Here is a 72,089-nt window from a genome sequence, read left to right as displayed (position 1 = left end):
TAATATAATATATATATCATCTCATCTCATCTCATTAGCCGTACCGCTTATCCTCATTAGGGTCACGGGGGGGCTGGAGCCCATTCCAGCCATCTCCGGTCAGTGGTCAGGGGACACCCTGAACTGGTTGCCAGCCAATCGCAGGGCACACGGGGACAGACAACTCGCTCGCTCATTCACACCTAGGGACAATTTGGACTGGCCAATCCACCTGAAATGCATGTCTTTGGAATGTGGGAGGAAACTGGAGTGCCCGGAGGAAACCCACGCAAGCACGGGGAGAACATACAAACTCCGCACAGGAAGTCTGGAGCTGGATTTGAACCCACGCAGGAGGTTCCCATGACATGAACTGTGCCGCACAAGCGCTAACCACTGTGCCGCCGTGCTGCCCTGTATATATATAAATATATATACATTTTTTGTTTGTTCATTATCTTAATAGTTAATAAAAAAGATTTAAAATGTAATAGTTTTCTATATCTGTCAATATTAAATGAACATTTTTTGTGCAATAATAACAATAATGGTGTCATGATTACTGATGCGGGGCATCTGAGTCTGCTCCTTTGGCGCCAACGGCCTCGGACGCTGATTGGCTGCTGATCTCTTGTCAAACCCCCGTCTTCCTGTCAACGATTGTCAGTCCGTCTGCGAACCTCAACCCCACGCTAGGCAAGCACTTTTCGACCCTGACTCAATCCTGTCCTGATTCCCGTTTGATTTCCGGCGCCGACCCCTTTTCTGAACTCGATTACGTTCCTGCTCCACCGTCACGGCCATCGACCTGTTCTTCCCCCCGCTCTCAACTTCGCTCGCCACGGAAGTGCCACTTCCGCGTTCCGAGTGATCTGCTACCCGTGACCGCCGATCACCGGATCGTGGGTGCAAGCCTGTCCTCCTTCTAAATAAAGCTGAGTAAAAACGAACGTTTCTGGTCTCTGCAAAATGGAATACATGAAAAACTGTATGTGTATGGATGCAATTTTTAGCGGTTGGAAGTCTAAAAATATTCATAAATGGCTAAATTATCAACCTTTTAGTTCACGTCCAAATAAAGTACCGTATTTTCCGCACTATAAGGCACACCTAAAAGCCTTTATTTTTTTCAAAAGCTGACCATGCGCCTTATAATACAGTGCGCCTTATATAAGGATCAATATTAAGTCGCAAAGTCTTGCAACTAAGGCAAGCAACCGCCGTCTAGATTTTCCCCCGAAGGCGAAGTAGTCCGCGGTGTATGCTGGGATTTATATACCGGCGTTTCATTTCCTAACCAATGTGTCAATCATCATTTTAATAAGTCACTATTGGCTAAAGTTATTCGGAGGTAAAGGGGGCGGATCCTTTTTATCATTTACAGGCTCGCATAGGCTAAAGGGGCGAAACAAAGCCTGCAATTGGCCGAAAAAGATGAATGTGAATCACACGTTGGGTTGCACTACAGCATAGAGAAAACATTCTACTACTATTCTGTATTTGGAAATATTTTACTCTCCTGGATTTACTACTCTCACGGTTGTAAGAAGACCATGGTTACATATCATTATTGAACGTGATGGCTGCAAGAGAACTTAGGTGAGCTATGCGGATTAATATTTTCCTGGTATCTTGTTTTAGAACGATCTTGATGTTTCTGTGATGAGTCTATTTTGAAACTAAATTCAATTCAAAGTGTTTATTGTCATATGCACAGTAAAGAACCCCGTTTCCCTGCACAATAAAATTCTTACTTTGCTGTCCACACAGTTGCCAGCAAAAAATAAAATGGAAACTAAGAAATGTTTGTTTGGTGACATCGTACGGACGCCGCATCCGCACGTGTCTACGACACGTTTTTGCTTCTTTGCAAGCTTTCGGAATGTTAAGGGGGTAATAAGTTTGACTGAACTATCTGACTGTTTTGTCGACGTTACCATCGCCTTATAATCCGGTGCGCCTTATGTATGGAAAATATAGGACCAAAAACTATTTTTTGGGGGTGTGCCCTATAACCCGGTGCGCCTTATAGTGCGGAAAATACGGTACACTAAAATGTATTGTGTCATGAAAAAACAGGTTGAACAAGGAAGATATACTACAAAATATTATAGCACATGCAAACATACTGTCACTATCATGTTTGAATATGTTCTACATGTGGTTGCCAGCCATTTTTATTTCCAATAGTCTTCCTGTCTCCTATCGTTTTAGTTCCACCTCATTGACTTTGACAGCCTCGCTCGCCCGACGTGATAGTTTTTTGACGTCTCCGTCCTTCACGTCATGATTGCGTTTGATCCCGTTCGCTTTGTCCGGCGCAAACATTGATGCTTGTCATTATTTCCTTCACGGACAGGATCGCCTTTTTTGATTCAGTTGCGAGATGAAAGCGGCGTGGGGAAAAGCAATAACTCGCAAGGGCCGCAGAGGAGAATGGGGCAGTTGACCTTCCTTTAGTGCGCGCTGACGCATTCGCAAACAGCGCGTACGTGTCGGAACAAGTGTTCCGTGCATGATTTCATACCCAAGCTTATCGCCGTGTCCTGTGGAGGTGTGTATTTACATTTTAGTAGGCCCATTTATCTTATGTAGAAAAAGGACTTACAATCCTGTCGCTGTTTGAGTTAAGTGATTCAGGACATCCATAAATCAATTCCCTGATTTTATATGACAGAACGTCAGTATCGCGAAATTTATTCGGGTTTTCGAAATAGAATAGCATCTGTTCAGCTTCAAGTCTATAAACCTGTATTGACTTCTAGGAGCGTTCTACTGTGTTGCTTTTAACCCCTTAGCGTTCCGACAAAATATTAACTCCCAAACACACGATAATGCAGATGAATTTAAAAAAATCCGCCTAAAAGCATTCTTGCATTGTTTGACAATCTTCGTTGGTATCAGTCTATTTGGTTTGAAGGATTTTATACATTGGACTATAAAGGATTTTGTACGATCAAATACAATTGCACTGACTCCTATCATAATGAAGTGCTTTGAGAGACTGGTTAAAGAGCACATCACCTCCAGTCTCCCCTCCTCATTCGACCCCTTTCAGTTTGCCTACCGGACAAACCGCTCCACCAGGGATGCCATCTCCTCTGCGCTTCACCTGAGCCTGACACACCTAGAGGAGAAGAACACCCATGTGCGGATGCTGTTCCTGGACTTCAGTTCAGCATTCAACACCATCATCCCACAACATCTGGTAGACAAAATGAGACTCCTGGGTTTCAACACCCCCCTGCGGAACTGGCTGCTGGACTTCCTCAGTGACAGACCCCAATCAGTGCGGATAGGTCAGAACATCTCAGATGTCATCTACCTCAGCACGGGCTCCCCCCAAGGCTGTGTCCTGAGCCCCTTGCTGTTCACCTTGATGACACACGACTGCGTCCCTAGGTCCGCCACAAACCACATCGTGAAGTATGCTGACGACACAACAGTGGTGGGCCTCATCAGGGACGACAACGACCTGGCCTACAGAGAGGAGGTGGAGCAATTGGTGGGCTGGTGCAGGGACAACAGCCTGGTCCTGAATGTTGACAAAACTAAAGAGATCATTGTCGACTTTAGGAAAAAACAGCCCAACCATGCCCCACTTTGCATCAACAACAAGGCTGTGGAGGTTGTCAGCAGTATCAAGTTCCTAGGGGTGCACATTACAAACAAACTCACCTGGTCCGTGAACACTGCATCACTGGTTAAGAGGGCACAGCAGCGCCTGTACTTCCTGCGGAGGATGAGGAGAGCCCACCTGCCCCCACCCTCCCTCATCACATTCTACAGGGGCACCATAGAGAGTATCCTGACCAGCTGTATCTCTGTGTGGTGTGGAGGCTGCAGCGCTACCGACTGGGGTAGTGTGAGGAGGGTAACGAGGACAGCAGAGAAAATAATCGGGACTACACTTCCCTCCATTCAGGACATTGGCCAGAAGCGCTGCCTATCCCATGCTAAGAACATTATCGGGGACCCCTCTCACCCCCATCATGGACTGTTCACTCTGCTAGCCTCTGGGAAGAGGTACTGCAGTGTGCGGTGCAGGACCACCAGGTTCCGCAGTAGTCTAGTCCCCCTGGCCATTAGACTGTTAAATGGTCAATCTAACATATAGTTAACCTAAATCTAAAAGGCTGCTAATCTGACTTTTTGCACTACTGGCAGTTCTTTATAGCTTGCCACTCCTTGCACATTTGCTCTCTGCACTATTGTACTTACAGCGTCATTGTTACAGTGTTAATGTTACTGTTTACCTGACTTGTTAACCTGACTGCCCATTTTGCACATCCGGTTAGCTACTCCTCTTGCACTATCGGCACTATGGTAAAATACTATACGTAGCCATAATACAATACAACTTTTACTTATATCTGTACATTCAAGGAAACTGTGCGGGTCAGATGTATCGACATTTCGTTCTGTATACACGTGTACTAGAATGACAATAAAGTAGATCTGAATCTGAATCTGAATCTGAATTACATCCATTATCCATTATCTGCACAGCTTATCCTCAGTCGCGGGGGCGCTGGAGCCCATCCCAGCTATCTTCGGGCAGTGGGCAGGGAACACCCTGAACTGGTTGTCAGCCAATCGCAGGGCACACAGGGACAGACAAGTCGGCTATTCTTGTCCATCTTATCCCATCAAGAAACGAGCGCGCATTGTTAGGAGAATGTAGGTTGTTTTCGGTTAATGGAGTCAGATAACCAATTCGAACAATTTGGTAAACGGTACATTTTAATATTTAATTCCTAACAGGTGTCATTGCTTGAAAATAAACAGACTTTTCAGATTATTTTCAATACTTCCCTTACCTTCTGACCTTTTGATTGACACTGCTCTTGGCCAATTGCAAGCTTTTTTTCACTGTCCTTGGCGTATCATCTACAAGCAACACATCATCACGCCAGGAGGTGTGGGGATCCTTACGGTGGCCATGCTCATGAAAAACGGCATCAAAGCCGCCAATAATGCCCTAATCTATTCTCCCGAAAGAATATCTAGAGAAATGGTGGTCATAAAAGTACCAAAATAAGACTCCAAAAACAGTGGGAAGGAGTTTTGGTTGAATTTCTGCTATTGTTTTGTTGAAAACTTTGGACTTTGCGGACTGCTTTGTTACATTACACAATTTCATTGATAACCAGATATTTCACAAGTCTCACATACTTGCACATCGAACCCCACAACTATAAACATAGTTACTGGGTTAATCAATATTAACACTGATTAATTGATTGATTCTTTGATTGAAATTTTTGTTTATTCTCTAGCAAATACTTGCTAGGTCAAAAAACTTGACAATTGAGCTAACAAAAGAGAATAAATTTTTTTTCTCATGAATCAGATCATAGAATGAACGTATTATGATAAGAAAATTTATCTTATCAAGGTTTTTCTGATTCAATATTAGGTCCCAAACTTAATGAAGGAACAATCAGGGTAACAGGCGATATAATGTTTTTGATTTTGGGTTTTATTCCTATAGTAAGACATCCACACATCTTATCGATGCCGGTTATCATATTGCTAGAATTCAAAATTCAATATTTTTCTTAAGAAGGGTCTTGGAGGTTTGTTTATGCATACAATTTTTTGATGAATTTGCACCATGCATTCTGACCTCTTGCCTAACTAGTGATGCTACAGATTCGAAAAGGATTTTGGGGATCTTTTCATTCTGTTTATCTTAATTCTCGCGGCTTTCCATCAATGACCTTAGAGTTAACGATTGCTTAACTGGAGATTTTTCTTCACTTTTGAACTTTTTCACCTTTTTGGTTTTTTTCGTTTTAGTTGTCCAATTTTTGTATGTTTTTGTTTTATCCTGTTTTTCCAGCAAGAGACATTCCTTGGAGGAGAGAAAGTTTTTTCCTTTTTTTGAAGGTTTTTTGCTTCTCCGTGTGATTACCAATCTATTTTTTTAAATTCTTCAAGATTAACAACAGGGGGGAAATGTCAGGTTTTCAATGTAAATCTCTTGATTTTCTGTCTCAAGGTAATTAGCTTATTTTTATATTACTAAATATAAAAACAACGTTTCTCATACAAACACACACATTAAGTAACGTTTCAACAATGAGTGTAATTATATCTCGTACTTTTATCAATCTTGTATTCTTTTATTTTGAAGTCGTGTTCTTGTCTGTACTGATTCCTCTGACATTAATAAACACTCGCTCTCTCTGTTCGGGACCTTAGCCAAGAAGGACGTGAGTTCTTTGCTCCCACCATCATGTAGAATTAAAATATATACATGTATTTTATCTGTGCAAATATAGCCACTAAATAGTTTTAATAATGTCTATCCCTGACAGGTTCTGACAGGATTGGTTAAGGAACGCAGAACAGCATCAAATATGCCAAAGTAAATGAAGAAAATGTCTTTCTAAACAGAAGTCTTACCCCTCTAAGTACTTCAAGGGCCTTAGACCTTCCATACCTTCTCTCCTCTTGTGTTTTTCTTTTTTTGTGACACATTTTGACCTTCATTACGGTGAAGGCAAGCAGGGTTCAGGGGCACTGCGACGGGTGCCGGTGAGGTTATTAGCGATTAGCGCGCTGCCCCAAGGGAAAGCAGCTCCAATTACTGCACACAGTTTGCTCCCAAACCCTATCGCATCTGGAGGAAATGTCCCTTTTATTGAGAAAAACCGGAGCCTTGATAGAGCTCAGTGGAAAGGGGGAAATAAGTGAATAGTAGGTTGGAATTTGCACCCAGGGTGCAACATATATAAAACATCTTTCTATTTCCTTGCACGCGGGTGGGCCAAAACCTAGATTCAAACCCAGAATCTCAGAATCAAGTCGAGGGGAGGAAAAAAACATCCTATGGCGCAAACATAAATCTGTCTTTTGTATTCTGCACCACATCTGCTCTCAACCTCCTCTTTTCAGTGGCTGTCTTCAGGAAGTCAGCCAGTAGATTAGCGTAGCAATTGAACAGGCTAATTTGCTGTTTCCATGGTCACGGAGGAAGCTGTCTGTCGCTCGTCTGTCGGAGGCTATTAAAGTGAACGGTGTATTATGGCACTCCGACGTCTCTGCCTCTCCAGTTTGAAAGCAGATGATTTTCGAGACAATTTTCCAACAGATGTTCTTTAATCATGCAGTAGTACAAAACATCATTCCCCACTTGCAGGCTTGGGTAGGGTTACTTTAACTTGATGTCACGAGACCGGACCGGATCGGAGGCAGGAGGCAGGAAGGGTGAACTCATTCGCGTTAACGATCAGTCACTTTTATTAAGCAAAATAAAAGTTGTCCAACACTCAGGGACAAAACAAAACAAAAACAGGCTTACAGGCAAACAGGAACTCAGACTAGGAATACTCACAAAACAGGCTTTTACTCAGAACGGGCAAACACAGGTTTCCTCACGTCAAACAGAACAGATTAATGCAGAACAGAAAACGCAATGAACCAGCCACCGGCAATACCCAAAACCTCCCTTAAGAAGCACACACGCAAATTAGACGATCTGCTACAGCCGGTGCCCAGGGGGCGGGGCCAGCTGGTCGCCACGGCGACCATGCTGGACATGACACTTGATTACTTTCAATGACTTTTGGATTACTCCAATACCAAATAGTCTAATAAAAGACAAAAGAAAGTAAATATCAATAAAATGACTAAATTTTGTGCAGGCTTGGGGAGTAACGGAATACAGGGAACGGCAAAAATTATGTTGGCAAGCTGTCATTTTGTTTCTGTCGCATTTTATGTTAGTTTTGCCGCAGATCAAAGAGATCAAAGCCAGGATAGAAAGCTTACCACGTGTTGTGAGTCATAATTTTATTCATATTTAGTTTCTTTTGTCTTTTATTAGCATATTTGGTATTGGAGTCATCCAAAAGTAATTGAACGTAATCCAGTTAAAGTGACCCTACCCAACCCTGCCCACTTGCCTCCGACACTATGGATCGGGTGATTTTGATACCTCAAAAAAAATACATAGCGTATATCTGTGTCTGAAATAACGTCTGCCGTGCATCTCCTACGTCGGGGGTCCAACTTACAAAACGTCTCCGCCCGGGTGGCCGACAACTTTTTCAAGAAAAAAAAAAAACTGAAAGATTTTTTTTCAAATAAAACGTTTGCTTTATTCCGATTTCGAAACCTTCGTTCGGTTTGGAAATTTTGGTTTATTTGGCAATTTGTATACTCGGCAGCCGATCAGAAGCCTGCATCGAATTAACTTCGTGCTGCCGGACTCTCTCAAGGGTTATAAGCTATGTTCCCTCTAATTTTCCACAGGTCTGAGCGTTCACAAAAAGTCGGTGAGCAACGCTTGAAACAACGGTGAGCAACAGCAATCCCAAGTGTGGCAACTAAGTCATTATCAAACATGTCCAAGACTTGACATCAAGTTACATTTTGCTGAGTGTCCGGCAATGAATTTTTTTTTTTTCACTTTTGAATGAAACGGCCTACAAACGTAATTTTCTTTTCACAACAATTCTTTCACAAGATTTCCATTTCTTTTTTTTCCTGGTAGCTTTTGTCGCATACTACTAACATTTTGGGGGGATTCTTTAGTCAGTTGCACGATACAGAGCTGCATTTAATTACATTTTTTTAGGGGAAGTACAATGTTGGCAACACGATTAACTTGATATAATTGGAAATTATTTGAATGCAACACAAACTTTCTTTTTACCCTGTTTTTTTTCCTTTTTTCTTAATTCCTTTTTAAAAAATGTCATTGTGTTTATTTTTTCCTAGCTGTTACTTTTTTCTTGCTTTTTTGTTCTCTATTACCTTTTTTTCCTTTATTTGTTTCTTTCTTTTCTTCTGACTTTTTTCCAAATTTTTCCTGCTTTTTTTCTCTCCTTTTGTTTCTTTCTCAGCTTTTCACTACTTTTCCATTTTGGTATTTTTTTATTTTTTACTCTAACACCCCCCCACCCCCACCCCCCTTTCTTTAAGTCATTTTGTGTATAATTTTATGTAATATTTGGTCATGTAGGGATTAAAGAAGCAAAAACAACCCGAAGAGCCGTTTGGGACCCAAACGAGACAGTTATTTTTAGTGAGTCGAGCCGAAAAAGCCAGTTCTTGAAAAACTCTACTGACTTTACTCTACTTCCTTCTACTTCGACCTTGACTTCAAAATACCGCATTTAGAACACAGTGTCAGGGGAACCCGTAAATTTTTACCTTCATATACTGTACCTTTGACTTAATTCGCTTCTTAATTAGAAATTTCGAGCCCTCACTTTTGTGAGCTGGCTAGATTTTCTTGTGCGCGGAAAAGCTCTGGGCAGTGCGCAATTGCGCATACACGCAGTTTAGAGGAATCATTGGTTACAAGGTCGTGCCTTTGCATATCATTTTCCAAAGTAGACGCACAGAGAACACAAGAAAAATCGATAAGTCGTTAGGAATCAAGCCAAAACCTCAGCCCCAGAAGAAAGGTTCAAAAGAAACTAACAAAATTTATGACGCTACAAAACGTAAATGTACATTAAAAGCATTGTGGAAAGAGGAGTTCACGTGGCTTGTAGCAGACGACGCAACGCAAACATTGCATGAATGGAGATGAGTAAATACAGGTACATACTGATGGAAGATGGAAAACAGCGATGTCATATACATGCAATGAATGTTGATTTTTAATAAACTTAATTTCCAAGTGCTGTTCTGTTATATATATTGACTAACAATCCTTAAGACTTTGCAACAATGGGTTTTTTGTCATTAATTGTCTTATTGTGTTTCAAGTTGTGAAAAAAAGGGCAGGCAACAATAGAGTTGTCTGCCCGGGTGTCCGGCAGTGTTCCTTCTAAGCTGCGTGCGTGCACAATCGCGCACTGCCTGCACATTCTCAGCGCACAAGAAAATCTATCCAGCGCAATGTTCCCTCTAAACTGCGTGTGTGAGTTTTAAAAGTTTTTCGAAAACCGGCTTCTTCGGCTCGGCTCACTAAAAGGAACCGGCTCTTTCGGGTCCCAAACGGCTCTTCGGGTTATTTTTGCTTCTTTCATCCCTATATGACCAAATGTTATGTAAAATTATGCACAAAATGACCTAAAGGAAGGGGGAATAGAACAAAAAAGAAAAAAATACCAAAATGAAAAAGTAATGAAAAGCTGAGAAAAAAAGAAACAAAAGGAAGAGAAAAAAGAAGGAAAAAATCAGAAAAAAAGCCAAAAAAAAAGAAAAGAAAGAAACAAAGGAAAAAAGTAAATAGAGAACAAAAAGAAAAAAGTAACAGCTAGGAAGAAATAAACACAATGAGATTTTTTAAAAGGGATAAAAAAAATAGAAAAAAAACAGGGAAAAAGAAGAAAAAGTTTGTGTTGCATTCAAATAATTTCCAATTATAACAAGTCAATCTTGTTGCCAACATTGTACTTCCACTCAAAAATGTGATTAAATACAGTTCGTGCAACCGACTAAATAACCCCCCCAAAATGTTAGTATTATGCGACAAAAGATACCAGGAAAAAAAGAAATGTAAATCTTGTGAAAGAATTGTTGTAAAAACAAATGACGTTTGTAGGCCGTACAACCTTTGCAATAATATATTAGTCAATTCCTTCAAAAGTGAAAAATGTGTTTGCATTGCCGGAAACTCAGCAAATGTAACTTGATGTCAAGTTTTGGACATGTTTGATATTGACTTGGTTGCCACACTTGGGATCGCTGTTGCTCACTGTTGTTTCAAGCGCTGCTCACCGACTTTGTGTGAACGCTCAGACCCGTGGAAAATTACAGGGAACATTGGTGTCCGGTGACTTTTTGTAATGAGTTTCAGACACTGCCTATATTAATATGAACTCATTGTCCATGTACTTTGGAAGTGTATACTCTGTATGCTTGCATTGGTATTAAGGATGCACATAAAAATAAAACGAATATGACAAAATGGACCTGTCGTGGGTTCAAATCCAGCTCCAGACTTCCTGTGCGGAGTTTGTATGTTCTCCCCGTGCTTGCGTGGGTTTCCTCCGGGCACTCCGGTTTCCTCCCACGTTCCAAAAACATGCATTTCAGGTGAATTGGCCGGTCCAAATTGTCCATAGGTGTGAATGAGCGAATGAGTTGTCTGTCCCTGTGTGCCCTGCAATTGGCTGGCAACCAGTTCAGGGTGTCCCCTGCCCACTGCCCGGAGATGGCTGGGATGGGCTCCAGCCCCCCCGCGACCCTAATGAGGATAAGCGGTACGGCTAATGAGATGAGATGAGATGACAAAATGGGAGTAGCAGGGCATTGCAACTGAGTACATCATCATAGAGAAAAAATACAGGAAGCTGGATTCGATCCCGTGACAACCTTAATCGTGACATTTTCATTTGAGTAAAGACAAACCTAACTAAGTGCCTGTTGATTCTGCTTGTGTAAACTTCTTTCTTATAACTTCCCCAAAGAGATTCTGCAAAGGTCAGAGTGAAAGTGTCCCCCCCCCTACTGATGTGATGGAGAAATCAAGCGTGGCAATGTTTGAACAGCCTCTCGCGGCTTCCCAGAGATTGTGCACCGCCGCCGCTTTGAAATCCAATCAGTGAGTCCTGCCCCGAGATTGTTTTTGGTAAGGGCACTCCGATGTTAGTGATGCAAAAAGGTTGCTGAAGTATTCCCCGCATGGAGATGTACACCGCACTCAAATCAGTATCTGATTGCAAAAGGCAGCGCCTTTATTTTTCGAGAGACGGCGATCTAAAGTTTGTCAGGGGTTGGGGCGAAAATGTTTGTCTCAGGGGCAGTCGTATAGCGACCCTTAAAATGATAAAGGGATAGATCCGTTAATCGACAGGGTTTCGGGGGCACCGCTTCCTGTGGTGTGTCTTGGGCAAGTACAGCCTGGTGGTGCTCATCCCTCTCCAGGCCGTTTGCTCCCCCAGATGAGTACAGTAATCCCTCGGTTATCGCAGTTAATGGGGACCAAAACCACCCGCGAAAATCCGCGAAGTAGCGACACCCCTTCAAAAATGCTTAAAAAAAAAACATTTTTATTTATTTTTATTATTTCATGTTATTATTATTACTTTTTAGAACCGCGAAGCTCTGAACCCGCGAACGTGAAACCACGAAGTAGCGACGCCCCTTCAAAAATGCTTAAAAAATATATATATATATATAAACATGCATTTCAGGTGAATTGGCCGGTCCAAATTGTCCCTAGGTGTGAATGAGCGAGTTGTCTTTCCCTGTGTGTCCTGCGATTGGCTGGCAACCAGTTCAGGGTGTCCCCTGGCCACTGCCCGATGATTGCTGGGATGGGCTCCAGCACCCCCGCGACCCTACTGAGGATAAGCGGTGTAGCTAATGAGATGATATATAAATATATATATATATATATATATATATATATATATATATATATATATATATATATATATATATATATATATATATATATATATATATATATATATATATATGTATATATATATTTATTTATATTTATAATTTTTTAAATTTTATTTTATTTTATTATTTATTTTTTTTAGACCCGCGAAGCTCTGAACCCGCGAACGTGGAACCGCGAAGTAGCGAGGTCCCACTGTACTGGTTTCATGGTTACCAGTAGCTGGAGAAGCTACCTGATCTGGCTCAGTTACAGTACCTTCATCATCTGGTCGCCGTTGTTTTTGGGAGATGAGGCTGACCTCAGCAGTGACGGGCAGCGGCATTTCCCATGTTGTTATTATTAGAAGTTTCGTTAAATAGGTTCAGTCAACCACTGAAACATCGTGCTGGTTGGAAACCAAATTTCCTGGAAAATCTCAACGACCCATCCTCGGTTAGCTATTTTTTAGAACCTGTCCGCGGGCTACTCAGGTATTCTTCGGGGGATACCAGGTATCAGGGGTCGGGAACCTATGGCTCGCGGATTATATATGGTTCTTTTCATGAGTACATATGGCTCAAACATATATATAACATATATAATATATATATATATATATATATATATATATATATATATATATATATATATTAATATATAATTTATATTTGGGTCAAAAAATGTTCCCGCACACCCCTGTTCTAGGGCATTTATTTTTGTTTTTTTTAGTAAAATGATAAAAATATTTCTGAAAAGTATTAAATTGATCTCATACTGGAATATGGCTAGCTGTTTTGCCTATCAGATTCAGATTTTCCGATTCAGATTTACTTTATTGTCATTCGTGTACACGTGTATACAGAACGAAATGTCGATACATCTGACCCGCACAGGTTCTTTGAACGTCAGCCGGGATAGATAAGATTAACCATGTCTTCGTCAGAATTTTAGCGCAGCAGTTCGTCATCTCGCGGTTCGATGCCACTTCCAGTTGTTAAATGGTCCAGTTTATTGTCCAGAGAGCGAACGTTGGAGAGCAAAATGGATGTTAGAGGGGTTAGCCTACAGCCTAGCTGTTAGCCCGGCCCGCTTCCTCGTCACGCCGCTGTCTTGCCACTCTGCTTCGCTGCTTTGTAGGCCGCTGGGTCTTGTTGACGTAGCAGTCCGTGGCTAATAAACACTCCCGAGTGGTCGTAGCACTGAGCGCTTGATGTCGAGTGGTCGTAGCACCGCGCGCTTGATGTCCTCGTTCGGCGGTCACGCCGCTGTCTTGCCAGTCTGCTTCGCTGCTTTGTAGGCCGCTGGGTCTTGTTGACATAGCAGTCCGTGGCTAATAAACACCGAGCGCTTGATGTCTGGATGATCGCATATCCAGCAAAAAAAACTGCGATCGTATCTTAATCTGCAGTTCGAGCCGACTTTGTGCGCCATCAAAACTGAGTCGAAGACTGGATCTTATGGCCGACGTGTAAAAAAACCATTGCAAGCCGATGCAGCCGCAGCCGAACAGGGCGCCGCCATGATGTACAATGATACATATATACATATATATATATATATATATATATATATATATATATATATATATATGCAGAGATTTAATTATGTTTAAAAGAAGACCAATGTAGTAACCTTGCTTTGACACAATGAAAACAAGTCTGTAAAAGCTTATGTAGCAGTGTAATATTATTTTTTTCCCTCGAAAAAATCAAAATATAGCCATCAATAGCTAGACCCCTGGCAACAAATGTGAGTACACCCAAAGATACTCCAACCCTAAATGTCTAAGCAAAGCACTGCCTGTAATTTCCCCTCCAAAACACCATGTGGCTTTTTACTCTTATTAAATACTGGGTGTGAATTATCTATTAAAGTACAGCTCTCACACACTACCGTACCGGTCACTGAAACTCCCAATATGACACACCATGGCAATAAATTATTTGGGGACCTTAAAAAAAAGAATTCGGGCACTACACAAGGCTAACCAAGGCTACAAGAAGATTGGCAGCACCCTGAAGTTGAGTTGCAGTACAGTGGCCAAGATCCTCCGGCGTTTTGAAAAATCATGATACACTCACAACAAGGCTCGTATTGGACGTCCAGTGAATCTGAGTGAACGTGCACAGTGCCACATCCAAATGCTATCGAAGAAAGATAAGCATGGGAGTGCTATCAGGATCGCTGCAGAGATTGAAGAGGCAGGGGGTCCGCCTGTAAGTAATCAGACCATATCCCGCAAACCTTATCAAATTGGTCTGTATGGCTGTCGCCCTTGAGGAGGTCTCTGTCCACCAGAAAGCTCCCCAAAAGATTGCAGATGATATGTCAACAAAGACCATGGCTTACTGGGAAAATATCCTCTGGTCAAGATTCATATATATGGTTCAGATGGTGTAAAGCATGTGTGAAGGCAAGCAGGTGAGGAGTACAAAGGTGTTTGTGTCGTGCCTATAGTCAAGCATGCTGGTGGGAATGTCATGGTTTAGGGCTGATGAGTGCAACTGGAGTTGGTGGGTTGCATGTCATTGAGGGAGAAATGAACTCAAGCATGTTCAGTGAAATACTAGAGCAGAGAATGATCCCCACCAGTGTTCCCTCTAAGATGCGAGCGTGCGCAATTGCGCACTGCTCGCACATTCTCAGCGCACAAGAAAATCTAGCCAGCGCACAAAAATGAGGGCTCAAAATTACTAATTAAGAAGCGACTTAAGTCAAAGTTACAGTGCATGAAGGTAAAAATACACGGGTTCCCCTGACGTCGTGTCCTAAATGCGGTATTTTGAAGTCGAGTCGAAGTAGAACGAAGTTGAGTAAAGTTATCAGAGTTTGTCGAGAACTGGCTTCTTCGGCTCGGGTCCTAAACGGCTCTTCAGGTTGTTTTTGCTTTTTTAATCCCAACATGACCACATATTATGCAAAACTATTCACAAAATGACTTAAAAGAAGGGGGGAATAGAACAAAAAAGAAAAAAATACCAAAATGAAAAAGTAGTGAAAAGCTGGGGGGAAAAAACAAAAGGAAGAGGAAAAAAGAAGGAAAAATTTTGAAAAAAGACAGAAAAAAAGTAAAGAAAGAAACGTAGGAAAAAAGTAAACGGAGAACTAAAAGAAAAAAGTAACAGCTCGAAAAAAATAAACACAATGAGACTTTTTTTGAAGGAATTTTTTTAAAAAGTAGAAAAAAAACACGGAAAAAAGAAGAAAAAGTTTGTGTTGCATTCAAATAATTTCCAATTGTATCAAGTGAATCGCGTTGCCAACGTTGTACTTCCACTGAAAAATGTGATTTAGTACAGTTCTGTATCTTGCAACAAGGACAGTACAAACATCTTCTTCGTTCCTTTAACTTCTTTGTTTTCTTTATCCTCTCTGTAAAACGTGGTTAGCGCTTGTGCGGCACAGTTCATGTCATGGGAACCTGTCGTGGGTTCAAATCCAGCTCCGGACTTCCTGTGCGGAGTTTGTATGTTCTCCCCGTGTTTGCGTGGGTTTTCCGGGCACTCCGGTTTCCTCCCACGTTCCAAAAACATGCCCCCGTGTGCCCTGCGATTGGCTGCCAACCAGTTGAGGGTGTCCCCTGCCCACTGCCCGATGATTGGTGGGATGGGCTCCAGCACCCCCGCGACCCTACTGAGGATAAGCGGTGTGGCTGATGAGATGAGATGTATCTTGCAACCGACTAAATAAGCCCCCAAAAATGTTAATATTATGCGACAAAATATATCAGGAAATAAAAAGAAATGGATATCTTGTGAAAGAATTGTAAGAACAAACGACGTTTGTAGGCCGTACAAGCTTTGCGAAAGTACATGAGTCAATTCATTCAAAAGAGAAAAAAAATTTGCATTGCCGGAAACTCAGCAAAATGTAACTTGATGTCAAATTTTGGACATGTTTGATAATTAATTATCTTGGCAGACTTGGCATTATGGTTGCTCACTGTTGTTTCAAGCGTTGCTCACCGACTTTGTGTGAACGCTCAGACCCCTGGAAAATTAGAGGGAACATTGATCCCCACCCTCAGGAAACTGGGTCGCAGGGCAGTTTTCCAGCATAACAATGACCCCAAACACACCTGTAAGATGACAACGGCTTTTCTAAAGGAACTGAGGGTAAAGGGGATGGACTGACCAAGCATGTCTCCAGATCTAAACCCATTAGAAGACCTCTGTGGCATCCTCAAGCGAAATGTGAAGAAGCACAAGAGCTTGAATATCTCCTAGCTCCGTCATGTTGTCATGGATTAGTGGAAGAGCATTCCTGTGGCAACCAGTGAGGTTCTGGTGAAATCCATGATCAGGAGGATTAAGGCGGTTCTGCAAAATCATGGTGGCCAACCAAAATATTGACACTTCAGGAACTTTTACTTTAGGGTGAACTCACTTTTGTTTTCAGGGGTTTAGCTACTATCATCTATTTATATATTTTGAGCTTTTTAGTGAAAAAGAAATTTACACTGCTATATAAGATTTACACAGACTACATTTCATTGTGTCAATGAGATGTTTCTTCTATTATGTTCAAATAAACATTATAATAAAATATCTGCAGTAATGTGAGGAGTGTACTCACATTTGTGACATACTGTATTATTCCAGAAAAAAATCTTAAAAATCTTAAAATGAGAAAAATGAGTTGAATTTTTCTTCCTTTCAATGCTAGAATAGAATAGAATATACCTTTATTGTCATTGTTACAACATGGGTTGAATATATTGTGACAACGAAATTGGACGTGGCACTCCAGTTCCACGTTTTACAGTGAGGATAAAGAAAACAAAGAAGATAAAGGAACGAAGAAGATGTTTGTACCGTCCTTGTTGCAGGCTTTTTTTTCCTCCGGAGGGGAGTGTATGAGGGGGTGAGGGACAGACAGAGATGGCCGGATCCAACTAGATGTTTGATCTTTACTGTACACACGGTCCAGTGTTTTTCCCCTGGTTGCTCAGTCCACGTATTGAATGAATTTGGGAAGTACAGTCCTTAAGCATGCCTGATTAAAGTCGCCAGCGACAATAAAAGCTCCGTCGGGGTGTGAAAGCTGCTGTTTATTGTTAGCAGCGGACAGGAGATTTAGCGCTATGCTAACGTTAGCATCCGGTGGAACGTTAGCATACGGTGGAACGTAAACAGCAACCACAATGACCACAGTTAGCTCTCTCGTTAGATACTGCATCTACTATTCTGCTTGAACCAGTTAGGAGTCAAAGATGCGCGAGAATAGCTGGAGTATTATGAAGAGATATACTGAAAAGCACAAATACACGCACACACTCAGCAAAGATGCTACAATGTATGATCTCAAATCAGATCCACTGAGCTATCCATCCATCCATACATTATCTGCACCGCTTATCCTCAGTAGGGTCGCGGGGGTGCTGGAGCCCATCCCAGCTAACTCCAGGCAGTGGGCAGGGGACACCCTGGACTGGTTGCCAGCCAATCGCAGGGGACACAGGGACAGACAACTCGCTCGCTCATTCACAGCTAGGGACAATTTGGACTGGCCAATTCACCTGAAATGCATGTTTTTGGAATGTGGGAGGAAACCGGAGTACCCGGAGGAAACCCACGCAAGCACGGGGAGAACATACAAACTCCGCACAGGAAGTCCGGTGCCTAGATTTGAACCCATGACCTCAGAACTGTGCCGCACACACGCTAGTTTGATGCAAAATAGTGACGAATGGGTAAACAATGAAACTCTTCAAATCAGTCCATTATACCATTACCCATTATGTTAAACAAACGGTGACCAGTTGATAAAGGTGCTGTATCTGAGTCAGGCTTCTTCTGCTACTTTGTTACTCCCTGATGCGTAGCTCCCTATAGAAAGAGAAGGAAACTCTGAGTTTTGCCTGTGCAGTTTTTCGCCTCCCTGTTCTTCCAGCCCAAAATGATTCCAGCCGGGCTTCCTCTCGCCTCGAGCACAGCCAATTTCCTTCGCGTTCTCCTGTGTTGCTTTGAAATCTCATTTTCCGTCTTTCTACTGGAACAGTTTTCATTTGAATATGTTTGGAGACTCCATCCTGCTTCTGTTCTTTCATCCGAACGGGTGAAGGACATGGTGTATTAGTTTACCCACGAGTGTATATGTACAGCGGGGGTGGCAAACAATGTGGCCCGTGGGCCGGGTCTGGCCCGGCAAGGGGTTTAATCCGGCCTGCGAGAAAAAAACCAGAGAGAGGCGCAAGAGAAAAACGACCTGCTGATTTAGATATGTCCCCTTGATGTCGCGAAAGCCCGGCACCACTCGCAAAGACCCTGGAGCTGTATTTCTTTCTTTTTCTCTTAGCCTCGCTCTCTATTTTGTCTTTATCTTTCTGTTTCTTGCTCTATTTTTTGCTTTCTTTTTTCTAATCTTTCTCTGTCTTTTTGTCTTTTCCCTTTCTTTCTCTCTCTGTCTGTCTTTTTCTTTCTATTAATGTCTTTTTTTCTCTCTCTTCCCTTTTCTCCACTTCTTGCTCGCACCTTTTTCTGTGTTTCTGTCTCTCCTTATCTCTTTGTCTCTCTCTTACTATCTCTCTCCACTCTTCCTATTTGTCTGTCCCTCTGTACATATCTCTTTATCTCTCTCTTTATTTCTCTATTTCTCTTTCTTTCTCTATCAATCTCACTCTTTGTCTTTGTTATCTTTTTCTATCTTTCTCTTTGTCTCTTTTTTATGTATCTTTCTCTTTCTCTTTCTTTCTCTTTATCTTTCTTTGTCTCCCTCGCTCTCTTTTTCTCTCTGTATTTGTTTTCTTTCTTTCTCTTTCTCCCTCCCTATATCCCCCTAATGTCTTCATTTCTCTCTCTTTCTTTTTCTTTCTGTCTCTCTCTCTTTTTTACTTTCTGTATTTTTTTCTTTTTCTTTATCTTCTTTCCTCTAATTCTCTCTTTCACTCTTTCCCTCTCTCTCTTTGTCTCTCCCTCTTTTTATCTCTGTATGTTTTCTTTATCTCTCTCTTCTCTCTCTGTCTATTTTTTCTGTGCTTCTATTCGTTTCTTTCTTTCATTTTCTATATTTTTGTCCCCATTGCCTCCTCCTCCCATGGTTTCTCTTTTGTTCTTATTGTCCCTCTTTCTCTCGCTTGCTTTCTCTCTCTCTCTCTCTCTATCTCTCTCCTTCTTTCTCTTTCTCATTTCTCTATTTCTCTCTCTCCATGTCTTTCTCTCTCTTTCTCTCCCTTTCTCTCTCTCTTTCTCTCTTTTGATCTCGCTCTCCCATTCTTTCTCTCTCTCTTTAATGTTGTAGTAGCGACCTCATAGGTGCTTTTCTACAATGCGTCTCGAGCTAATATGAGTTTGACGCCCCCGATGTATAAGAAAGCCAAAGAATAAAAGTACCAGTGTTGTGCTGTGATTTATTACTTTTGTAAAACATCATTGTACTAATAAAACATTTCGTCGCTGTCGTGTGAAGAAAAAATGTCTACCCTTTTGGCTTTGAATTACCTTTATGAAATATTTACTATGCAAACGAGGTCATGTTGTACAAAACAAACCTCCCAAAACTGGTTTATGTTGTTCAAGACAACCCAGAAAATTAGGTCATCCCGATAAAAAGCCTCCAAATTAGGTCGGAAACACTGCTCAAAGGCAACAAAACCCCCAAAATAATAAAACTTTCACAAAAAAAGAAAGAAAATTACTGAAAGTGGGAAAATGTAGTTGAAATAGCTTTTTTTTTAATATCGAACTATCTATATAAATGTCACAAAAATGATAATTAATCCATTTATTTAAAACTAAAATCAGTGGCTATTTCTTTTCAATAGAGGTTCTTTAGTAAAAAACAATCCACAATTGTCTCAAATTGATAAAAGAAGCCGATCGTTCCATTTCGACCCATTTCTGTCATTTAATAAAAAATGGATTTTAACAACATTATGTTTTAAATGTACAAAAAAATGGAATTTGAAGGGGATCACTTTAGATTTTTCGTCATGATTCAGCGTGGCCAGAATATATAGAGACAAAATATGACTTTAGTTCAGGATTTATTCAGAAAAGGAAATTGCAGCGAATAGTGTACAGCAGGGGTGTCAAACTCATTTCAGCTCAGAGGCCCATCCATCCATTATCTGCACCGCTTATCCTCAGTAGGGTCACGGGGGTGCTGGAGCCCATCCCAGCTATCTTCAGGCTGTGGGCAGGGGACACCCTGAACTGGTTGCCAGCCAGTCGCAGGGCAGACAGAAACAGACAACTCACAAGTACCACCTAGTGGTGGTTTGGGTCACTGGTCAAATCTAAATAAAAGAAACAAAATAACAACAATAATAATAATACGCCTGAGAGGATTTAACCAACGGCTTCAAATTCGCCTAATTACACTTTCTTCTACACAAATATACTCACGTAAAAAGCATCCATCCATTTATCCATCGATCCATTATCTGCACCACTTATCCCCAGTAGGGTCGCGGGGGTGCTGGAGCCCATCCCAGCTATCCTCGGGCAGTGGGCAGGGGACACCCTGAACTAGTTGCCAGCCAGTCACAAGGTACACAGAGACAGACAATTCGCTCGCTCATTCACACTTAGGGACAATTTGGACCGGCCAATGAACCTGACATGCATGTTTTTGGAATGTGGGAGGAAACTGAAGTGCCCGGAGGAAACCCACGCAAGCACAGGGAGAACATGCAAACTCCACAAAAGAAGGTTCAATGCTCTGAGGCTATGTGGTAAAAAAAATGTTTACGAGGGCCAGACTGGTAAATTAATGGCAAGAAAAGCATGGTTTAACTGGAGGGCTTGGGGTTTTTTTCAGAGGCTCACAATTAAGTTAAGATTCAATGATGTAAGATTTCATTATAAGACAATTATTAAGGTTTTTTTCCCCTCAGGATTTTTTTTCTGTCACTAAGATTGAATCTCTTGTAGTGTTTGTCAACAGCGCATTTGTAACCAAAAAAAGCAAACCAAGAATTTAATTAATTTCCACTACAGTTTATTTAACGCTTAAAAAGACTATAAATGGTGGTTTTACTGGTTTAAAAGTCTTTCTGTTCACCCACATATGGGAAGTGTGCTAATTTGGCAATTTTCGTATTGTCTTATACAGCACGTCCTTTTTTAAAATAAAATAACAACAGATGGGTTTCTTCAATGTTCTCTGCTCGATTAATGGTAGTCAGCAAATACAGCTATAGTGGGAGCTTTATGAGTGACGCCTGGCTTTGGCGACATCCGGTGGACACGTTTAAAACTGCAAGTCATTGTTTGAAAACGACACCGCTCATTTTTGTCTCGTGCTTTCCTCACACAAAATGAGGTGGCGGGCCGCGTTTGGCCTGCGGGCCGTGAGTTTGACCCATGTGTCCTATGCAATGTGAAGGTCAACCTTAGGGATTTGGTCCACCCCCCTAGATTTGGATCCCTTCACGCGGCCCGCATCTCAATAAGCTGCTTGCCTTGGTTAAGCCCACAAACAACCTTTGTTCAGCAAGTCTTGTCTTATCTTCTGCGTCTTCTAGTCTGTTGTGTACACCCGCAGGTTCGGGAGCGTTCTCCATTTGGGACCCGGTGCTGTGGAATGGTCTGGCCCCTGAGATTTGACCTGTAACCTCAGTGGAGCTGTTGAAATCTCGCTTTAAAACACACTTCTATTCTGTAGTTTAAGAATGACCAATATTTCACGTTGACGATATCTGTGTATTATTTGTTATTGCAACATCCAAGGTTTCTTCATTTTCCTCATGTTGAGGTTTTTGCGTTTTTCCTTGCCCTCATGTAGGTTTTAGATCAGGGGATGGTGTAATAATAGTCTGTGGTTTGCAATAATCTGTGGTCTGTTTGAGACTCCTTGTGATTAAGGGCTATACAAATAAACATGGCTTGACTTAACTTTATCAAAGCCAATTTAAAGCACTTTTTAAGGACTTTCAAAACCAGTTTTCATTTTCTCCAGTACCATTAAAAGAAGGAATCCAGGGTGAATCATGTTTTTTGCAGATACACAAATACAGACACCGCCCTACTCATCAACGAGAGGTTCCGGACGATCGTTCGTAAGTTGAATTTGTTCGTAAGTTGCTTCAGTGTTATATTTTGTATGTTTAAGGTTTATATAAGTATGTTTAAGGCTTGTATAAGTAACCTGTATTGTTTTGTACTAATAAATAAACGTTTCATAAAATAATATGCTTTATAAAGATACATAAAGTTTTCAAGAGGTCCTCCTCCGTGTTAGAGAGGAGGCTATCCAACCATTTTCTCAACCGCATCAAGCTTTCTTATTTCACTTTCGGTTCGCCACTTTCCACCAACCATATTGAATGAATGCACGAGATATTAAACAATAAAAATGTAAAAGTTCTTAGCGCGCTAGCGATACAGTACACGTTCTTATGATTACACATGAACCAGGAAGTAGAAGCCAGATTTCTTCTTCAGGGTGGATGCTGGGTAACCTCTCACATCGCCACGCGGCCGAAAGAAGCACTACAGTAATGTCCTCTACTCGGAAGAAGGTGCACGATACAAAATCTAACTTACAGCAATTTCCGGATATTTTTCCACATCCCGAAAAAAAATGTTGTATCTACCGTCTTGCATAAGTCGAATGGTCGTAAGTAGGGGAGCGTCTGTACTTGGTACAGTGGAACCTCGGTTTTCGAACGCCTCTCAGTTCGAACAAATCGGATTCCGACAAAAATTTTGAGAAATTCTTGCTTCGCTGTTCGGTCAAAAAATCGGAGTTCGGACGCCAGTAATGCGTGAGTGCGTACGCTAGGATGCGATGCTGAGCGGCGTACGGGTGTAGATTGCTCTTTTCGTGACCAACTGTTATCACGTACGAACGTGCTTTGTTTTGCTTTCGCTTTCAATATAGGTGTACGAAGTGTTTCAGCCCCCAATTATGCCTCCGAAGAAAGTCAGTGCAAGCAGCAAAGTTGCTACAGGTGAAAAAAGAAAAGTAGTGCGTACAACTATTGCATTTAAGAAAGAAATAATAGCAAAATATAAAGGAAGTGTGCGAGTGTCTGATCTTGCTAGAGAATACCCCACCGTCCACCTGCGCCTTCTGCTGACCACCACAAAGGTAAGAAATCCTATTCATAATTCTTTTCTTTATCCTTTTTTTTATTTTTACACGTTCATGTTAGCGTAATCTTTCGTACGGAAGATTACAATAACACGAACGTACGATTAGCCTGGATTAGCTTTATGTTTACGTTAAACATTCAAGGTAAACATTCAGGGTGTAGGAACAGAGTCCAACATTGAGGGTGTTGGAACGGAGCCCCCTTTCCAATGAACCGCTCACCACTTGTTGTGGAGACCCGGGTGCTAAATGACTTGTAAACGACCTGATTTTTTTATTTTCAAACGTTCATGTTAGCGTAATCTTTCATACGGAAAATTACGATAACACGAACGTACGATTAGCCTAGGTTAGCTTTATGTTTACGTTAACCATTCAAGGTAAACATTCAGGGTGTTGGACCGGATTAAAACGATTTACATTATTATTAATGGGAAAAATGATTTTGGTGATCGAACAAATCGGTTTTCGAACAGGGTTCTGGAACGGATTATGGTCGAGAACTGAGGTTCCACTGTACTTGAGTAAACATTTGGCTACTAAAAACGTTTTTTACTTTATTATGTTTTTCTCTAAACAAAAACCAATACAACAAAAAAGGAATTCTTCATCATGCGCTCCCAAAATGTCCAAAGACCAATCATCGCTGTCCTGTTTGTAAAGCACGGGAATGCAAATATCACATTGGCGCTCTTCTAACACGGTGCAGTGCAACGCATTTGTCATCCGCAGAAAAGGTCAAGGGGATTTTTCTCATTTCAATTGCTTGCAGAGTATTCTGTGCCGTTGATTGAAGCTGTATGTGTCGGCTGAAATAACCGATGGCGCTGGAAACGTTTTGGGTAGGCGACATTTACTCTTTCTGTAAGTCTCGTGAGTAATGGGTTCCGTAACAGAAACGCACAGGCTGGATCGGTGGCTGATGTTGACATCTAGTGACCACAAGAGGTAAATGCTCCTTGTAGTCAAGTGGCCGTTTGTTATCTGCTGGTCTTTAAGCACTACCATGTAAATATTTTTTTGCCTTTTATCCTGGTATACTTTTTATTTTATTTTAAAGGGACGCTGTGTAATAATTAAACACAATATGTCATTGTAAAATGAGTGGTAAAAACCACAAGGAAGAATACAAACTACGGGGACTCAAAGAGACCAAACCGCCCCATTTTGATTTTATTTTTCCTTTTTCCGTGCCCAGCCTTTCTCAAGGGGTTTGGTACTTGGGGCTACCCCTAGCAGCAAGATGGAGGACTATCATGTCAGCCTCCCTCTAGGTGAGGCTCATGTTCGGTACATTTATTATTTCTTGACCTAGGATTTTAATTTATTACAACAAATACACGTTACCAGCTCAGTAGCCTAGATGGTAGTGTTCCCGCTTTGAGACTGGGAGGTCGCTGGTTCGCGCCTCGACCGAGACATACCTAATTGGTATAATGGCGGCGCCCTCTGGCTGCGGCTGCATCGACCCGCTACAACGGGTCAGGTGTATCGACATTTCGTTCTGTGTACATCGTTACAAGGAATGACAATACAAAGGAAATTATTATTATTATTTATGATAGTTCATAGATCTTTGATTATTAGTCAAATCAAATTTATAAGGAAAACTAGCGTTAAAATGAGCAATAACGTTGTCTAATATATTATACTGCGAAAAATAATAATTGTTACCGAATTGGCAGAAGAAATACGCAGATTTTTAGAGTATTTCTGTCTGATTTCCGGTATTTTAATCAGTATTTCTATTTGGTGGACAATCATGTCAGCTCCCTCTGGATGAGCCTTATATGTATAATACAAATCAAGTTCTGTTTATTTGGCGAGCACAAAAAGTCTAAAGAAGCTGTACAGACAAAAGACTATTATTACCACATCCCCTGATCTAAAACCTGCATGAGGGCAAGGAAAAACTCAAAAACCTCAGCATGATTAGAATGAAGAAGCCTTGAGAAGTGGCAGCACATGAGGCAATCCTCCTAATTGTCCCCAAAAAATCATAACCCTGACTCAATCCCAAATGAAATCAATACAAATTTTTCGATATGTAAAAAAAAAACCTGCACGTTTATGATCGTTCGTATAATTTTGCTTATTATCCAGATCAATAGTTTTGAAGACGTTTTTACCACTAGGAGGCGCAAATTACAACACAATGTCCCTCCAGTTCCTTATTACGTGTTATCCTGGAGTCAGTTAGTTGGATCCCTTAACCACTAAGGTTGTAGGCACCATTTTATGTGATGTGTCTTGAGAAAGTACGACCTGGTGGCGCCCATCCAGGCTAATAAATGTTTCAACCAGGTCTCGAACCAGACTTTTTGCAAAAGTGCCAACTACTGCTACACTGCGCTTTTAATCATTTTGTAAACCAAAAAATTAGAATTTAAATAAAAAACGGTACAACACCCAAGTTGGTTTGAACCACCATTTTATTTGGCATAATTTAAAATCATTTCACTGTTAGTTCATTTATACAAATAGGCTTTGTTATATATAAACAGTTAGATCTTACAAATCAAGTTCCCAGTGTAAAAGCGTAGTACCACCCGCATGGTAGCATACAGCTCTCAGCTCTGGGAGGCACAAAACAGAGAGCCCACAGGTGTATGTTCCACTTTTCCATCATTATTTGAGTGAAATCAGGACATCCGGCTAAAGGGGAATACAAAATATATATTCATCTATATAAAAAAGAAAAAAATCTGACCACAGTCTTATTGTGCACTTACATTAAATCAGCCCTTTTGCAGTCATTGCGCTCGGGTTGTTACAAAGCGCAATCGACTGATTAAAGTAAAATCCAAAGTTGAAGAAAATATAAAAGAAAGCAACTGCTTATTGCTAAAAACAAATCTTCAAACTGAAAAGGCACCTTCCACCGATGCAGTTATTGCCACGCCAAAGCAGATTGAAACCACGGTAGAACAAAAAGTGTGGCTTGGGTGCAATGGGATGTTGTTTCTGCAGCCGTTTAGCGGAGCAGAAAGTAAGGCTACGATGACCAAATGTAAATCATCGTGTGGTGGGAGCACTTGAAACTGCGACATGCTGGGAAAACACGCCGCAGCTATAGCCCTTTTTAAAGTAATGTTTTTAAAAAAATACACTATTAACAAACATTGCGACCAGTAAAATCGAACAGGCCAAAAGTGGTACAGATACAAATTGTGCAACGAAAATGAGGGAGTGGGGTATGGGGGGAATTAGCCTTGAAGGGAATTGAAAATTCTATGATGTCACTCAACATCGTGGGACTTTTTTTCCCGTCATAAAGTTAGCAGAGTGGGGTAAAGCGTGATCGGAAAGCGAAACCAAAAAAGCCCCATCTCCGTACAGTATGAGGATGGAATCTAGTTTTCAAATTTCAAAAGCTAATATCAACTTGACAATTAACGGCTTGCGTGAAAACGACGTTGCTTGTTTCACAATATTCTGGTAAAACAGGAATAATGCGAGAAATCACGCGTCAGTCTGCTCACACTTTGTGTGAAGAGGCAGGCACTGACACATTGAGCGATAAACAAATTACAAAAGAAATATTGAACTTTGGCCACTGAGTAGGTAAAAATATCGTGGAGATCATTTAATATATAAAAAAGGGGTTTTGTGATTGAGCATAAGAGATATAATCAATAGCGAATGACAGAAAATGGAGTGCACTACCTTGCTGAAACCAGCAGAGGCGCTGTTGCTATGTAAAGAAGTCTAAATTGCAGTCAACAAAGTGAGGATAGCAAACTAGCTACGTTTGCGCTTGACTCCTTCCAACACTACTGAAATTGCAGTGTTTGAAAGGTTCTGAGGAAACTAATCAATGAAACTGAGTGCGCATTTCATTCTGAGTGTCAACGCTCATTTTGAGGCACATTTCTAAAGTAGACGAGACAGCAGAGGTTCTGTTGCTGTCCAAAGAAGTCTAAATTGCTGTCAACTAAGCGATGATAGCTACGTCTGCGCTTGACTCTTCAAAATTGCCAAGTACGTAGAAGGTTCTCTGGAAAGTAATCAATGTCAACACTCAATTTGAGGCACGTTTCTAAACTAGACGAGACGAAAGAGCTGCACCCTACGTCCTCTTCAATCTGCTGCCCTGACAACAATGGTCGGTTTCGTGAAGTTTGTTTCAAAAACCAGCTGATTGGTTGATGTTGAATGAATGGGGTCTATGTAACAAACCTGATTTTCCCTTTCTGTTTCTGGGCAAAGGAAACCTGAGCACACATGCCAGTTCGGAGGCTAATGATAACGTGAACTGGTCTTAAGACTGTGACTCATACAACCTATGACTCCAATACGCCTGAATTATTAAAAATGTTGCTAAGTCTACATGTCAACAGAGTACTAGCCAGGATCAAAATTGCTTGAGACTCGTTAGATGCAACGTAAGTTTGGAGGATGAGGTAGTCACTAGTTCTCCACCAAAACAGTAGATATCTCCAGTCAAACAGGGCAGCTTGGTTTAGATGGAATTATGGCTTGTGACAACCACTATAAGCATTTGGTTAAAAAGGCAAGCACGGATGATACAATAAATCTAAAACAAGTGTTACGTGAAAAAGGGGTAAATATCAAAATTCTAAATGTAACAAAAATATGCGATGACTTATTCGCCCTTTTCGTTAAAGTTACTTTGGTGATGACGCATTAAGGATGAAACCCTCTGTAAGTGAAGGAACCGAAACATAGGTCTTCAAACTGCTTGAGGTGGCGTAGAAGCAGCCATCGTTTGTGTCCATAGAACTCCAGAATCCAAACCCAGGAAGCGTTATTTACAAAAGCACGCATTTCTTGGTGTTCTTTTTTGTGACTGGGTACAAGACAGCTCTCACGGCCTCAGCAAACACCTCCCGGACACCTTCCTGCAGGAGCGCCGAGCATTCCATGTACTTGACGGCCCCGATCTGCTTGGCGAGGGCGTTACCCTGCTGCAAGGTGGTGGGGGCCAAATTCTGCTCCTTCAGCTTCTTGACAGTTTCGGCATCTCCTCTCAGGTCCCTCTTGGTGCCCACTAGCAGGATGGGAACACTGGAGCAGTGATGAGAAACCTCAGGGTGCCACTTGTGCCTAACATTAGCATGGGAGGAGGGGCTGCCGATGGAGAAACAGATAATGAAGACGTTGGTCTGGGGGTAAGACAGAGTACGTAGGCGGTCGTATTCCTCCTGGCCGGCCGTGTCCCACAAATTGAGGCTAATGGTGCGGCCGTCCACGCTCATTTGAGCGCTATAGTTGTCAAAAACCGTTGGGATGTACTCTTCAGGGAAGGCATTGGTGGTGTAAGAGATGAGAAGACATGTTTTGCCCACTGCCCCATCGCCAACCACCACGCATTTTATGGTCTGCATCCTGCCAAAGACCACTGGGGCTGCAGCACCTAAAAGTCAACACACCAATTTAAGACCAATTTATATATATATATATATATATATATATATATATATATATATATATATATATTACACATACATATACAGGGAGTGCAGAATTATTAGGCAAATGAGTATTTTGACCACATCATCCTCTTTATGCATGTTGTCTTACTCCAAGCTGTATAGGCTCGAAAGCCTACTACCAATTAAGCATATCAGGTGATGTGCATCTCTGTAATGAGAAGGGGTGTGGTCTAATGACATCAACACCCTATATCAGGTGTGCATAATTATTAGGCAACTTCCTTTCCTTTGGCAAAATGGGTCAGAAGAGGGACTTGACAGGCTCTGAAAAGTCAAAAATAGTGAGATATCTTGCAGAGGGATGCAGCACTCTTAAAATTGCCAAGCTTCTGAAGCGTGATCATCGAACAATCAAGCGTTACATTCAAAATAGTCAACAGGGTCGCAAGAAGCGTGTAGAAAAACCAAGGCGCAAAATAACTGCCCGTGAACTGAGAAAAGTCAAGCATACAGCTGCCAAGATGCCACTTGCCACCAGTTTTGCCATATTTCAGAGCTGCAACATCACTGGAGTGCCCAAAAGCACAAGGTGTGCAATACTCAGAGACATGGCCAAGGTAAGAAAGGCTGAAAAACGACCACCACTGAACAAGACACACAAGCTGAAACGTCAAGACTGGGCCAAGAAAAATCTCAAGACGGATTTCTCTAAGGTTTTATTGACTGATGAAATGAGAGTGAATCTTGATGGGCCAGATGGATGGGCCCGTGGCTGGATCGGTAAAGGGCAGAGAGCTCCAGTCCGCCTCAGACGCCAGCAAGGTGGAGGTGGGGTACTGGTATGGGCTGGTATCATCAAAGATGAGCTTGTGGGGCCTTTTCGGGTTGAGGATGGACTCAAGCTCAACTCCCAGTCCTACTGCCAGTTTCTGGAAGACACCTTCTTCAAACAGTGGTACAGGAAGAAGTCCGCATCCTTCAAGAAAAACATGATTTTCATGCAGGACAACGCTCCATCACACGCATCCAAGTACTCCACAGCGTGGCTGGCAAGAAAGGGTCTAAAAGAAGAAAAACTAATGACATGGCCTCCTTGTTCACCTGATCTGAACCCCATAGAGAACCTGTGGTCCCTCATCAAATGTGAGATTTACAAGGAGGGAAAACAGTACACCTCTCTGAACAGTGTCTGGGAGGCTGTGGTTGCTGCTGCACGCAATGTTGATCGTGAACAGATCAAAGCACTGACAGAATCCATGGATGGCAGGCTTTTGAGTGTCCTTGCAAAGAAAGGTGGCTATATTGGTCACTGATTTGTTTTTGTTTTGTTTTTGAATGTCAGAAATGTATATTTGTGAATGTTGAGCTTTTTTATTGGTTTCCCTGATGAAAATAAATAATTGAAATGGGTATACATTTGTTTTTTGTTAAGTTGCCTAATAATTATGCACAGTAATAGTCACCTGCACACACAGATATCCTCCTAAAATAGCTAAAACTAAAAAAGCCCCACTCCAACTTCCAAAATATTCAGCTTTGATATTAATGAGACTTTTGGGTTCATTAAGAACATGGTTGTTGTTCAATGATAAAATTAATCCTCAAAAATACAACTTGCCTAATAATTCTGCACTCCCTGTATATGCAATGTCAATCATTTATATATTTTTCTAATCGCCTAAAAACAAAACAGAACAGACAAAAAAATTAAAAGGCGAGTAAAAGTCATGAAGGCACTCAATAAAAAACACATTGCAATTAGGGCTGCAACAATTAATTATTGTTGTCGACAAAAAACGATAACAGAAATTGTCGACTATGAATTCCATTCAACTAATGTCGCCAAACACGTTTTTCCAACAGAGTGAGGAATCTCTACATTAATATAATCTCTGAGATTCGCTCATGCGCAATACCGTCTTTGTCTCGAGCAGTAACAAACATACAAAAATAGCCGCATCAACATAATTTACGCGGACCAAAACTTCGAAAGTTTGGGAGCGTTTTAGTCTGGATTAAGTGAATAAAAAACGAACCTGCAACACAGACTTTGTGAATAATGGTAAGTGGGCAACAAGCTAACATTTCAAAAGCCCATCAGACAGTTGAACAAAACAGAGTGTGTCTCGCCACGGTAAGATCAAGTAACACCAAAGCCATTATGGTTTTGAAGACATAGATTGTACATGATTATCGTGTTTATTTTGGAACGAAACAAAGACTGTCCTTGACAAATACATGTGAAATGAAATGCATGAAGTCCAAAGAACCAATGTCAGTTGTTAAAACGTTAAAAACAACAAATGGCAGGTATTCACCCCTTTACTGTCCTGTAAATCGCCTAAAATCCCAATCCACGACGTACCCATAGTAAATTAAAACATACATTGAGTAATAAGATGGAACACACAGAAATAGAAGGCTTTCATTCTCCCCTTTGTGTGTTTGAGTAAATATTTTAGCCAGTTGTCCTGGATGTAAAGAGTCCATGTTTGCAGGGAATCAATTCATCAGTTGACTACAAGGGGACATAATTGGTGAGCTAATCGCTTTATATTTTTCATGTCTCTTGTTTCAGACTGATCGTGATATTACTGAGATGAGTACATTTTGAAATGGTCAGCATATCTTGAATCCCAAGAATTTAACCTTTCCAATGATATGAGCCAGTAACTGGTAACATCTGGCGGACATGTTAGGGGTTCAAACCGTTTGATTTCAAACGGTTGGAATCGCCAAGTTGTTTTGTTACAGACTTTGTAGTTGACTACTGGATGTACATCACAAAATGAACATCATATTTGTTTTTTGTTTTTTTTACTGCTGTTCTAGTGTTGATAAAGAGCCTTTTCCTGGTTGACAAGGATAAAAAATGTTCTTGATTTTAATTTATTATTTTTTTGCCTGGACAGTGGTTTATTTATGTATTTATGCCTCTACTGACCGAGCGCTTTGCCCAATAGGTTTTACATTCATTCCTTTTTTTGTGCAAATCTGCAGTATGTTTAATGAGAGAATGCATTTTTCATATTTTCAATTTTCTTGTGTTCATTATCATATTCCACATTATTAAAGCACTTTCTTGCAATATTTGAGAAGATAATTACCTAGTTATTTGACTAATCGTTTCAGTAGTTCGTGACTATTCGACTATCAAGATAGTCGTTAGCTGCAGCCCTCATTGCAATGCAATCATGCATTAATAAAGTAGAACATAGCTTCATACCTCAATAAGATCCCGTATTCTCACACAACACTAAAGGTCATTGCACCACCCAAAAAAAGTATTCATTTATGGAACGATTTAGATAACATTAAAAATGTCCCTAGTTTACATTGATTAAAAAACAATCATATACTCTACCCATTTTAGATACACATAGTAAGGAAGTTTAATATAGCAAGAGTTTCTTTGGGTATTACATGTTATAAGAGTCTTTAGCGATACTTTTATAAAATTGAAAGATCATAGCTTTATTTTTCCAATTTCCCTTTCAGGGTAAGGTTTTATTCACTTGGTTTGATTTTGAATAAGTTTACCTTGCACGGGAAAAAAAAACATTTACATGGCCAATTTTAAGGACTTTCAAAGCAAATTTCATCATTTCTTCGATACCATTATAGGAAGAAATCTAGTGTGAATCGTTTTTTCTGGAACCACAAATATATCTGCGATTTACATATGTGATTTTTTTCATCTTGAGTGCGCTTTTATTAAGACATTATTTTTAGATCTTAAAGAAAACACAAATATATTTGTGTTTAAGACAAATCTCTCCCCATACAGGGATAAGGTGTAAAACAAAAGTAAAAATGTAATATGTAGCTTACATATTCAGTTGCAGGAAGTTATTCCTAATTTACCATGGGAAAACGCCGCCTTAACTTTTTTTGCATGGCCCATAATAAATGTTTGTAGGTGTAAAACACATTGTAAAGCGCTTTGGGAGGTCTTCATTAACTTGAAAAGCGCTATATAAATGCACACCATTAACCATTTTACCACTTTCCTTGCACTAATATGCATTTCATGCCTGGTTTAGGCGTAGCATGCACCTCTTGGGCGTAGGACGTGGGCGGAGGGCTGGTTAAGGGCTACACAAATAATGTGACTTTACTTGAAAATGCCATACAAACTAATGCCAGCTGCAGTTAGTCACGGTGGAGGAAGAAATGCAATGGCAAAGCCAAGTCAGAGCAACGTATTCGGCTCCTTTTTAAGCAGACTTGTTGAGAAATATGGCAACACTTTCAAGCATTTACGAGCACTTATCCCAAAATTCAAGCACTTTACAATCCTTGAAAACCCAACATTAAAATTTCAAGCACCTATACGAGCCTTGTTAAAAGCTTCGGCTGGAGCCTACACCCTTAGGGCATAAGTTTATGTAATGTACACACCTGGGTTTTTTTATGTGAAAGTTGATTATATTTTCCAATTTCTTGATTAATAATTGATGTTGTTTATGTGCCGTGTCTAAATAACAACCCACACACACAAATAAAGAACAAACCCCGACGGGCTACCTAAGGGTAGTTTTGCTAAGCGTCGTATTAAATGTAAAGTAGTGAGAATAGAAAATAAATTTATATTAAACACACATGGCAATGCCAGAGAGCAAAAAAAAACGCGTGGTTATTATCGTTGGTTGATCTCGCCATGTACGAGCTAGGCGTTCCCCACTCGCGTATAGCATCAAGCTAAGGAACTATCTTGATGCTAGTAGGCAAGCTAGTTGCATAGAAAACAACTTGTGAATTCATATGACACTTCCGCGTCAACACGTTCGTAAAACCCCAGGCTACACCCTTTTCGGCAGAGAATAATATTTACCATACTATACTTCTTGTATTTAGTCGCTGAAATTGGCTTCAACGACCACATTTAACAAGTTTGTCACTTACCGCCACTTAGCTAGCGATCTCTTCTGCTTGGTATAGTCAATCACAGCCGCATCCGGGGAACTGCCCAAAACGTAAATGAGGACGTAACAGGATGGTGCATTGTGGGGTATGTTGTTTTTATTTCCTCATAGCTGCTCTGCAAGACACTAGGAGGTACTGTTGTCTATGTTTAAATCTAGAAATGAGTTGAAGACTGAAATTAAAGCGGCACTGAGACGACGCAATTTCTCAACTTGAAAAATATTTTTTAAACATAAAACAGCAGACGATTCCATACCTGTCGACCTCCACGGCTTCATGCCCTTCCAAACTGTCGTATTTTCCCTTACAAAATACAAAAAAATCTTACACCATATTTTTTTCCAAACGTGTTTATTTATGTAGTTTAACATGTTATATTGTACATGTGTTTCGTTATATCATTCTGTACATATTCTTATTTTATAAAAAAAAATCAAGAACAATTGTAATCAGCATAACTGAAATATCCACAAATAACACTTTAAATTTGAATTTGTAAATAAAGATATTTTTGGAGGAAAAAAATAGTTGGCATTTCTATTTTGTAAATCAAACTACAATATCAACCATTGATGTGTAGTGCCTAATTTCGACTCCCCTGCAAATGAACCCCCACCCCCACCTTGCGTGAACGTGCATTCTGCTGCGCTTCCGACAATAGCAATCGTATTCTATATAATAAGCTTATCAAAACAAGGCTATGGTCGGAAGCGCAGCAGAATGCGCGTTCACGCGAGTTCACGCGAGTTCACGCGAGTGGGGAGGATTTTGAAGGGAGTCAAAATTGGGCACTACAGCGGCAGACGCATGCGTACAGTAGCGTCAAACACTCTTCGTTTGCAACGAAAAAAAACAATACCGCGGCAAACTCGTATGACCTGATTGATTTGCCGATTCGTGATAATCGGTGTATACCGGATGGTACCCATAATTGACAAATTAGCGTTTTTCCGTGCATATTTTCTTGTACGTTGTACACGTCTTAAAACCCATAATAAACATACTTTGTATGGCAAAAACGTACAGGTTGCTAGGTATGCGATTCGGAAGAATAATGCCCTTTAGGATAATTGAAATGATACTGGTATCTCTAGCTAACAATCTGCCAATGTCATTCTCATTCCAATTTTAGTTTTTGGCCCCCCTTTTTCAGCCCAAGAGTTTCATACCCAAAACCGGCCTACTTTGCGATAGAGGATGAATAGGAATGAATGGAACAGCAGAGAGCTTCTATGATTCCTTTTATAGGGACGAAATGCAGCTATATGTTGATAAATTAACAAAAAAACACTTTACTTTGATATGATGCATTACACAATAGAGAAAAATGGTGAGAAAATTGAGAAAATGCTGGGCGAACTGATGGAAACAAAAAAGGAGCTGGAGAATTTAAGGAAAGAAATGACAGAAATGAAGAAATACTTAATGGGACTTAGGAACAACGTGGTGAAAATGGCAAATAAACTTGAGAAAATATAAGAGGTAATTGAGCCATATCGACAGAGTAGCAAAGAAAATCAACAACTACACAAAGAAATGGAAGAGAAAATTAAAATACTACAACATAAGGCAGATGATTTTGAATGATTTACTCATATTAATGATTTAATCCATACAGGAATAAAAGTTCAGCCGGGTGGAAGAAAAAACAACCCAATCAACTCAGAAACTTCCACATAACAGTAAGTGATCATCTTGTTGATCTCTGCTAGCAAATTCCACCGTTAAGGAAAAGCGGGAAAAGAAAACATTTTTATACCACATCTGTTTTGCTAATGGTTTCCAACCCATTGGACAAGTGTGCTATTTTGAAGCAAGGATGTAAAGTGAAGGGGCAAAAAGTCAACATCAACGAAAATCTCACCAAATTAAATGCTGAAATCTCCCAGACAGCACATGAAATGAAAAAAACTGACTAATAGACAACATTTTGACGACAAATCGTAAAGTTTTCGCTAAAAACAAAAGGAAGTCCCCCAAATCAGATTAAAACATGGCTGATCAAGAGGATTGAAGACCTGGACAGACTTGTAAACAACTGAACACATGTCATGTGGGGAATATCTTTTTTCCAGCTTTTTTTTTTTTTTTACCTTTTCTTTTTTACCATTATTGTTTGTTCAATCTTTATGTTTTTTACTTTTTTAAAAGATAGACTTTTGGATTATTTCCCTTTCTTCAGAAAAGATTACACAGCATGACCTGATAAAGAGGACAAGAAAAAGTTTAAAGGGAAAAAATATATACATGTACATACAAACCTAAGACTTTTTAAAAGTGATTTTGTGATGACAAAATGTAACTGATGTACAGTGGAACCTCGGTTCTCGACCATAATCTGTTCCAGAACCCTGTTCGAAAACCGATGTGTTCGATCACCAAAATCATTTTTCCCATTAAAAATAATGTAAATAATTTTAATCCGTTCCAACACCCTGAATGTTTACCTTGAATGTTTAACGTAAACACGAAGCTAACCCAGGCTAATCGTACGTTCGCGTTATCGTTTACAAGTCATTTAGCACCACAAGTGGCTAGCGCTTCATTGGAAAGGGGGCTCTGTTCCAACACCCTGAATTTTGGGCTCTGTTACAACACCCTGAATGTTTACCTGAATGTTCAACGTTATCATAAAGCTAACCCAGGTTAATCGTACGTCCGCGTTATCGTAATCTTCTGTACGAAAGATTACGCTTACATGAACGTGTAAAAATAAAAACAAGGATAAAGAAAAGAATTATGAATAGGATTTCTTACCTTTGTGGTGGTTAGCAGAAGGCGCAGATGGACAGTGGGGTATTCCCTAGCAAGATCAGACACTCGCACACCTGCTTGTTTGGCTGCGGCTGCATCAGCTTCGCTACAGTTTAACTGTACGGGTCAGGTGTATCGACATTTCGTTCTGTGTGCATTGTTACATAGAATGACAATACAAGGAAATTATTATTATTATTATTATATTTTGCTATTATTTCTTTTTTAAATGCAATAGTCGTACGCACTACTTTTCTTTTTTCACCTGTAGCAACTTTGCTGCTTGCACTGACTTTCTTCGGAGGCATAATTAGGGGCTAAAACACTTCGTACACCTATATTAAAAGCGAAAGCAAAACACGTTAACGCGATAACAGTTGGTCACGAAAAGAGCGATCTACACCCGTACGCCGCTCAGCATCGCACCCTAGAGTACGCACTCACGCATTACCGGCGTTCGAACTCATTCGATTTTTTTGGGACCGAACAGCGAAGCAAGAAATAAATTTTTTGGTCGGACTCCGATTTGTTCGAACTGAGAGGCGTTCGAAAACCGAGGTTCCACTGTATAATTAACAAATGAGTGAGATGATGAAAATGTATAAATAACAAAAAAGTGAAAAGAATACTCTAAACGCGTAATATCCAAGTCATGACGAATCTCACTTGTGCCTAACTGTTTGCTTCAAACACAAAGAAAAGAGGTACAGCAGTATGTAAACAAGACAAGGTCATTACAGCTTGTTGTTTTTGGAGTGGGTTGGAATGGGACACCGGGTGTGGGTGCAGGGCCTTTGGCAGATTTTGTGTTGAGCGTGAACTGGTCTCCCGAAAAGATACAATACCGATATCGAGCTTGATCTGCAAATATATTATGTTCATCAGAGCAACGTTGGAGTGAGTAACGCCGAGATGCCATTTTGGTCCCGCACTGAACAGACAACACTGAAGACTACCCTTGATCAGGCTGATGTCATCTGAGCGGCAAAAAGCTTTGGAAGGGGGCTGGACGGGCGATCACCCGGTCTGGTCGGGCTGTTGTGGTTCACCAATCCCATCCCACTTTAAACTTGAACATTTTTCACAAGACAATGTGTTTGTCACAGGTTTTACACCTGATATTGTTGACAAGAGTGAGGAGGAGAAGGATGTGAAAAGAATATTTTTTTAGAAACTGTAAAATACTATTTATATCGTGCTTCAATAATATGGTCATTTTTCTAATGGATTAACAAATGATTTTGTTAGGAGGACCCAGATGCGTAACGTTTACTCACAAGTTTATTGGGATACACAGGAAAAACAAACACCAGCAATCCAGTGCTCGCTGGACGAGGGAAGCAAGCCGCTCACGGGATTGGAGCACGTTCGGAATGCGGAACTGGATCTCCCGGAGCGAGAGATAGTAACGTGGTCAAACGGAAAAATGTGTCGATAGCCGGAGCGGGGAATCAGAGCGTGGTCGGTGTTATAGAACGGGTTGTTAGCCGGGACGGTAGATCAGAAAGTGGTCGGTGGTTAAAAATGGGTCGGAGCCGGAGATAAACGGGGAATCAGGAACAGACGAGTGGGATCAGGGTGAAAAAACAGGATCGAAGGGAGCCAGGGTCAAGGTGCTTGCCTTGCGTAAGCAGAGGTTTGCTGACGGACTGACAAAGGGCCAGTGAGAGCACTGAGTTTAAATAGAAGGGGGAACCAATCAGGTCACCAGCAGTATCTGGCGCCAAACGAGCGGGCACAGGTGAGTGCACTGAGTATTCATGACAGATTTGTATGATGATGTTGAATACGATAATTTGTTCAAATAATTGATTGAAGAAGTGTCCAAAGTTATTTAGGGGACGGGTTTCTTCTAAGCCTTTGGATTCAACCGGTAATCCCTTTTTTCTTTTCAGGTGATTTCTTTATTATGTGATGTAATGTTTGTTGCAACATGAATGAAAACAAAAATAAACGATATACAACAACAACTTCTTAAAGCTGTACGGAATTTGTAACGTTGTTACTCTCCGCTGCCATCGCCTGGCTAGCGTCATCATTGTAGCCTCAGTAAAGTCAGTCTGGATGCGTGTACAAGTACGAGCATTTCTTAGAATGAACTCCTCTTTGTTCATCTTTCTTGGGCTTTGGGCCTTTTTTTACTTTAGAACATAATTTATTGTCATTTTAAAAGGTGAAATGTGTAACAAAAGTGCCATCCTGATGGTGTAATAACATACAAGATAAAGTGCCACAGTTGAGATACGTTTAGGGTAATAGAATAAAAATAAGTAATATTACATAAAAAAACAAAGAAAAATAAAAAAATAAAGAACCGAATAATCTCTTGTCTATATTGCATATACCCGTCTTGCATTTTACAGCTTTGAAATTAAATGAAATGATCTGCATTTATATAGTGCTTTTCAAGTCAGACTTCCCAAAGCGCTTTACAATGTGCTCCACATTTCCCTTGCAGCCATGTAAGGCGCTAACCTGCTTATTGAGGGTATTAGGGGTTCAGTGTCTTACCCAAGGACACTTGGACATGTAACACGGACGAGCCGGGATTCGAACACAGGCGCTCTACCTCCTGAGCTACTGCCGCCCCAATTGAAAGCGATCATTGTCTCGGGGTAGAAGCTGTTTCTCTATTATCATTAGATCTACTAGATCGAGACTTAATGGTTCTAAATCATCTACCTGAGGGCAGTTCAAAGAAGTAATGTCCCAGGCAGAGGGGGTCCCTAGGCATTTTCATGCAACACTGACAAATACAAAAAAAAAGAAACCTGCGGGGGATGACTCTCCATCAGCCCCAAGCCACCCCATTCCTTGAACACAATATGTTCTGCCTCCTGAACAGCTCTGCTAAAAGTATGATAAAAGCAAATAGGCTCAGTGGAAAATAAACCATAAGGGCAGTTTGAAGTCAGTTGGATCTTGTTAACACATACTGAATTGATAAAATATTTAACTTTCAACTTGTTAAGGATATCTCAAACGACGCACAAAAACTTTAAAATGCCCATTCCCAAAGATAGAAGTGTACTCAATTTATTAGAGCTTAACGACAAGGAAGCATAAAGGTTCTGTTCAAATCCGTGGGAAACCAACAAAAGCTCAAAGAGGGATTACTCCGTCTTGCGCCACTGGAGACCTTCTGATGATGTCACCTTTACACGCTGAGGTTAAGAGGCTAGTGCTGTGCGACAAACCGGACACTGAAGAACAAAAAGTGGCACCACTTTATTGCCCGTCCCAAAAGGCTCTGGCGTCACTGCAGCCTGTGAAGAGAGAGCTCCCACTGCGACCCCAACACCCGCAGTCAGCCTCTGCCCCCAACCCTTGAGCCCCCTCTCTTTGGCAGGAATTGCCCCGGAACGTCTAAGGCATCGCCATGACGACAGCCGCCTACAGAATTAGGGCAGCGGAATTGCGTCGAGATGTGACACAAAAGCTCGATTCAGGATGCGAAAATGGTCAATGGAGGGTGAACTTGGGGTTGTCCAATGATGGGTATGTAAGCAATATTTAAACAGAGGACCATTTTTATTTAATGTCTTTACTTAATGAACTTCCACTTCCATTCAAGTTTGTGGTCACCCATAAAACTTATTTTTTTCCATGACATAGTCACACTTTTATTGATTAAATGAGTTCTCCATTGTGTTGTTTTGCCCATGGTAATCTATACTTTTGTTAGCCAGTCTGCCTTAAAGGCCAGTATCTCTCAGTCGCCTCTTCACTGTAGATGTTGACATTAGTGTTTTGCCCATACTATTTAATAAAGCTGCTAGTTTAGGACGCATCAAGCGTCTATTTCTCAAACTAGAGACTCTAACCTACCTGTCCTCTTGCTTGGTTGTGCTGGCCACTTCTCTTTCGACTCTGGTTAGAGCCTGTTTCTGCTGTTCTCTTAAGGGAGTAGTACACTCCATTGTAGGAGATCTTCAGTTTTTTGAACAGAACAACCTTCATTTCTTAGAACAAGAATAGACTGTGGAGTTCAACACAAAAGTTCTTTTTCTGGCCATTCTGAAAGTGTAATCATATCCACAAATCTGAGGTTCCAGATACTCGACTACCTCAAATGAAGGTCCATTTCTTAGCTTAAATAACAAGCTAAACTGTTTTCAGTTGTCATAACATAATTGAACAAATGTTTTCTAATCATCCGTAAGCCTTATAACACTATTAGCAAACAAAATGTACTATTAGAACACTGGAGTGATGCTTGCTGGAAATTGGCCTCTACACCAATGTAGATACAGGTATTGCATTAAAAACCAGAAATTTGCAGCTAAAATAGTCCTTTATGACATTAGCATTGTACGGAGTGCATATCTGATTAGTTTCATGTCATCTTCATGGAAAAAAACAGTGCTTTTCCTTCAAAATAAGGACATTTTTAAGCTGCCCGAAACCTTAACAGAAGTATATGTCTATGGCTAGGGCGGGAAAAGAAAATGTTTTTATACCACATCCTTTATTCATCATATTTACATATCCACATGATAAAGTGAATGACAGCCAAAGCCAAATATAATATTTTGATACAAAATTTAAACAATATCCAGTCTTCTTCAGTTTGTACAAAAGAGTAGGAGAGGATGTTTTGTACCAAGACAGGACAATAAGGCATTCATTTCCTATCAGAGAGGGCTGACAGATAAGAGGCCAACGATCAACACACTTGAACTTGACATAAGTTGTCTGACTGGGCACATTTTAATGATTTGGCACTTTGTTCGAACACCGTTTGAACTGCATCCTATTGCCTGCAAAGGATACATGTTGTAAGATGAGGTAGGGCTCAAGTTGATATTTTTATACATAAGAAAATACCTATTACCAAATGATACCAGATTCATCAGCTCACATTTAGGCATAAAGTATTAGCTGATCATGCAGAGAAAACCAGCTCTCCATATACTTCGGAAAAAGTATCAAATATATTATTCTTTTACTTCCACAGTGGCTGAGTTGTGGTAGGTCGAAGCACTTTGGGACCAGGAATCCGTGAAGGGTTTTTAGAGGTAGGACAGGTGCCTGTGCTGGGGGTTTTAGTGCTATTAGTCCGGGCGACCGGTGTAACGGTTGTACGTATGGTCTTAGCCTTGGCAGAAGACGGACTGTGGGCTTGGACAGCCTTCGCAGTGGACTGAATCTCAGGATTTGGGGCGAGTCGTTTCGTCACCCGAAGAGGACTTCCTCGAACGAATGCTGACTGGGTCTTGCCTAACACATTTTCCGTTTTGGGTCTATCCAAGCTTGTCCTACGAATCAGGGGAGACTTTCCAGAATTATGTACTTCATTCATGGTCTGGGGTCTTTCTCGCCCGCTGCCATTTCTTTTCACTTCAGCACGAAGTAAATTTGATTGAGAGATAGGGGAGGAACGCAAAGACAAACGTGATGTCACACTGTGGCTCGGGGACGGTATTGGGGTACGACTCGCAGCCTCGGTTTTGGGGCGTGTCCTCGGAACAGCTGCGCAATTGGGTGGTCCTGCAAGTGAACCAGGTCCTCTCTTAGCCCTTATATTACCACGTACGGGAACCTTCAAGGCACGACTGTCCTCTTTTGATGACAGAGAAGCCGGAATTTCCGTATCAACCTTCCTCTCTTTCCTCCACTTGGAGCACAGACTCTGACCGGTTCGCTGGGTGGAAGAAGTTGGCGGGGACAAACCGTCGTATGATCGGAGTCCTTTAACAAGAGTATGGCACTCAAGAGTTTCCCCCAGACGCAAGAATGAACTTGCAAGCTCCCGTTCAGGAATTGGCAATTCCGAGCTCTCTTCTGGGTGCGACTGGCTGAACTCTGGGAGACTAGACGGCATCCAGTTCTTCTTTACAGGAGACACCAACCCTTCAGTGTTCAACTGCTTCCTCAGACTCTCATCAGGCGTAGAAATAACAACACTTGCTTTGATCCCTCTGTTCAGTGGTTGATACTCCACTTTATCCGTAGAACTTCCAGATAAACTTAACTCTTTCTCAGTTCTCAGATATCTCAATGATGCGGTGTGGTTCTCACCATGCAGCGTTCCATTCTTGCAAGCAGACGTAGGTTCTGACCTATCAAGTCGACAACCATTAGATTTATTTTCAAGAGAATCATTCCTGTCACTCAGAGGCAATACAAAACTTTGCTTATGACTGCATGGGTCATCTGCATTCGTAGAAGAATCCTGATAGGAGTTGGGGAAAAATTCAGTGTTCTTGCTGGCATTCTGCTTTTGTACCATTACATCCTCTGCTTTAAGTCCACTTGTTTTAGACCCAATCGTTAACCCATGTCCATTTTGTAAATACGATGCAACGTCAGATTTTTTAAGCACCTCCATACAGTGATTGTTTACATCGTATGGACTTGAATGACATTTATCTATTTCTGCAACGCTTCCTTGTCCAACAGGGGAACAAAAGCCGTCTGTCTCAGGAGAACTACAGAGCACGGCAGACGTCTCTTGATCGGATGAGCTGTTTGAAATGCAACTGATGGGCCTCGGACTGCTACCCAGCTCTGGGAATCTCTTGACGCAGGACAGGTGCTGTGAGTACCTGCTGGTGCTAGAACTTCTCAAGCTACGTCGGCTCCAAGTGTGGCCCAAGTTCTTCTCCAGGAATCTCTCCAGGTCATCTTGGTTCTCCTGTGTGTTGTCCAGGACAAGACCTGTGCAGACGGCTACAGATCGACGCTTCTCCCCAATCTCTCTCTGACGTTCTAGACGTTTCTGCTCCTTCAACTCGCGGTCTGCATTCTCCTACAAACGATGAAACATTTAGTTTTAAGCTAGCCTCAATATAATAGGACACTTTAATTTGTGGAGCTAACCTTGACAGCTTTTTGGAAGCGTCGGCAGAATAAGTCAAAGACCTTGCATGCTTCCTCAAGTTTAAATGTGCTGTCATCTTCACAGAAAAAATCCATCAACGCTCGACTTGACATCCTCATGCCTTCAATCTCATCCTCAGCCTCTTTTAGACGTCCCTCTGTCACCTGCCCAAATACACACACACTCTAAAAAATGTAATCTCCATCAAATAACGGACAAACGAGTGGATTTATGAGTGAAGTTTACCTCTAAGAAAGATTGTGCATGGGGAAGAATCTCTCTCTCTGTCAGAACATTTGCTTTCAGCGCCAGCACTCTGCTTTTTAACTTGGATAAGTCCTCCAAAACAGACTCCTCACACAACCTAAGGTTTAAAAAATAGAGTCTCACATAAATCCAGCTGAATGGACTACTTTCTTTGTGCTTATGGCCCATTTTTAAAAATGATTTATGGGCATCTTAAATGAGCGTTCAGTATATTGCATTGATTATGGGGTGATAATATTCATAATCATTGAATTGAAGCCCTTTTTGGACACTTACTGACCTAGAGGCAGAGCTAACATGGCCCAGTTGGCTTGGAAATGATAGTAAACTCTGATCCTTCTTCACAGCTTCCTGTGGAGACAAACAAATGATTGGAGGTATTGTTCCAAGTAAAATCTAATATTCAAATACTGCTCAAATAATATGCTCAGACTCAAAAATACAATGAAAAGTAAATTAACAACAGATCCAGTCTACTTAAATGGAAAGTTGGATTTCGACGTCTATAGACGCTCATGGCACTCAATGTGTTAACATTGGCAGCCCGCCAGTCTTTTACCCCGCTAGTAGCAGGCTAAGCTCCTCTCCCCATTTAGCCAACATCGCTAGCAATATGTTTTGACAATAGTTTTATGGTTTTGATATTCATAAAAACTACAAATATATATGTTATTTCCCCATTAACACAACACTTTGCTCTTTTTTAATATTTGGAACTGGTTTCTTGAAATGAAAAAGGAAAATCACCCAAAAATAAACAAAATGATCTTAAATATCAAATTGTAAATATCTGTTTTTTTCAATAGATTTTTGTTTATTAATCATTTTGTACCAAAATGCATTGATATAATACTTAAAATGAGCAACCAGCATATCTGGAAATTATGCAAGTATAAATCTGTACAGTTATTTTACTAGAAAAAAAAAGTAACATCCAATTTAGGACTGAGATTAGTTCCAACCAACTAGTCGTAAATCAGATTGCACAAAAGTGGAAATCCATTACAATGGCTTCCAAGACGGATGCTAAGATTCCAGCTGGCCGCAAAAAAATGTTAAACATGTTGCCTAGCAGCCACTTGCTTCAATGACATTGAACAAAAAAATGGAGTATCTGCTGGCCGTCGTCGTAAGTACTGTTGGACGGAAGTAGCAGGTAGTAAGTTAGATGTTACTTGTAGAGTAAAATAATTTTGAATACCACTAAAATTAAGAAAAATTGTGTAAGATCTTTTTGCAGTGTGTGAAAAAAAAATCAATAATACACAAGCTCTTACCATCGCAACAAAATGAAGCAAATTCATGCCGGGTTTGTTTGCTTTGGTGTCAGCCAGTTTAAGCAGAGATGAAATCCGGAACCCGGCTGCATTTCCCGAGTAGCCTCCCTATTAAATCACATACGAGCTTGGATCAAGACTTTCTTTGTTTGGTTCAGGAGAAGAATTAAAAACTCGAAATAGGAAGGCCACTCACAGCATTCATGTAGTTCCCTGCTTTGAGCACCAAACGGAGAATGGAGTGTAACTCAGGACAACTCAGCAGTTCTAAGGCGACAAGAAATACAGTCATACCTCTATATACGAGCACCTTTAAAATTTATTTGGAACAAAATTTTGCTCGACGTACGACGTAAAATCCAAGTTACGATTATTCCCAGCATTACCAGTAAAGACCACTCACTGCCAGCATCAGCTCAACCGGGTCTGCTCATGCGATTCCCACCTTCAAACGCCTGATTTTGGTACTTGGTTATTTTACGCAGCAAGTTTGTTTTTATATTATTGATTTTCTTTTTTGTGATTTTTTGTGACCCTGACTAAGAGTTCCGGAAAGGGAAATGGTATTTTCCTGGTCAAAAAAAAGAATGATTTCAAGTGAAAAGAAGCAGGAAATAGTTGACAAACATGACCTTGGTGTTCGGGTGAGTGACTTAGCTAAGCAATACGATCGATCAACATTTACAATTTGTACTGTACCCTTGTCTTGATCCAGCACACTACCATTTGCCAGAGGGCGCCAACGGATAATGGGCATGAGAATCTCCACCCCTGCTTCCAATCTTTCATACCTGACTCTCATTAGAAACACAGTCTAAAAGTACTACACCAACAGATTCCTTTGTCAGGTCATCATCAATGATCACCATCCATATCACAACCCCATTGTTTCCAGTTTCATCCTTGTTTATATTATGATTTGGCAGTGGACCTGAACACGGGAAAGCAGGAATCATGGCAAGGTGCTCAAAACGATGGTATTTAATGACGAAATCCTCAACAAAGTAACAAACAAATGGTCAATTACCAATAACAAAACTGTACGAACCAGAAAACAAAGACCAAACCTCACAAACCAGGATGAACCTGGAAAAACCGTGGGGTGGTGATAGGGATGGTGAAAATTGATTATGACCAGATGAAGTAAGCTGTTGGTGCAGAGCTTTTATACAGGGTCCCTAATGAGAGTCAAGTGTGGAGATTCTCCAGTCCCATTTTCCGTTGGCGCCCTCTGGCAAACGGTGGCATGCTGGATCATGACACTGCTATTGAAACAAAAAGATGTCATCAAGGCTATAAAACCGTCCAGGGGCGTGAGAATTCTTCATGACTATATGGTGAGACTTATGTTATCGTGAATAAGCTAAAAAGAGGCAGCGGGAGTCACCGTCACGGACCTACAACATGAGGCATTGAGTACAACCGGAATGGATTTAACTGCCAGCCATGGCTGGTTTAAGAAACTCAAGAAAAGGACTGTCTCTGTAACTCAGTGGTTATGCATGAGGAAGCAGTGAGTCCAGGATACAAAGCCATGAAGGAGTTTTTTCAGCACTTTGCCTCAAAATGAAAACAGTATGGAGTCATAATGTTCGTGTGTATGTTCATTTAAAGCAACAGTAACTTTAATTTGAAGTGTACGGTTAATGTATCCCTCAACAAGCATATACCTCCGTTACATCGTTACATTAGCAACCGCCGATTGCCTCCAGGGTAAATGCTCATAATAAACTCACATTTTATTTTGTTAATATCATCGTATTTATCCTTTTGATATATTTTTATGTTTATTACTATTTCAATGTGTTTTAATGACCAGAAAGATGTGTTTAATGGCTATTTAGACTTAACTTTAATGCTTTTGAGAGGTCATAATGGATTATTTTTCAATTATTTCATATTGGGAAAATTCGCATGTTGCACAAGCAATTTGAGATACGAGCACAACTCTGGAACGAATTAAGCTCTTTTGTTGAGGTACCAGTATATCTTAACACATTTTAACAATATTCCTGGTGAACGGCTTTTGTTAGAAAAATCATTCAACTGTATGTACCCTAAACTAATTCTACATTGAAGCATTCAAAAAAGGTCAGCACAAAGATACAGCGCTCCCTGCTGTGACATTACCTCTGGCCGCCTCCCTCAGACATCTGGCTGCCACACACAGAGAGGTCAGAGCCGGGTCGAACTCTTGTTGTAGGATCATGGCGTCCAAACGAAGGCGAAAACTAATGGAATGGGGGCAAATGAGGGGGAGGAATGAGTAATGATGAAGACAAAAAGGCACTCCTGGTCATCGCTTAAACAAACACGCGTCATTTCACGAGGAAGCAAGTGAATCACCGACTGCTCAAACTATGAATAAAGCTGGAAAAACACCCCCTAAAGAAAGTTTTGAAGGAGTGGTTGAGGAAGAGGTGTCAAACATACATCCCGAGGGCCAGATCAGGCCAGCAAACAGATTAAATCTGGCCTGCGAGACAATGCTGAGAGAAGCACAAGAAAAATGGGCCACATCACGTCAAACAATGACCTGCAGTTTCAAATATGCCCACTCGATGTTGCCAAAGCAGGGCGCTACTCACAGAACACCCACTTTATTTGTTGACTACCAATAATCAACCAGAGAACATTTGAGGAAACACCCACCCTAATGTTAATTTACTTAATTTTATGTCACAGAAGCAATTAGATTTCTATAATGGGTAATGTGTGGATGTCTCTGTCAACCTTTACTAAACTACGCTTTCTATTCCCAGCTATTGGAAACTATCAGTAATCACTTGGATTAAAAAAATTAAATGCAAAATAGCACATGCGTGCCTTTGCAGGAGCTTAAATAAGCTTTAGATCCTTTCTATCAAAGACATACATGCCAAAGTTTTGACATTAAAAAGCGGTCGATGTTATCACGCGAGTATGATACCCATGGTTAAGGTGTGCATACCTGGGGACTTCCACCAGAAGTAACATGAAAAGATCGGGCTCTCCGAGATAGCGACGGTCCCCGCCAAAGTTCCTCAGGCGAGATTCCTAAAGAAGAAAACATATTGAGAAAAATGTTATATCTTTAACCTAATAAACTGTATTTTTCACAATATAAGGCGCACTAGATTATAAGGCGCACCCCTTAAAAATAGTCTTGTTATAAATCTTCACACATAAGAGGCAACGAACTATAAGTAGGAGCTGCCATGTGTATTTAAGTTTAATCGTTGGGCTCTTTATACACTTACAGTATTAATAGGTTGATCACTCAAAAACACATAAAACTGTGTGCAACGGAGTCAAACCCGGGTTACAGTACTGAACGCACCGTTACTTATCATCTAAACCACAGATTTGATTTTATCTCATTATAACACTGTTTTTACTCACGGGGCCAGCAACACTGATTTGCAAAGTGCATTTTGCTGAGCATTAAACAGCTTCTCCACTTTTTCAATTGTGCATCAATAACTTTACGGTTTATTATGAGAGCATTAATAAAAGAGCGTCTACACACGTTTCTACAAAGACTTTGTTTTCATCATCCTTATAAGTGGAGAGACTGTTTAACTAATCAGAATGCAGAACAATATGCACTAAGCAAATCAGTGTTTCTGGCACTGTGAGTAAAAACAGTGTGATAATGAGAAAAAAATTGACCGTCTTTTTATGTGTTATCTGTATCACTGCTCATTTTGCATAATGATTTATAATTTTAGTCAGCAAAGTTGATCAATTTATCAATAATAAATCATTGCACAGGTACATAGTGTATAGTGCACACATATACATAATGTATGCATTTCCAATCTTATCCATTTAATTTTTTTGTATACAAAGCGCACCTGGTTATAAGGCGCACCAAGTTATAAGGTGCACCTTCCTATTTCCGGTCAACTTGGGGTTTTTAGGCAGGCAATTTAGTCCAGAAAAGTAAAATATGACTGTTCATCCTAACTGCAGCTAGATGAAACTTGTGTCGTACCTCCTCATTGTCGGGTAGCAGCTTGCAGAGTTCCGTTAGCTTCTCTGCTCCGTAACGGTCTCCAGAACCAAGCCTGATATCCTGGGCTATCTCCTTGGCTGGCCTGAGCAGGGGAAAAAAAACACAAACACCAAATGCAGTATAAGTAAAACATTACAAACACAGGGGGAGCTACCAGATCAGCAATGGTGTCACTTCCTGAACCCCTCCTGTGAGCAATACCACCGCTTTGTTTTCACGCACTGACGAGATAACGAGCTTTTTCCCTTTTCTTATCTGACAACGTGTAGAGGGAAGGTGATAGTTTGACGCCCCAGTGGAAAGTTCTGTGTCTATCATGCACATGTCAGGATTTTATGTGGAAACCAATCTTGTTGACCTTCCCGCTTTCTTACCTAGTAGCAGAGCTATTCATTATGAACAGCTTTGCTATCTAGCTCATCAAAAAGCCAAGCATAAGTTAAAAAGGTAGTATTGATAGTACATATGAGGCTAGCATTATGTAGCAACAAGTAGCATAAAAGCAGATGGTATTAGCATGTCGAGTATAACATGAAACAGCCCGTAGCACAGAAACACATGGTGTTACGTGTCCAAGAAAATTACATAAAGGACATAGCAACAAATAAAATAGCATGTAGTCAGATATTCATAGCATCATGCGTGCCAACTGGTGATTTTTTTTCTGTGTATTATAAATTTTTGGATCACTTCAAGTTGGATACAACAAGGTAGCGTCACACTGTCATAAAAGCCCCCATAGAGTTAAATTTTCTTTTAAATGACATAATTATCAATGTAGAGTACACGACTGTAACAAAATAACAACTATAGATCTACAAATGATATCACACAACACATAATTGCAGTTGAATGGATGGTGTTATTGGTATTATACAAAAGTAAAATGGAGGGCTTCTCCTTTCAGAGTAAGAAAGCAATTTAGGGAGTGGCTGGCTAGCTCCGCACTAGAATTGGGTGTCCTCCATCTGTGCCAAGTCTCCGCGATGATTAAAATAAAAGTCCCAAGTGTAGTGGTTTGCATGTAGTTGTAGCTCCAGATAATTTATTTCATGGTTAATGGATCTGGCGTTGCTGAAATACAGGCTCCATCTCTGAGGGTTGTTAACATGGCTATAGCAGTAGGCCAGACTTGCAGTATCGCTATTGTTTTCTCTCCCGATGTCTCCTCAGTCGATTTACGGACCCGATTACAATCTAAGAATCACCCGTTGGTGATCAGCCATTTCTTTGCACTTTTCTGACTTTCATCAGAGTCTGATTTAATTGATGATTTTCTTTTCAATGTAACGAACCTCTAAAAGCTAGCTGTAGCTGTAGCCATGAGTAGCCAGTTTGTTTTATTTCAGAGACATCGACGGCAGACACCCTCTACGGCTGTTTGACTGACAACATACAGGAGCCTATCACAGCCGCGCACGCAAACAGTCATGTTCACCCAATACACTTACATACAATCTGTTCCATGCAGCACTAACTCTGTGCTCTTCCTGAGCACAATAAAAATACATTGATATCAATGACAATAAAGACAATTCAATTAAAAATCCAAGAAGGAGTGAAACAGCAATAATAACTGCGAAGCAGCAAGGGGTCTCTGTATTACTTTACCTTAAATACCCATGACTATTTACAGCAGCATTTCATGTCCATTGCAGTTTTTGTAAAATAATGGCTGTTGGCAAAAACAGTTTGTATTTGCCCTTGGAAATTGGCAAAGGAACTTTTTATTGTTCCTTAATACAAGTTAATATTTTGTACTCAAGCCAATGTGAATATAATAAAATCACAAGCTGATCTTTGCCAAGAATAATTATTTACAGCTCTTGTTTTTTTATCTCATTAGATTCAGCCTTGGGTGAATTCGGAGTGTATTTTTAAAACGAGTGACGCTTCTTCGCGTGCGGCGGAAAACATCTCTCTAGTTTTAACCGAGTTTCTTTTCAAAGTCAGGAAATGTGAGGACGGGACAAATGTTGACATAAAGAAGACACTCTTTTCACACTCAGTCCACAAGTCTTGACAAATCCCGGTTCGAATCGACACGTCCTTTTGTCTGCAGCTGAACACGAGTCAACATTTGTACTACTGTAGTTTTACAAAGCAAATCTTGAGCTAATGAAAAAATAAGAATGGTAAATGGTATGCATTCATACAGCGCTTTTCAAGCCACTGAAGACCCCCCAAAGCACTTTACAATGTGCTTCACACAAAGACCAATGACGGCTTAATACATGAAACGTATTTTCCATTTAATTGTTAGTTACCGTGTAACATCATGTGTGCTGGATATTAAGGTACACCCAATAAAATAGCCTTTTGTCATAATGTTTTGTGGAATATATATATATATATATATATATATATATATATATATATATATATATATATATATATATATATATATATATATATATGTATATATATATATATATATATATATATATATATATATATATATATATATATATATATACCGGAGCCATATCCCCCTAGTGGGAGGTGACTATAGTCAGGAACACATTCATATTTCTTTCTGGGAGAATGATACAGAGGAGGGGATTCCCAGCCCCCTCGCTCAACCCAACTGATATGTTGGGAGTCATTAGGTGACCAAAACCCCCAATTCCAACCCCTAATGCTGACCGCCAAGCAGGGAGGCAATGAGTTCCAATGTTGTAAGTCTTAGGTATGACTGGGCTGAGGCTTGAACCAGCAACCTCCCAGTCTCGGGGCGGGCGCCCTACCCCCAAGGCCACCGAGCTGGTTTTGTGGAATATAAAGTGGATTAAATTAAAACTATAGTAAAAACTATCATATTTAAGAATAACCATTGCATGTTCAATACACTTACGGTATATATTAGTACTCAAAAAAGTGACCTAAATCGCAATATATTGATTCAACAGGGTTCAAACACGGGTTGGGATGGTAAGAGTGCGGAATCCTTACCCCTAGAACGCCAATGCTACAAATAACATATGAATAGGTATTAGATGATATCTCATTTCACCCTATTTTTACTCACAGAGCCAGAAACAAATGTCATGTGAATGGAGAAAACAGAAAGATATAAATAAACGCTAAAAAGCACGACAAAGGAAACAACTCCTTGGTGCATTTGATGATTAATCGGACTTTGCGTTTATTTCCATCTTTCTTTTTTTATTTTCACATTTGTATCTGGCATGAGAAAAATAGTGTGATATTGAGATAAAATCGGGTGCCTTTTCGTATGTTCATATCAGTATGACTTGTGGTCTGGTGGCTAAAGGTCGGTGCTTTCACAGCCACGGTCACCAAAACAAAGGCCAATGCTTGAAGCATAAATAAATTCGATAATTAAATCTGACGCAGAAGAAAGTCAGAAAAGCGTAAAGAAAATCTGATCACCAGCGGGTGCTGCCACACACTTTTCCTCCCCTCCACCTTCTCTTTAGGGATGCGTTCCCAGTTAAGTTTGCTAAATTGACTGCAGTGGCGTAGGAGGGAACGCTAACAGCTAGCCTAATAACTTTTAAGCCACCACTGCCGAACGTGGCTAGTCACCAACGCCAGATCCATTACCCATGAAACAGACGACTTGGAGCTACTACTCGTGGAAAACCGCTACATTTGTTACTTGTATCTTAATCATCACTAAGTCGTGCTTACCCAACGCTATCAAGTACAGTAGCAAGCCAGCCTCTTTCTAAATTGTTTTCTTACACTGACACGAGTCGCCCTCCAATTCAATTGCACTTTTGTATAATGACAAAAAAGAGTATTTATTCGACTGCAATTCTGTTTTTATTTGTAGATATATAGTTATTTTGTTACAGTCGTATACTCTCGGTTCCTAAGGACAGCATCTCGATCTAAGTTTGCATATCACTATGTTTAAGTTCTCCCCCAAAACAAAAGAAGCACAGAAATGCAATTTTCTTGTAAAATCGAAAATCGCGTTAAAATTGCAATACAGGTCTGAAAAATAGCAATTAGCTTTTTTCCCCAAATTATGCTAGTATATAAGGCGCACCGGCTTATAAGGCTCACTTTCAAATTTCTGGCAAAATTAGACTTTTTAGGTGCCCCCTAAAAGTCCGTAAAATATGGTATATTAGCAATTAGTTATATACTTAAGGTCACCAGTTAGGTCACTCACACACTAAGGGGATGACCGAAACAGGAAACACTCTCTTGGGGTCTTAGCAGGTGTCAAGTCTGCCTCCAAAGCGTAAAACGTGGACACTTAGCCACATCCAGTCCATCTGTTCCTGGGGGGAGCCTACCCCTACACCTGTCCCCCTGCAGTATCAACAGGAACACACCCAGAACATTTGCACCGGCACCGCCCACTCCGCCCTCACTTGCCCGAAACCAACTACATACTGTTTGATTTATGGCCCTTCGTGTCAAGTTTTGTCCCCCTAGGGCACCATTGGATGTTTCCTGCACTATTTTATCTCCACTCGACTGAACTAGACCTTAGATAATGGATGAAAATAAAAAATAAGTAATTGCTCGCTGTATTGCGAATTACGTTTCAGTTTCAATGCTGTGCATATTTTTTTTGTGCATTGTGTTCTGCATTCTGCATTCACTTCACCCACACTGAAAGGGAAGTCAAGCTTTACTGTTTATGAAGTTTAAATTCAGTCTTCCTCTTATTTTGAATAATATATTGGTTTTGGCAATTAGATGACAACTCTGGCTGCGAAGAGGAAATGTTTTGCATCTAACAACGCTTTCAAGCTAAAAGTAACCGATCATGCTGATATTCACAAAAATCGAGCAGCTATACGAAAATTTACGGTACCAGAGACTAATGTTTGAGAAGGGAGAAAACAGAAAGTCGTGCTGAAAAAAAGAAAACCAAAAAAAGCAGGACAAGGGAATAACTCTTTGGTGTATCTGATGATGAAATCAAATATATATTGTAGATTTTATTTTGGTATTGTGTTCATAGTTCATGCTGCCAATTATTTTAATCATGGATAGTTTGAGCCAAGGAAAAGTGAAACAAAATTTGATTCAGATTATTAATCAAAACTTGGATTGAGCGTTATACACAATTGAGCTTTACACAAGAATGAATACGTATTTACGTATTTGTAAACTTTGCTTTAATTCTGAGCGTTTCAAGAAAAAATTATAAAAAGTTTTATTGATAGACACAAAAAGAAAACTAGCATGTACTTGAATGTCTGCATGTTTATTTATTCATTAATGCATATCATCAATGCTATTCTAAAAAAGACTCATCTCCTTTTTTTGGGTCATTTTTTCTACTTATTTAAAAATACTTTTTAAAATCCCCCAAAATATAAAAGGTCTATATTAGAGGTCTCCAACGTGGATCCCATGGGCACCAGGTAACCCCCTAAAGACAGCTGAGGAGCCCACGGACCGGTTCTGAAAATCTCACTAGTATTGCCTCATTGTTATTTTCTAGAAAAATATATTTTTCTATTGGTTGACGGAGTCTATTTAACCCTACTTCCAATAATAAACCTGGTAATAACATAGTAACAACATAGTAAGAATATGATCATTTGTTTTTTAGAAATGCATGTCAAAAGTTTCAAATTCTGAGTAATATGAACAAGACGTTACAGTGAAGGGCTAATCAGCATGTCTTTCTTACGGTTCTGAGATCCAAGCTTCAATTTTAGATACCAGCCTCCCTGTGTGGAATTTGCGTGTTCTTCCTGTGACTGAATGTTTTTTCAAAGCAAAAACATGCATGGAGGTTAATTGGCGAGACAAAATTGTCCCCAGGAAAGAGTGTGTGAAAGGTGTTCTTAAGTGTGTGGCTAGGATTGGCTGGGGTGGCATGGGTGTCCCCTGGCCAGCCTGAAGTCAGCTGGGAAGGAGCCCCCACGAGACCCTTGTGAAGATAAGTGGCTGAAAAATGAATGAAATGGGCTTACATTTTGAACTGGCGAAGAAATATCCCAATGTTCATGCTGCGTTTGGAGTCCAGTAAGGAGATCTGTAAAGTGAATATCAGAGGAATAAAAAGAAAAAAGTATATGTTTATAATCATGTAAAATGCTAGTTGTGACATGTTGGAGCACGTATAAATGCCTGGCTACTATAATCACTGCTCTAAGATATGGATTTTCACGTGTTACTTCCGCCCAAAGTTGGGTGGCGTAGTTTAGCCGAACAGTTTGAGTGGAAAAGTAGGTTTGAGAAACTGGTATACCCGATTACCCCCTGCCATTTTCCTAGATTCAAAAGGACAGTGTGTATCGTTTCACCACTAGATGTCCTTGTATTGTACTCTTCCTTCCATACAGCGACATCTAGTAGTCAAATATCACAAAGTCTCCCTTAAATATAACGTTTTGTAGATAATGTTACTGCTGAGGACTTGAAGCTCTGGGTTGGTCCAAAAAATGTTGTTTGGAACCACACGGTAGCCCAATTCCTGTTATCTTTAACTCGTCAGTTTGACCGAAATGTCAATTTTAAAATACTGGTTAAATTCTAACTCCAGTATACCATATTTATTTGTGTACACACATATTTTTTTACCAAAAAGAAAACCCTCAAAGTTTGGGTGCGTGTTATACACAAGTTTTTGTGCAATCAGCTGACTACAATCGCAAAGCATTGCATGCAACAGGAATTGAATCCGGGTTGTGGAGGTGAGAGCGCCAAATCTTAACCACTAGGGTAGACTATCAGTGATACAGATGACAATTGAAAAGGCATTACCTTTTATCTCATTATCACACAATTGTTAAATCACGCTACGAGAAATGAATTTTAGAGAATGGAGAAAACAGAAAGTCATCCTGAAAGATATAAATTGATGCAAAAAAATCATGACAAGATAAAGAACTCGTTTTGTATCTGATGATGAACCAGACTTTTAGGGACATTGAATTAATAACTTGTAAATTTGGTGCAGTACCGTGAATGAAATTGGGTGATGATTGGATAAAATGTAATTTGCCTTTTCCTATGTCATCTACATCAATGGTTCTCAACTTGTCTAACTTCAGGACCCACCATTCTACCCATTTACTGTACCTTTCAGCAGTGCTTCAATGGCAGACACCCATATATCATTGTTGTATTTCGCATTCATTTCCTTCTTCCACTCAATCGTTGTAGTCACAGATTTCCACTATTCCTTCCCGTTATCACTAACGTTATTGGGACCCATTAATATGGGGAGAAAAAAAGAAATAAAACCCACAAAATCACAATCAAATGATATGTGGTCCCTCTCAAACACAATTGGGATGGCATCGATTGACTGAACAAAAAGAAGAGATTGAGCAGGGCAACATCGCCATCTATTGCTAATGACTGTAATTGACCCTCCGTTTATTTTTTTCTTCATGGCCTTATTTAGCTAAGGAAAACGGACCCACGACCCAATTTTGTGTCTCGATTCACCAGTTGAAAAAAACTGATCTTCTTTACTGGTGGACTAATGGTTAGGGATAAGCATTCTCACCACCGCGACCCGGGTTCATTTCCTGTTGCATACAACCACAAAGTTAAAGCTGAGAAAGAATGAAACGAAATTTTAATACCGATTTTCAGCTATTTTCTTCCAACCTGTGTTACTAGAAACCCAACAGTTTCAGGAGTAAACAAACCAACCTCTTCCGGGTTGTCCTGAGGAGTTCTGCAGCGTAACAGAGCAGACCGTCTTCTCAAAGTGACGTTCCTGTCCTGAGCCGGGTTGTCCTTCTGTCCGAAAAGCTCGTCCAGAGAGTGCAAATCGATTGGGAACTCGTCCTCCCCCGGCCCTGCGCCGCTCCACACACTTTTCCTCCCCTCCACCTTCTCTTTAGGGATACGTTCCCAGTTAAGTTTCCTCAGCCGGCTCCGGCGGGCACAGTCCGTCCGGCCTGAAGGCGCAGCCGGTGCGGGCAAGGGCGGCGGAGGTGGCGGTGGTGGGGGCGGTAGGATGGGCGCCACTACCGTGTGCGAATCCATGACCGGCACCTTCACGGGCGCTGGGTCACCGGTGGAAGGGGATGCTGTTCCAAGAAAGGCATGAGTTTCTTTGAGGGGGGGAGTCAGATTGATGAGCATAAGGAAGAGTGGAGGACGAGGGGGCTTCTACTTGGTTGGATACATCGTTTTTTTAAGGTCACGGTTCAAGGGGACCATCATCCTGCAAAGGATGACAATAAAAATAACAAAAGTCTCAGGCAAGAAGAAGCAACAGATTACAGCAGTGGTCGGCAACCACAAGGCCGTGGACCAGTACCGGGCCCTGGGTTGTTTGGTACCGAGCCAAATAAGACATAAACTGGCATCTGGCTTAGTCATTTTATGAAAAAATAGATTTCTTTCCTCTATACACAAAATGAGTGTGGCTAATAAAAAAATGCACAATATTTGGAAAAAACACTTTTTGACATAGAAAATGCTAGTTTTAGTTGCTATGAATGCATTTCTCATTGTTTTTTTTTTTTGTACAAAATCATAGTCTGGCATAGTCAAAGATACATACTGGAGTCTGGTTTAGTCATAATACACTCAATGTGGGCAAGGTCTATAAAACGATGCATGATATTTGGAGCTGATAATTATTGATAATTATTCTTACCTTTTGTTTCAGAGTTTTGACTTTAATGGCACTAAAAAAGCAAAATCCAACATGTATATTGATTAGATTTGTATATTTATTTGCAGAATGCTTAGTTTTAGTAAACCTAATGGACATAATTGTGATTTTCCAGACCCATATTACAATTTCTATGCGATTTTCATTTTGAAAAGAAAAGTGCATTTTTTTGTGCTTGTTTTGTTTTTTTGTGAGTACCCTGATGTTATCCTCGGGTCAAAATGTTGTTAAAAACCCAGAAAAATCCCCTGGAATTATATTTGATTCATTTTCAAATGTTCTTTTCCTGGGCAGCACGGCGGAGCGGTGGTTAGCGCGTGTGCGGCACAGTTCTGAGGTAATGGGTTCAAATCCAGCTACCAACCTTCCTGTGCAGAGTTTGCAAGAGGTTACCTAACAGCCACCCAGAAGAAATCCGGCTTATTCCTTGTTCGTGTGTAAACATTCTATACTGTATCACCAGCGCACTAAGAACTTTAACATTTTTCTTGTTTAATATCTCGTGCATCCATTCAATATGGTTGGTGTAAAGCGCAAAGAGGGTGCCACTTCCGCGTTCCAGCCACCTGCTACCCGTGTCCGTCGATCTTAGGATCGTGGAAGCAAGCACTGCTCTCCCTCTTTATCAATAAAACTGAGTAAACGAACGCTACCGGGTACTGTCTCCGTTTCTGGCCTGTGACATTTTTCTGCCACTTGTTACCTAACTCTTGAAGCTCATCTTCCAAAAGTAAGTTAAACTCAACTTTATTTATCTTTATAGAGCATATTATTTTATGAAAAGTTTGTTTTTTAGTTCAGAACTATATAGGTTACTCATTCAATCCTTAAACATACATTTTATACAAAATATAGCTCTGAAGCAACTTAAGAACAAATTCAACTTACAAACAATCGTCCAGAACCTCGGAATCTTGTTCGTAAGTAGGGCAGCGTCTGTACTCAGTATCCCTCTTGTGCTATAGTAAAAAAAATTTCTAAGATAACAAAATAACCCGAAATCGAAGTTCTCCGCACAGCAAGTTGAATTGGAAACAGGTGGATTTTCCTCCTTCAGTTATATTCCACAAAAGCAATATTCATCAGAAAAGCGTGTCAAGACAAGTAGTGCCGCACGGAACAAATTACCGTAACGAAGATTTTTCTGTTTTGTGATGAAAATCCCTTTGAGAGGAAAAGTATAATATCTGATTTGTGCAAGGTAAACTTTTTGAACTGCTTGTCCCGTCCTGTTGTGTTCTCACAAGCACTCCCTTCTAATTAGAATAGATGGAGAAGCAACAAGATGTGGAGTGATGCAAGCCTAACCGCACTCACACAAAAAGAAGAGAGCACAGGGTGTAGACTTGACATCATTTTCTTTCTCCTTGGTTATGAGAGAAGTTAACGGCCAAAAGGTGGTTGTGCGCGCTTGTGCCGGCAGGTTTAAGCAGGATTAGTAATGCAATTAACTATGACTCAGAAATCTCTGCATGCTGGTTCAAAGACGGGTCGGTCATCACAACCAAAGAGTTTTGGACATAAACACAGTAACCGTTACCATTGAAAGGAAAGACAACATCTCGGAGAGTTATCAGACGAACCTATAGCAATTTTTATTTAATTTTCAAAAACGCATTTGACAATGCATACGAGTGTTGTTTTAGCTGTTAAAAGACAAAATTAAAACTTAAAAATACAAAATGTTGTCACTGTATTAAAGGAGTTGAATGGATTTTGGATTTTTTTTTTTACTTCCACCATCTCCTGGCTTGTGTCATCATTGCAGCCTCAGTAAACTCGTTTATGATACCTGTGCAAGTACTCGAATAAACTTTTCTTTTGTCATCTTTCTTGGGGTTTGAGTCATTGTTTGGACTCTACTTAAAACAGGCCTTTTCTTACTTTCACCATTTTCCTTTTACTTAAGTAAATTGAAAAGAAAAAAAAAGCAGGGGGCGACCATGACATCACTCCAAAGCAATCCCCTCACACCACATTTCTTCTAGCTAATGTGTTCAACCCTGAACAGCTTTACTAAAATTAAGACAGTAGATGGGCACAGTGGAAAAATAAAACATATGGGCACTTTGAACTCAGTTGGGCATTATTAACAAATACCTAATAAATATTTAACTTTCAACCTTTTTAAGGAAACCTTAAACGACGCACCCCTCTAATGAGTGCAATTCCCCTTAATAAGCGATAATAAAACTTTACAAACACAACGAAGCACCTATTTACTTACAGCAAGACAGACTATGTAAATCAGCAAAAAAAAAACAATTTGTGTAAACAATAAGTGTGAAGATAAAAATGCTTGATCGAGGATAACTTTGCTAGTGTAATAGCAATCTAAAATGACGGAGACGAACACCGGATTAGAGCCGAAATTGGCAAAACGAGATCGGTCCATTAAAAAAAAGTTTTTTTTGATCTTCCTGTACAAAAAAATATAATATTAAGTTGGAAATGATCTGAAAACGTGTAAAATACGAGGATAACGTCAAGTTGACATGTATTATATATCGTTCATTTTACATATAAATTAAATAATGAAATGTAGCATTCTTTTACCTTTTGTGAGCCACCAAACGAGTCCAGGAGAGAGAGAAAAAAACACTTTAAAACAACATTTTCCTCCCGTTCTTAATTTCCTTTTCGTCCCGGTGAATAGTTAAACGATGCTCCTGCTGTCGATGAGTAAGAGTGAAAAGTTCTGGTCGGGGACGCGCAAGCGCGCTCTCGCTCCCAGGCGCACGTTTTGATTGTGCCCTCCCAGTTTGTTTCTCCAAGAAGGAGGGGACAGGTTTAAGTTGTTCATCGATGTGTAATTTTGGTCCACTAATACTTGATTTTGTTTTGAATATTGGTTGTCAAATGAAAATCTTCACTCATGGAAATGTGCGCGACATGCTGGTGTATGACGTGTGCCTCCTACAGGCATTGTATTAGAGCGCATTGAAGTCCTTGAATAAAAGTCATTATAGTTCAGATAAAAAAATATATATATTTTAAGGGGATACTGTGTAATATTTGACCGCTAGGCATTGTATTTAAAATACCTGTCAACCTCCACGCTTAATTGCTGTTAAAAGTGTCGGAAAAAATTGTTCAAAACTCACATTTTTTATCTGTAGTTTAAAGTGTCAATAAAATTGTTCAAACAAAAAAAAAAACACGGGTCCATGCCCTCACAAAATGTAGTATTTTCCCAAACAAAATACAAAAAAATCTTACACCATATTTTTTTTCAAACGCTTATTATGTAGTTTAACATGTTAAATTGTACACGTGTTTCGTTATATCATATATATTGTTAATTAACATTTTGTTGTGAGGTACAGAGTTGCTCGACATGAATGAGGTTTATTATAAAAAAAGGTTAAAAAATGAAGTAGCTTGGACGTTCACCGTAGAAAGCCTGTAAAAGGGGTTTGTTCTTGAGTTTCAATGTATAATAAAGTATTTAATTTTATAATTGTAAAAAAAGAAATGTTTCTAATTCACAGATTTCGCCTGTCACAGGTTTTTTTTGGGATGTGCGATAAACGAGGAATCGCTGTATTGGAAAGCAGGATGGTTTTGTTCTTGACTTTCACATGCAAACTCATAGGTGTAAAACATGTGGCCAGGGGGGCAATTTGCAGCCCTGCAGTAGGATATTTTAAAGTTTTGAATTTGACATAGAAAGTTGAATGTCATTGACTCTCTGCTTACATTTTTTGTAATCACATTTGAAGTGACCAGGAAAGATGGCAACAACAACAGCAATTTTTAAGAAAAAAAACATTTGGAATATTTTTATCTATAGCACAAAAATAAAACAACATTAGTTAAGTACTGTAGAAACTGTGTGAAAAGGACAGGAAGACCACTTTTGCTACCTGTTCTGAAAAAACAATAAAATTTCCGGGAATTATTGATGAATATCAAGAATATTATATTTGCTGTATGATATGAAAATTAGTTGTAGGTTTAAATGTGTCAGGATCTGAACGGAGACAGGACCCACTTGCATTACGTTTCTCTCAGTTTTATTGGAAAGAAAGGAAATGATTGCACCCAGAATTTGGTTACTGCTGATCGCGGAAAGCAGGTCGCTCTGAACACGGAAGTGGGTATTCCGTGTCGAGCGATGGCAGTGTCGGGAACGGAAAAAACGGGGCAGTACACGGGACAGGAGAGCAAAAAACGTGGTCGGGATCAGCAACGAGTCGAAAACCAGGAGAGGAGAGTAGACGTGGCCAGGACCAAATAACGGGTCGAAGCCGGGGAACAGACAGGAGCAAAAACAGTGAGTCTGGTTTGAAAAAAGCTTGCCTAGAGTAAACTGAGGTTCGCAGACGGACTGACAACATGTGACAGAAGGGGGTGGGTTTAAATAGTGACAGGGAGCCAATCAAAGTCCGAGGCAGTTGGCGCCAAAGGAGCGGGCACAGTTGCACCACATCGGTAATCATGACAAAATGTGTTTATGTGAAAAGTTGTTTATCTCCACAGTCTAAAACAAAACCAAAGGGCATAGTTTTAAACATTTTAAATATAAATTCTTTCCAAAAAACGTTTTTAAAGAATGATGTGCCTAAAAATATATTTGTAAAGAATAAAAATAAAAAATGAATTATAAGATGACAAAATTCACACATTAACAACTGTGATACATAGTTAACCGGATTGTCTCAAACAATAAAACAAAAAAACATTAAATAAGCCGATAACATCTATACTTCGATCTTCACATAACTTTGCACATTGTAAGTATTCTTTCTTTTTAATGAAATGATTACTGAATCTTTGTAACGGCATAAATAATGTTTAATATGTTAAAAACAATCAGTGGCGGGGTTTTTTTCCTTCTGACTAGACATTTTGCAGCATATTCGTGCCCTGTGACTGACTGGTGACGAATTCAGGATGTACCCCACCTTTTGCTTCAACTGGGACTGGCTCCAACTCCGACCAACAACCGGATAAGCACCAGAACAGGATGGATGGATAGCAACAAATCATAATACAGTATTGGGTCCTAAATGCTTCATGACTCTTCGTTATAGTACAATACATATGCTCCAAATTCTAAATAAAAAGAACAGGATAGGATTTTTATTGTAATTTTTTTTGTTTTTGCTCAACAGGCACTAGATGCAAAATAAGGGGTTGGCAAAATGTGGTCCACAAGCCACATGCGTCCCTTATTCCAGTCCGTCCAACAAAAATGAGACGAATATTATGACTGCATATGATAGTGTCCCTTGGCGTTTTTTATTATGTTTTTTTTTTTATCAAATGTATACCAAAAATAAACATTTTTCCTTTGGACATTTTAATGCCTATTATCAAATTTAGTGCTTAAAAGAGTTTAAATCATATTACTATTTTTTAATTCTGTCAGGACCAGAACGGAAACAGGACCCAATTGCTTAACGTTTACCACAAGTTTTATTGAAGGAAAGAGGAAGGGCTGCGCCCACGATCCAGCATTCGCTGGATGCGGGAAGCAAGTCGCTCTCGTACACAAATTGTGATCCGAACGCGGAAGTGGATCTTCCGTGTCAGGGAGGGGAAAACTGGTCGGTAGCTGGGACTGGGAGAGCAAGGCGTAGTCGGGGTCGGAAAAGAGCCGTAAGCCAGGACGAGAGAGTAGACGTAGTCGGGAACAAAAATGGGTCAAAAGCCGGGACGGGAGAGCAGACGTGGTCAGAATCAAAACAGGTCATAGCCGGAGACAAACGGGAGCAAAAACGGGACAGGTGGGAGTCAGGGTCGAAAAAGGCTTGCCTAGTATACACAGAGGTTCGCAGATGGACTGACAACAGGGGATTGACAGGGCTGGGTTTGAATAGGCACAGGGAGCCAATCAGAGCCCGCAGCAGTTGGCACCAAATGAGCGGGCACTGGTGATTCACATCGGTAATCATGACAAATTCTGTGTTTCAAAACCAGATTTATGCAATTAATCAATTTGTATACGAATATAAAATGAAATGGAACTAATATTTTTAGATGTTTGTGAATATTTTTATTCATAAATGCATACGAGAAAAACTGAATAATCCTATATTTTCCCTCATGTACAGTATTATCAAGGTATCGGATTTGAGACTCTGTAATGATAGAACAAAAAAATGGAATCAATTAATCAATCTTTCTTTTTTTGTGTTAAGGATTTTTATTTTTTTTTGGGAAGAAATAAGACAATTTCTTTTAATGGTCCCTTTTTCAAATTAGGGAGGCCCTTTGACAAATATAACTGTCAATAGCACCATTTCTTGACTGACACTTTTAAAACCTAGAGCCTTCAGTGGCAGCAAATGAGTTCTAATATATTCAGAAAAAAATACCCTTTTCTCCATTACAAGAAGCACCAAATTCGTTTCCATAGGTTTCTTCTTCCTTGTCACTGCTTGAGCAGATCCTTGAGTACAGTGCCCCCGCTGGCCTGGGAGGAAACGGCCCCTCTGCTAAATCTTTTAACCCAATGTGGCCCACCCCTGATTTATACCAAAGAGCATAAATACATGCATACAGACATACACAGACACACATACAAAACATAAAATATGAATAACACATACATACGCAAAAATAAATGGATAAATAAATATTCCAAATAAAAGAAGCAATGATGCTATGATAAATGGTCTTGGATCAGATACACTTAGCTAGAAAAAAACAATATTGCGTAATTAACAATCATTGACTTCAAAGTGCGAACTGGCCTCCCATGAAGACACATTATGTCCAGCTTTACCTTGACCTGTGAATTCAGTATACTCATTGGAGCGACATTAGTCAGAGTGAGCAACGCCGATATAGCATTAGTCTGTGTGAGCAACGCCGAGATGCCATTTTGGTCATCAGCCTCACCGAACAGACAACACTGGAGAACACCCTTGATCAGGCAGATACCATCTGAGCTGCAAAAAAGCATTGGAAGTGGGGGCTGGGCACAGGTTCTCTCAAGTCAAGTCAAGTCAAGTCATTTTTATTTGTATAGCCCTAAATCACGAAGAGTCTCAAAGGGCTTCACAGATTGTTACACTATATTACACAAACTATTTTCAACCGACAAGAGGAGTAGGTTATTCGTATGCAATGGAGTAGAAGTGAGTTTTAAGTTTAGATTTAAACATTTCCACTGAGGTTGCAGATCGAATCTCAGGGGGAAGAGCATTCCACAGCACCGGTGCCCGGATGGAGAACGCTCTCGAACCAGCAGAAGACTTCTTTGCTCTCGGGATCATCAGAAGACCAGCACTCTCAGATCGTAGGCTTCGGACCGGGACATAGTGGCAGATCAGATCTGAAAGATAAGAGGGAGCAAGTCCATGTATGATTTTGTACAATACTAAGAGAACTTTGAAGTCACATCTTTGGCTAACTGGGAGCCAATGCAGGTTAGCCATAATCGGTGTTATGTGATCGTACTTTTTTGTCCTAGTTAAAAGCCTCGCTGCGGCATTTTGTACTAGCTGAAGAGACTTGATTCTGGACTTCGGGAGACCGGAGAGTAGTGCATTGCAGTAATCGAGACGGGAGGTAACAAATGCATGAATTATTGTTTCCGCATCAGACTGAGACAGTATTGAACGGATTTTAGCAATGTTGCGAAGATGGAAGAAGGCAGTTCTAGTAATTTGCTTTACATGCATCTCAAAGGATAGATCAGGGTCAAATATGACACCTAAATTTTTAACTGAGTCACTCTGTGTGATGTGACATTTGTCAATGTTCACAGCAGTTTTTGCGAATAAGTCCCGGCATTTAGAAGGACCAATGACTAACATTTCGGTCTTTTCAGAGTTAAGACGCAAGAAATTGAGTGACATCCACTCTTTTATCTCAGTGAGACAGGCCTCCAAATTTCCACAGTTTAGTGTGGAAGATTCCTCCAACGGAAGATATAGTTGAGTGTCGTCTGCGTAGCAGTGGAAGCTGATATTGTACTTGCGAATAATATCACCTAATGGAAGCATGTAAATGTTGAAAAGTAGGGGGCCGAGCACTGAACCCTGCGGAACACCGCAGGTAACATTAAAGGGCTCAGATGTCGTTTCACCATATTTAACACAGTGCGTCCTATCTGAGAGGTAAGATTTGAACCACGAGAGGACGGCTCCTGAGAGACCAATCCATTTTTCCAACCGTTCTAGTAGGATATTGTGGCGCACTGTGTCAAAAGCAGCACTAAGTCGGGCTCTTGTGAATCACTCTTGGTGCACGTCCAATCCAACTTTGAACATTAAACGTTTACAATTTTTTCACAGAAAAAAATCTATTTGTCCCAGGTTTTACTCATATTATTTTAAGAGAGTAAGGAGGAGCATCTATTGTGATTTAATAGTGTGATCATTTTTAATGGATTAAAAAAAGATTGTTATATTGATGTGAAGATATGACCATTTGTTTATATAATTGATTGAAAAAGCGTCGAAGGTTATTTTGGGCATGCGTCTCTTACAGGCCTTTTGTCATGATTACTGATGTGACTCAGCTGTGCCCTCTCATTTGGCACCAACCGCCGTGGGTTCTGATTGGTTCCCGGTCACTATTTGAACTCAGTCCTGTCAATCCTCGGTTGTCAGTCTGTCTGCGAATCTCCGTGTATACAAGGCAAGCCTTTTTTGACCCTGCCTGTCCCGTTTTGCTCCCGTTTGTCTCCAGCCACAACCCGTTTTGATCCCGATTTTGACTCGCTTCAGACCCCGACCACGTTTTTGCTCTCGACCCGTTTTTTTCTGTCCCCCACACCGCCATCGCTCGCCACGGAAGATCTACTTCCATGTTCAGATCACAAGCCGAGTACGAGAGCGAACACCGGATCGTGGGCACAGCCATTCCTCGTTCCTTCAATAAAACTTGTGGTAAACGTTAGGCAAGTGGGTCCTGTTTCTGTTCTGGTCCTGACACCTTTGGCTTCAACCTGTGTTCCCTTTTTTCTTTTCTATTCGTTTGTTCATTCTGTGATGTGATGTTTTTTGCAACATGACTGAAAAGGAAACACAAACGAAAAATAAGAATTACAAAAACAAAAATTTTGTCCTGCCTAAAAATCCGAGCTGTGATCTGCAACCGGTGCAAAAGGCTTTGATCATGCCAGGAAAAGTATCCAATTTTGAACCTGCAAACGGGGCTCTCAGACGTGATAAATGATTTCCACACATCCTTCAGTTGTGAAAGCCAAGAGGCCAGAAGAGTCACCGTGGTGTTGAAACGGGCCCGGTGCTGTCAGTCTCAATCTCTCTTTCCAGCTGAGGTGCGACAGCACAGGTATGGCATAGGTTTCGGACCGCAGTGGCATTCGCTGTCATCGCCTCATGCTCGGCAGCAATTAGGAGGTCACAACCTTGCAGAACTGGCTATTGTTGTTGCTGTGCGCCCGGGCATGCTTGGATCGTACCAATGCCAGAACAAACCTTTCTCAGGAAACTTGTTCCTTTTTAATTCGATCACACGATGTGGTTCTCAGCATGCGAGGAAATGCCAATGTTGCGAGAAAGAGACTTGTTTTATAGTTCCGTCCTAGTTTAAGCGTTTTTTCTTTCACTTATTTTGATGCTGGCACCGATGTTGTTGACATCTGTTAGCGTGAACACAAGCAGGAATTTATCACAGATTCATCAGGTTTTAAGAAACAATCACTAATACAGTTATGAAGATCGACCACATATATCCCCTCGTTGCGTTTATGTACTGGCCCTTGCTATTCACAATGAAATAAGCCCAACATTTTATAAACAACGCTACACTGCAATATTTATTTATTGAATGGTTGAGTCCAACACAATAACTATAATAATCATAACAACAACAACAATGATTATAATAAATGTAATATGATAATAATACAAATAATAATAAATATTTAAAATTATAATTTAACAACCAATTATTGCCTGGAAAAAAATGAATCAATATCTTTAATGCTGTACTTCCAATCAGATCCATGCAAATTGTAGCACATTGCGCAAGACTAACTTGGCATCTATCGCAACTTCCAGGAGACAAAACAATCTGCTGATGTGTTTTCAGACTCCCATCACTGAATGAATGTTCACTCGTGTGTTCATGTGTGAGATTTGGATTCCGTCCTCACATTTTTTGACCAAACGCGAGTCTTTAAAGGGGCATTGTATTATTCAGCGCCTTAGTGGTAAAGAAAACGTCGTTCATGGAGAAAAAAAACAATATTGATTTGAATAATAGGAAAAAATACAATTTAAGTGACACTCAACTATATTTTCCAATGGAGGAATATGCCATACTAAACTGGAAATTTGGAGGCCTGCCTCACTGAGATAAAAGAATGGATGTCACTCAACTTCTTACGCCTTAACTCTGAAAAGACCGAAATGTTAGTTTTTGGTCCATCTAAATGCTGTGACTTGTTCGCAAAAACTGCTCTGGACATTGACGAATGTAAAATCACCCCGAGTGACTCAGTCAAAAATTTAGGTGTCACATTTGACCCCAATCTGTCCTTTCAAACACATGTTACGAATATTACTAGAACAGCTTTTTTCCCATCTTTGCAACATTGCTAAAATTTGCCTTATGCTGTCTCAGTCCAATGCGGAGGTTATAATTCATGCGTTTGTTACCTCTGGTCTCGATTACTGTAATGCACTACTCTCCGGTCTCCCGAAGTCCAAAATCAAGAGCCTTCAGCTGGTACAAATTGCTGCAGCAAGGCTTTTAACCAAGACAAGAAAGTTTGATCACATTACCCCGATTTTAGCTAACCTATATTGGCTCCCTGTTAGCTTAAGTTGTGATTTTAAGGTTCTGTTGGTACTATACAAAATCATGCATGGACTTGCTCCCTTAAATCTTTCAAATTTAAATTCCCCCTATGTCCCAGTCTGGAGCCTTCACTCTGAAAATGCTGGTCTACTAGTGATCCCAAGAGCCAAGAAGAGAGCCGCAGGTGCAGGAGCGTTCTGCATTCGGGCCCCGGTGCTGTGGAATGCTCTTCCCCCCTGAGATTCGATCTGTACCCTCAGTGGAAATGTTTAAATCTATGCTTTAAAACACACTTCTATTCTATAACTTAGTAATGACCTATATTTCATGTTGACAATATCTGTCTATATTTGTTATTGCAGCATCCATTGCAGCCTGGTCATCCTGGAAGAGGGATTACCTCATGTGCGGTCCCTTCTCAAAGTTTTTTCATTTTCCTCATGTTGAGGTTTTTGAGTTTTTTCTTGTCGTTATTCACGTTTTAGATCAGGGGATGGCGTACTAATAGTCTGTGGTTTGCAATAATCTGTGGTCTGTGCAGCCCTTTGAGACTCCTTGTGATTAAGGGCTATTCAAATAGACATGACTTGACTTGACTTTACATTATTTAAATACTTGTAGGTCAAGAAATTAGCATTTATTTTCCACAACATGAGGCTCACTTGGAGAAAGTTGACATGATTGTCCACAATCATGTTGCTACAGGTACCCCCCAAAACTAAAAGCCTTGTGAAAGGCTGGGCAAAAAATGAGTTTGTACTCTTCCTTGTGCTTTTTGGCACTTGTTTTTGGGTTGCTCTACTCAACACAGCAAGATCTAGTGGTCAAATATTACACATTCTACCTTTGGAGTCAAAATATGCAGAGTTACTCTTGATTTTGGATAAAGAGCAAGTGTCAAGGTATTTTGGCAGTCGTCATTGCTGTATCATTACTTCTCCTGGAATCTGATGGCTGCGAAAAATGAATAGCTCAAGTGAGGCACAGAGTATTCAGACAAATATGTCGCAGGGAAACTTTTTATGGTCTACAATCCTGAGTCATGGTCTCTAATCTCTGCGTCTCCACACTATATGTATCATCACTGAACTGCGTGTGAAGTTCCTTTGATGTGTTTTTTTCCTTATGGGGGTTGACTCATATAGATTCTGGGGATCTTAGATTTTTTTGTGAGTGGTGTTAAGAATTACAGTTGAGTGTTCATAGAGTCTTTCCGACAAGAAAATCAGACTTGCGGTCTGACTCAGTCCAGAGATCGTTTTCAGGCCACAACTGCTCTTAAATGTGGATCAAGTGATCTGGATTTGATTGAGAACCTACTCTCCCATGGACTGAGTGTCACAGACACATGTCAGGTCCTTCTATTTGCACACAAGCTAGGTTTGAAAACTCAGAGCACACAAACATGGTTACACTAACCTATTTATTTCACCGCAAAAACCCACGAGGCACGATAATTGCACACTAAAATATCAATAACTTGCACTTTTACAGACGTGGTTACACGACACGTAAATGGGGCACCAGGGCTTCTGATCCATATTATGGATTTTTTATTACATCCTGGTTCTTTTCAGCATTGGAAAATAAAATCAAAGATGAGGCTTTTGAGTGAAAAGGTTGAGAATTTCAGCTTGCAAAATACTTGTAAGGTTTAAAGGGACACTGTGTCATAGTTGACCATTAACGTCAATTTTCTGTACTTGATATATTTTGTCATGTCTTAATTCTATTTATCAAGATATTTATTAAATTATATGCAAAAACCAACACTTCTAAACTAGCCCGAATGCATTTTGAGTTTTTCAATGCATATTATCAAATTCAGTGTTTGTGTCCCCTTTTTTCATAAATGCATATGAGAAAAAAAACTGTCTTTTTTTAATCGTTGAAGCGTGTAATAATGGAATGCTGGAAGAATGAAATGCAAAGGGAGATGCTGAAGAAGTGGCTGGTAGGCGGAGGCTTGAGCTGAGGTCACTAAGAGGATTGTCGGACTTGAATAATAGGCTTCAACAAAGGATGCTTTTACAATTTTTGAGGAGTACGGGACGTTTTAATATAATTTGAGAAGTGGAACAGAGACGAAGTCCACCATCAAGAGCCTTCAGCTGGTACAAAATGCTGCAGCGAGGATTTTAACTAAGACAAGAAAGTTTAATCACATTACCCCGATTTTAGCCATCCTGCATTGGCTCCCTATCAGCTCCAGATGTGATTTTAAGGTTCTGTTGGTATTACACAAAATCATGCATGAACTTCCTCCCTCATATCTTTCAGGTTTAATTTCCCCCTATGTTCCTGTCCGGAACTTTCGCTCTGAAAATGATGGTCTACTCGTGATCCTAAGAGCCAAGAAGAGATCCACCGGTTCAAGAGTGTTTTCCATTCGGGCCCTGGTGCTGTGGAATGTTCTTCCCCCTGAGATTGGATCTGCAACCTCAGTGAAACTGTTTAAATCTAGGCATAAAACACACTTATATTCTATAGCACATAAATAACCTATATTTCATGTTGACAATATCCGTGTATTGTTTGTTAATGCTACACCCATTGCATACTTGATCCTCCTTTTTATTTTATTGTTATTTTTTTTTATCTCATCTCATCTCAATAGCTGCACCACTTATCCTCAGTAGGGTCGCGTGCGTGCTGGAGCCCATCCCAGCAATCATCGGGCAGTGGGCAGGGGACACCCTGAACTGGTTGCCAGCCAATCACAGGGCACACAGGGACAGACAACTCACTCGCACATTCACACCTAGGGACAATTTGGACCGGCCAATACACCTGAAATGCATGTCTTATTTTATATTATACTTTAATTATTTTATATTTTAGTTTTAATTTTATTGTTTGGTTTACCAATGCAACATCCATTGCAGCCTGGTAGAGGGATTACCTTATGTGCGGTTCCTTCTCAAAGTTTCTTCATTTTCCTCATGCTGAGGTTTTAGCTAAAGAAGCTAAGAACATACTTTTTTTACTGAAAGATAGGGCTTCAAGCTTGCTTTTGATATGCCTAAGTACAATATTGCTACAAAAAAGAAATTTTCTATGGGCCTTTAAACATGAGTCAAAATGGCAAAAAATTAGCGAGCATTGGCTCTCTCACTTTGAGAAAAAAACGCCTGGCTTTTGAAGAGTTAAATGGGATTTCCCCAAGAGGTTGTGGTACATTTGCTCAGTTGTTCTCAGTTATTGTGTGTTGGCAGGTTTAAATTAAAACCCAGAGGGTGACAAAGAGAAGAGCGAGGTGCTTTCCGTCAACTGTCCCCGGGGGGATCGGGTCAAACTGTTTGTGTCTGCACATCTGGCCACAAGGGCCACTTCCGACCTCAATTAGGATTTCCTGAGACTCAATAAAGGAGATTATTGGCCTGAAAGAAAGAAAAAACACCAGCTCAGACGCTCCCACTTTTTTGCCCCTCTCAGGACAGCAGTTGCCCTCCACTTGCAGCTCACAATGAGCTAGAGACACCCAGCAGCCAAATCCTCCATTTTTCCAACCACTTTTTGTTTGCTGGCAAACTTTTCAACGAGAACATTTCCATCACAGTGCCTGACAATTGTGTGTACGCCGAGCTGCAACCGGGTACAAAGCACCGAATCTGGCGGCAGGGGAGCTGGCCTGAGTTGATTGGGGGTCCGAAGAGGCTGCTTGTGTGGCAAGAGTGATCACACAGTTCATATTCAAAGGGCCCCGGTGTGTCGTAAAGAAGCCACTAAATAGGGGTTGACAAAGCGCGTCGTGCAAATAAAGGCTTTTCCTTGAGTAGGCTCAGTAAAGTCGTGCGAAGCGTAGTCAACTGCGCTTCACTGGGTTGGTCATGTATGAAGTCTATAGTGAGTTTTTAAAACAGCTTCTCCTCCTTTCTCACTCATACGTGAGAACAGCCCAAAGTGTTCTTTTAGTTTGGAAGTGTATTGCATTCACTTGAAGATACAAAAACTACAGTTTTCCGGAGTACTTTTTTCTAAAAATTTAGTTTTTCAATTCATTATTTCCCCCGTTTTTCTGATTGT

The 72,089-nt window shown here is 40.4% G+C and overlaps 2 protein-coding genes across 4 annotated transcripts; both read right to left on the bottom strand.

Moving 5' to 3' along the window:
* Positions 1-25,731: 25,731 nt before the first annotated feature.
* On the bottom strand, positions 25,732-33,693 carry rhogd (ras homolog gene family, member Gd). The gene is made up of 2 exons (XM_088343347.1): positions 33,619-33,693; positions 25,732-28,694 (listed from the first exon to the last, which is right to left on the bottom strand). Exon 2 carries the CDS (start codon positions 28,663-28,665, stop codon positions 28,090-28,092), a length of 576 nt encoding a protein of 191 aa, XP_088199473.1. The 5' UTR covers positions 28,666-28,694; positions 33,619-33,693; the 3' UTR covers positions 25,732-28,089.
* A 6,882-nt stretch (positions 33,694-40,575) lies between these two features.
* fhdc2 (FH2 domain containing 2) lies at positions 40,576-60,197 on the bottom strand. 3 transcript variants are annotated; one of them, XR_015851255.1, is made up of 13 exons: positions 59,895-60,197; positions 56,363-56,882; positions 54,670-54,731; positions 48,737-48,839; positions 47,711-47,796; positions 46,891-46,991; positions 44,957-45,027; positions 44,761-44,868; positions 43,764-43,834; positions 43,463-43,580; positions 43,216-43,401; positions 41,228-43,144; positions 40,576-41,153 (listed from the first exon to the last, which is right to left on the bottom strand). XR_015851255.1 is itself a non-coding variant. In XM_088343345.1 (12 exons), the coding sequence occupies exons 2-12, from the start codon at positions 56,798-56,800 to the stop codon at positions 41,339-41,341; spliced, it is 3,150 nt and encodes a 1,049-aa protein (XP_088199471.1). In that variant the 5' UTR covers positions 56,801-56,882; positions 59,895-60,197; the 3' UTR covers positions 40,577-41,338. The 3 variants fall into 3 exon arrangements, 2 of the variants coding, with proteins under 2 accessions (XP_088199471.1, XP_088199472.1); XM_088343345.1 differs by having other exon boundaries at positions 40,577-43,144; XM_088343346.1 differs by having other exon boundaries at positions 40,579-43,144; positions 43,216-43,380.
* Positions 60,198-72,089: the final 11,892 nt, after the last annotated feature.

This window comes from Urocampus carinirostris, chromosome 9 (genome assembly GCF_059441175.1).
Source record: "Urocampus carinirostris isolate Australia breed hairy pipefish chromosome 9, RoL_Ucar_1.0, whole genome shotgun sequence".
Classification (NCBI taxonomy): domain Eukaryota; kingdom Metazoa; phylum Chordata; class Actinopteri; order Syngnathiformes; family Syngnathidae; genus Urocampus; species Urocampus carinirostris.
This window is presented reverse-complemented; position numbering and strand designations above follow the sequence as displayed.

Bases quoted from the DNA above. Each gene is read 5' to 3' on its own strand.
- rhogd (XM_088343347.1), bottom strand. From the start codon at position 28,665: ATGCAGACCATAAAATGCGTGGTGGTTGGCGATGGGGCAGTGGGCAAA.
- fhdc2 (XM_088343345.1), bottom strand. From the start codon at position 56,800: ATGCTCATCAATCTGACTCCCCCCCTCAAAGAAACTCATGCCTTTCTT. The intron at 48,840-54,669 runs GTAAGCCCATTT...TCCCCTGCTCAG, and splicing joins TTTCTTCGCCAGTTCAAAAT to GCCAGCCAAGGAGATAGCCC. The intron at 46,992-47,710 runs GTATGCACACCT...CCATTCCATTAG, and splicing joins CTTCTGGTGGAAGTCCCCAG to TTTTCGCCTTCGTTTGGACG.